We start from the raw sequence: 71,294 nt of genomic DNA, 5'->3' as shown, positions 1-71,294 counted from the left end.
ACTAATGATATCCTCGGTGAAATCAACAAGACAAAATGGGAATTGGTAGGGCAGGCATGTAATGAGAAGTAATGATAACTGATAACACCTAAGGGTAGTGTCCTTAAAGGTAACGGATTGGACTCCAAGAGAGGTCAAGCGTACCAGGATGCGGCAGACTAGGAGGGTGGATGAGATTAAGAATTTTGCGGGGACTGGGTGGCCGCAGGTGATACAGGACAGGATTAATGGAGAGATATGGGAAAGATCTTTGTCCTGAAGTGGGCGTAGTCAGTATGATGATGATGTGTGATTTGGTTGATTTCAAGGAAAGGCAAACAGCAGGGGTTGACAGAGTCTGGTGGCCAAACGGGATTAGAAAATTTTCGGTGTTAAGATAACCGCAACTGGCGCAAAAGGATGTTAATTAGTGGCCAGTGGCAGAGGGTCATTCTCCTGGTGTAAGCGTAGTTAGGCTGACGGTAGTAATGGTAATAATAAAGAAAAATAGCGATTACTAGACTTAAACACAAAAGAAGGACCTGCGCCATCTGTTGTTCAGATTAACATCATCAGAAGCTTTACACGCTGCCTTCTTTTTTTCAAATTAATGGACCAGTACCAGCACGCCGGACTCGAGGTCCTTCTTTTTTCATTCAGTGTAAAGGCTGTAAAGAATTGGCTTTGTTTCTGTGTACTACTGTTTTTCTTTTTTTTTTAACTTTCACTCCCGGGGCAGGCATTTATTCCCGCTCTCATAGCTTCTGTAAAACAAAGATGAATAGATGTTCTTGCCGTTGCTGCAAAATTTGACTTAGTTTTGATTTCTGTAATTGGCTCATTTCGGCAAAAAAAACTTCTCATCTCCAGCTTTCTCTTAAGGTATTAACGTGAAACGCCCGTCAAGAATCCATGAGCTTTCGTCTGCGGCTCTTTAGTCTTGATAACTACGTTTCAGACGAAGTGAGTGTCATCTGTTCTAATTTCCTTTCTATTTCTTTTCTTTTTCAGCTAAAAGAGGAGCTGTGTAAAAAAAACGTAAGTTCTTCTCGCTTTGCTCTAGCAGATGCGTCAGTTCCGTTCACTTTTAACAGCCATATTCCGTAACACGCACACACACTGATTTTCCGGCCCGCAATTGAGTTGCTGACCGCTACACTCCAGGAAATTCAAGACATAAGGGTATTGTGTTTTGCCTATTTGTTTCATTATTGTGCGAAAGGACAAAAATAGTGTTTTCATCGCTCTTACTGTCACCAGCATAATAACTCAAACAAACCTAACCCGATCTTGCACAGTAATAATTTTGCCTTGGAGTTAAAACATCTACAACAAAAAACCCGCATGGTACTTTGCAAAGCATGGATCTATCGTTACGTGAGCAGTGTTTCTCTTGATAGATCGACGTTCCATCTCGGTTTCTAACTCAATTGAAAACAGGAACCCAATTGCACCTGATACCGATCAGCCAACCTGAACCTTAGTAAGGTGTTCTTTTTAAGTGCAATTGTTTTATTACCACGAATTTACATTTTCACAATCCTCAACCGCTTATGCAATATTTGCTTGTTTCTGGCACTGGCAGCCAGCTGTACACATGTGTTTCCTAGCACATACTAATAAGACGAACTATAGCAGTTTGAAAAACGAGTGCGCGTACAACAGAAGAGTAGCTTGTGGAAAACAATGCTCTCACAAACAAAAAACGGCATCGGGCTCCCGTACATGTATATGAGTTCCAGTTTGATGCATTCTGACACTCATAAATGTAAGAAAAAATTTACATATCAAGCAAGTAGTAATACCCTCAAGTGGATCGTAAATAAAATTCCCAGTTATCACGAAATCCACCTTTCCGTGTTGTCTTCGGCTCATTTTTGTTGCCTACTCAAATCATAAATCCCCCTCGTTAAGTTTTTCTAATGAGAATTTTACAAAACTATCTGCGCCGGTTTTCATATTTGCTGTATTTTTCTGACTCGGTGTAAAACTCAATTTTTTGTCACCTAATTAATTTTTGTGTTCAATAGCTTTAAGAGCGTGGTTTAAATGACTTCTTGTAGATATCATGTAATCGCCGATCACCTCTAAGGGTACAACGTCTACAACCTTCTCTACCTTATTTTAATTCATGTAGCCCATGGTTGCACAATATGTAGTGTTTTTCTTGCATATGTAAACGATTAGTCTAATTCACTTGTTCAAATCGTGCGAACAGAATCCAAAAAAGGCAATTTCTTAACGCAATACATTTTCGTGAACTGTCTTAAGCAGTATTTTCCTTAACTGAAGGGTTATGCAGCTTTTATGTGGCACAGCTGTGCTGAGAAGGTCCTATGTTTTTCACATCTCACCTTCACCAGAAAGAAGCCTCTCTCCTTTTCATATCCTTGCAGGTTATGCTGGCCATTTTTTCGGGTTTGCTTTTACAGCTTAAGCTACGAAAAATAATCAAGGCTACCCGACTTCTGACTTCCACTAGGCAGCGGCTGAAAGAGAGGGAGGAGGGGGAGACTTCTTTCAAAAGATGGTGATATGTCTACTTCTTTCCAAAACTAAGATATTACGTTTTTTTTTTCTCAGCCCTATTGTGTGATCATTGCTCTGTAAGCTGGAGGCGAAACGCAAAAGTCGCCCTTGTGCTGTGCGATGTCAGTGCACGTTAAACATCCCCAGGTGGTCGAAATTATTCCGGAGCCCTCCACTTCAGCACCCCTTTCTTCCTTTCTTTTCTCAGTCCCTCCTTTATCCCTTCCCTTACGGCGCGGTTCAGGTGTCCGCCGAGATGTGAGACAGATATGCTGCGCCATTTGCTTTCCCCAAAAACCAATTTTCCAATTTTCCTTTTTTCTGTAAGCTAGAAATTTGCATTTGCCTTATGGTGGCTGATATGATTCGGACACTCACTTTGTTTCGCTTGGCTGTAGCCTCGCTTGCTACTAAACGTGTTTTTCATTCCTTTTGTCCCTAGATTAAAACTGTCATATTAAAATATATTGAGTCGTTTATCTGCTGCCAGGTTCGCAAGCAGTCGGAATAGCCGCAGTTAGGATGCCATTCAAATGTTTTTTCAAGTTTAGGATTCTTTTGATCAGGGTTGAAAAGCTCTTTGTGAAAAGTGCGCGCGCAGGGTCTGATGGCGCTTGAAACGCGCAGTTCCTATGCAGGCAAATAGAAAACACCTGCGAAATGGCACCTTCAGGCAACCGTTGCTTTCCCAAGCACTTAGCTGATCTTCATTAAAGCTTCATTAAAGCTCTTCATTAAAAATACGGAACAAAAAGATTATATTGAACTAGGACTTCATTGTGCAAAAGCATCAGGCGCACCACATACAACTTTATGAGTTACACCTTCGTATCTTATTTCATGATGAGTGTTCGAGACGCCCTCAAAATTCCGCGCATTGAATCGTGTTTCGTGATTTCCTTTCTTCAAAAACAACTTATTAATTAAAACGCTATAAGGATATCAGTGCGCATTCAGCGGCCCCGCCAAATAATTTGCCAACATGTGGCTTCCAGGAACGGATTCAACCCGTTTAACAACGCAGTGAAAAGGTGGAAACAGTGAGCTCAAGAACCCAGCTTCCCACTATAGATTAGGAAGTTTGCGGGAATAAGGTGGCTGTAGTTGGGAAAGGATAGGGGATAAAGGAGAAGCGTTTTGGACTGCACTGAACGTAAATAGGTTAATGATGATTGCGCTCATTGCAGGCCTCTCTTCAGGAAGCTTTGTCTACGATCAAACAGGAGGAAGAAAGAAAGCACGAGGTAAGCACTCTCGAGACCAATCTTGGTGTTCCCAGTAGCTCGTGTATTAGAGCTTGTTGAACGGTGTCATTTCCATTTTATTCGGTATAAAGGGCACTCTGAGCTTCAATTCAATTCCACTTAATCAACATCTTGAGGATGTTCGGTGCGTCGACAAAAAGCCAGAGAGAAGGCTTGACAGGGGTCAGTGCACCCTACAATGACTTGACAGCAGCATCAGAATACATTAATAACAGGACCACTGCGTGAATATGTAAGTAAAATAAAACGGCAAGTAAGCACACAGGAAAGAAAATGCAAATAAGTACAAATCTCAGTTGCACGAAGTGCTGACGAGTGCCTAAGTGTACAACAATTTAGATGCCTTATTTAATGAGCACGGAAGAGTGTATGAAAGTATTTGGCGACCATAATTCGTTCGAATTTTTGACACGAACCATGTCAAACCTTCAGCTTGAAACCTCAAACACTTGCTCACGTTGGAAGGCAGTCACGAGCATTTAACGGTACACGCTGTAGAGTTAGTTCATTTACCGCGACTGTAATGAAGAGAAAGTCAATGTAATTTTCTTCTTCTTCTTCTTCTTCTTCTTCTTCTTCTTCTTCTTCTTCTTCTTCTTTTCTTCTTCTTTTCTTCTTCTTTTCTTCTTCTTTTCTTTTCTTCTTTTTCTTCTTTTTCTTCTTCTTCTTCTTCTTCTTCTTCTTCTTAGTAAGCATGGCGCCCCTTTCCCTATTTGTGTTTTTGTCTTCGTCGTTCTATAAATAGCGCTGAATTTTTTTCATCACAGTTTAGAAAAGTACACCTAAAAATGTCTTCATCCTTCATGCGCTGGTTATAAACAGGTGAAATGAAAGAAAATCTGGCGCCCGGTTTTATTGACATTGAGAGAAAAATGATGCCTCGTCGTTGATGTATTGGTGCAGGCTCAACAGGCGATTGGAGATCTAGGAAAGAGTGTTGCTTCTCTCTGCTCACTCCAGGTACGAAAATCTCGAAATATTACTCCCGTCGTCACGTTAGCAAAAGTTTTTCCTTGCTGCGGCTTTCCTTTCCTATGGATGTGTTATTTTCGGCCTGTAATTGCCACGATATTTATTCTCGCTAGGCTGATGGTCCTGGTTCGTTCTTGTTGTGATTTCATTAGTCTATTATGCTAAACACTGTATTCTTCATTGCAAAATTTGCAGAGAATGCAGAAAGTGCTTAAAGTGCGCAGTTTTCACCGGAACAGTCACAATGGACATCTCAGTTTCAGGATACTAAGAACCTTTAAAACACACAATTCCTATTTTTCACGTCTTCAGTGTGTCTTAACTCCAGGTATTTTGTGTACATAACGTAAGTTTAGAATGCAGTAGTACCCTTGTCCTCATCGCATAACGGTTCGTGCTATGTTGCTTTGCACAGTAACATAGCAAGAGATTGCTGCTCAGTTACTAAAACACTGCAGAAAAACAGACCTATTTCTCACTTGCGTCCAGCATTAACGACAACCCGTCATACAAAAGAAATAGCAGTTCGCAAAGCATCGAGCGAGGGTTACTTCTAGGAAAGTATCAAAACGACCTTTTCTCTAATTTTTCTCTTTCCTGATGCATGGCCTAGACTTACGCGGAAACTTTATTTCTTGCAGAAGGATTGTGACAGGCTCCGAGACTGTGTTGATCAATTGTCCTCCAACATAATGCAGGTATGGTAAAAAAAACGATTACCTTTCATGGCATTTCACTTACGCCTTGTCTCCGTAACTAATGGTTAATGATTACATTCATGATTACAAACGTGCTCATTATGCGATATTTGGCAGGGAGCGCCTATACCTTTCCTCAGCAGGTTTAAGAGCATTCGCATTTCATGCAATTGATGTGTCGATTACACAAAGGTTAGATTAACTTGCAACCTTCGGAGGGTTGTGTAGACATATATAAATAAAATGAGCCTCGAGAAGGAACAGCAGCGCACATTCCGGCAGTGTAATAAAAAGAATAAGCTAGTCCCGGCTTTAGTTATCAAATCATATAAGAAGCGACAGATACGCTTAGTAATTACATCAACTCTTAGGCGTATTAAGCCCATGTCTTTGAGCGTATGTGCTACATCTTATGCTTACACATTTTCCCTGAGGTGGGGCTCCAGCTTATTTTTTCTTATATGCGTTAGCATTGTAACGGTCTGTTCAAGCGAAAATGGCGGCTGCCACTTGTCAGTAGCTAGTGGCAAGTAGTACAAACGGCTTCGAGCGAAAATAGTACACAACCTATATATACTCAGTATGCTATCTCGGATATAGCGAACCTTAGTATGCCACCTAGGATACAATGAACTTTAGTGTGGTAACCTCGGGTATACCGAACCTAAGCATGCCATCTTGGATACTAGGAACCCTTTTGGGTGCCAGGACCTCGCCAGGCTAATTGGAATTTCGTCTCGGCTTTCGCTTTCTGTGGTTCAAGGAAAATAAACGTCAAACTTCGTATGTTAAGGGTAAAAAGTTTAGGGGAATCCCGCAAGGTGGAGTAGATTCGTAATAAGGGAGTAATTACTCATTGGCATCCATCCAAACGCAGCCATACGGCTGCAAAGGAAAACTATACAGCTTTCTCAGAAACATTGTAGTTGAAAAAGTCGTCCTGGTTCGGGGTTTGAACCTGGGACCACCGCTTCACCGGAGCAGTCGCTCTACGAACTGAGTTTACAGGACGGCTAGTTTATCGTAGGGTGCGAGCGAAGGGATCAATAACGCGAAGTGGGACGAGAGGTGGTCAGAAAGATCACCAGATGGAATCTTTAACAGCTTTTGGCTGGCTCTCATATTTTCGGACCACATGGAGGCCTCAATATACTGTAGCTGGTGTGTTAACCTCTGTTATTACGAACTTTCGTGTGTTAAGCTCGGATATTATGAACATTTGCTTGCCATCTCGGATATAACGAACTTTCATGTCTGTCCCACGCATGTAACCAATTGTGGTATGTTGACTTCGGATATAAGGAATCTCGCTATACCCCCTCGGATATAACGAACTGTCTAGGATTTAACGAACGTCTGGCTGCTGACGCATTCCAATCAACCACCGCGATGATTGCCTAATAGTTTTATTGTATCTGAACTTGCGCAACGAGGTCAGTCAGGTGGTGTGGCTTTAAAAATTTCCCCGCTACTCGATTCAAGCTTGTGACGTCATGATCGGGAAGGATTCCGTGATCTCCGTTTTGAAGTGAACTGTGGCGTACATAAGCCTCAGAGATCGGTGCTAAAAGAATGTCAAGAGGCGCTGCAGTTTGTTTGCAAGAATAATCAGTACTGCTGACGTGTATTTCTTTTCATATCTCGCCCAACTTTAAAAACTCCGTTTTTCAGCTAAATTGTCGTCTCTGTCATTACAAATTAAATCGCGGAAAGCTATCGAAGCACGGCACCTTTAGTTTATACTCGGAGTTAACTTCACGTAACAACATGAATCACGATAACTGCGCACTCTAGTCAAGATTAAAAAGGACAAATCCTTGAGTCGGGTTCTTACACAATGTTCGCATATAATTTCAGAGTGACAGTATTTCTGGCTGTCATCAAGAAGTGTTCATAGCGCCTCCAAAACTTCAGTCACGCCATGACTGGGCATGACATATAGTAAGATGAAGCTGAAGGAGTATCCGTGTCTCCGCACCACTCATGTGGCAGTAAAAATTCTTATTCCGGCATTAAGCAGTAAATCTAGCGCAAGTGTTGATTTTGCGGAATTTATATGAAATCTTGGCGCGTATCCCTGTGTATTAATCTTTAGTTGCATGGTATGAAATAAGAAATGGGAGACAACAAGACATTTGGTCATACTCCACAAGTTTCACTTGTTTGCAAGACAGATGCATAGCATGCTGCAAATTGTGCTCATACCATCGGTTGCTGTGTTCAACCGATTTTAAGCCCAGTCAAAAGGTTTTTGATAGTTTTTTTACCTTAATTGTTTAGGCAACGCTACCTTCAAAATACACATTTCGTTTGTTTTAGTTTTATTGTGATGAGTACATTTTTTATCTTTATTTCATGCATCGGAAACTGTCCCTAATAGTTTAGGCAACGGTACCTGCAATATGCACATTTGGTTTATTTAAATTTCCTTACAATGATTACATGTTTCGTGCACCTGAAAACGGGCTTGACAATTTTCATCTTTTTTTTTTTCAGGTCACTCAACATTTTCAACAAGGGTTACAAAAGATTGCCCATATGTTCCCGCCTGCCCGAGGACAATGTAGACCCAACCTCGAAGAGCCATGATGACAGGAAGCCTCCCAGGAGCCCTGCATTGACGCGATAGTTCTTTAGAACTCCGATGAAGCACCTGGAAGTACTTGCATGTCACAATATTAGGGCCTTTAAATTAGATATGTTCGTATCTTATAATCTCATTTTATCCTAACGGTGCTCTGGAATCGATGCGACATTGCGTAGCTTTTTGTGCCTTCATTTTTGTTTTTTTTTGACACAGCACTCCTCGCTGTTATAACTAATAAAATGTTTGCAAGTGTTAACAGCACGTGTCTCAGCCGATGTTGAAATATTTAGTTCCGATTCATACGATTTGCTGGCTTGTCTATAGCTTCGCTTAACAGCGCTCCCTTTTCTTTTGCATTTTTTATTTAAAATTATATTATTTTAAAGGGGGTACGGGAAAGAAAAGCGAGCAGGGTAGGAGTGAAGCACTCGCACCCTCACGCATCTTTCCTGCCTATGCAGTGCCTTAGATCCCTTTGTGCGGGTGTGCGTGCGTGCGTGTGCGTGTGTGTGTGTGTGTGTGTGTGTGTGTGTGTGTGTGTGTGTGCGCGCGCGCGCGCGCTGAACCATTCAGATTCACACTTGTACCGAAATGTTAAATACGCAACGCGATCCACTCTCAGTAAGCCTGAAGTTGCGTTTTATTGAGAGCTACCATTCGTTTTTGTTAGGGCAGAAAATGTCGAACACGAAAATACCTAGCTTCCCGGTCAGATACATGGACGAGCAAGTTCCCGTTCAATTGACATTGCACCAAGCCGTTGCTAATTGCTAGGCTACACCAGGTCGCCAGACGGAATCCTGAATAACTTGCGGGAGACTTTCACATGTTAGGACCATATGAAGGTGCCCGAATACTGCCGCTTTGTTGCTGTGACTTCAAGCCGTGAGTGTGAACTGAGCACACCTGCAACTTAGGGATTCTTACCAGCTGAGCGTATACCAGGTGCTTCAGAGAAGGTTATCACAAATGTATAAAAAATAGGGTTTTGATGTAAAAGGAAGTTTGCAGAAGTTGGCAGAAAGTTGCATAGTAATACCAGGGCTGGCATAAGTCATAAAGCAGGCCAATCATGTCAACAGCCAAACCATTCAACTATATTCTAATAGTTAACTTTTTAACTATTACAGATAGCCACCTGAGTGCAATTAGAGATTTGTAGCCGGAAATTAGTCAAAGTCAACTTTATTTTCAGCATCCAACGTCCTCAGGACAGGAGTGATGTTGAAGGATGGGGGAAGGGGGGGGGGGGGGAGGGCAAGCAGAAATCCTTAAAGAAAGGCTTGACAAGGCCCGCAGCCCGTGCAAATGGCAGCGACACAGTGCTGACATAAATAGGTGTATGCAAGTTAAAAGAGAAAAAAAAAGAAAATGAAAAAATACACGTCAGAAAAAAATTGAACTCAAAGCGAGTACAATTTCACTTCATGCACGAAAAAGAAACGATATATGGAGACAAGGGTTTACACTACAAAAACCTGGGACAAATTCGTGCTAGTTTTTTGCACACTGTAATAACAAATAAAAATGTCAAGGCAATAACAGTGCAAGGAGGAAAAAACAAGCAAAAAACAACAGGCGCGGAAAAATGTAGCTAACGAGTAAGTTTACTTATGCAAAGTGGGAGGCTATAGGCTCAAGAAAAAGCAATATTATACATGAAAGGGACAGAACATTGCACAACGCACGTTAGGAACGTGCAAGGAAATCAGAATTTAACACAGTCGGCAAGGTTTGCCGTAGCATCTGGCGACCGTAATTTGTTCGCGTGTACGGTAGCTGCCACTGTTCCGAGCTCCTTGTGTCATAGACAGTGTGACGTAATTTCAGAGCCTCAAGTTCCTTGAGATAAGGGTCATTTTTCTTCATGGAGGCTCGATAGCATTTAGCAAGCAGTGAATTTTAAAGATTAGGAAGTGGGACTAGACCTAGTTTCTCAAAAATTGGCCCGGTGTGTGCGTCGTAAGCAGCATTAGAAATGACACGCACAACTCTCTTTTGCAACTTAGGTATTTTGGTGATGTTCGTAGCAGTGATAGTACTCCACACTAAGTAGCAATATCTTAGTGTGGAGAAAAGCATGCAATGATGATGCATTAATTTTATGTTTTCCGGCAAAACAAAACGCATGCGCGATGTTATTCCGACGCTGCGAGATATTTTGGAGCAAGTCATTTGAACGTGAGAGTAATAGCCGTATCAGATTTAGAATTTTGAAAATGCGATTTCCCTCGCCGCTGCGGTTCGACAAAATATGGCTACATCGTGCCAAAATATGTGCGCTTTCGAAAAGCATGCTGGCAAGGCTACCCCTCCAGTGCACGTAACTAGTCGAAACAGCCAAATTTTGTCAAACCAGAGCGCCTAAAAAAGTCGCATTTCGAAATTGTAAAAACCGTTATAGCTATCACAAACGGCCGGCTACAAATTTGTAATTGCAATCGGGTGCCTATAGGTAATAGTTAAAAAGTTAGCTATAAGAATTTAAGTAATCGCTTTACTACTTAACATGATTAGCTTGTTTTTTTTTTTTGACGTCCGCCACCACTGGTATTACTAAGCCGAAAAAAGCTTCTATTTACCAAAAACTATATTTTTTAAAAAAATTAGTGATCACCTTTCCTTCAACACGTGGCATACCGAGATGAGATTTACATAGTAGGCAAACTCCCGAAAAAAAAATCTTTAGTTTCGGCAGCCTTCACCTAAGCAAAAGTGCCAGAATGGTGTGTGTGGTTCAGTAGCCAAAACCCTGGTAGTTAAAATTTGGCTGCAAGCGCGATTATGGCATTCCTTTCGCGAGTTGGAACTGATAAGCGCCCTTTCTGACACCTCTGTTCGCGCTACAAGCGCCGCTTAGACAGCCCGCAAAACGATGGCGAAAAACAACAGTAAGATATCCTGGGAGTTTATCGTTCGTCGCCATAGAAACGGACTTCCTATCTCGCCTCGCTAGTATTCACTTTTAGGGCCGACGGAGGGCTTGAGGCTCACTAAGAAGGTACGTGGCTTCTATTCCTTTCTTTTTAGCTGAAATTAAAAATTCGAAAGCCTCTTTAAAGATTCCCTTTAATAACCTTACTCTAACCGCAAGTACTTCTCTATTAGGACCGCCGAAGGGCACTTTCTGTACGCCGAGTTCTCATGCCAACTCTTTGCAAGCGTTGGATGCCGCCGTTCTCAACCGCGCCGCCCAGCCCCCTTTTGTTCCATATCTTACGAATAGAGCAATAAACGCAAAGCACCTTAAAGGGGGATGTTTTAATTGGATAGCGGCATCTAGTCGCCAGCTGAGCCGTAATTTGAACTCAATCTCGAAGTACACGAAACTAGTCAACTTTACTATGTAGTAGATGTGCTACGTACTATATATGTATGCCTCGTGAAATCGCTTCACTTTAATGAACACCAAAACGCACTTGTGCACCTATTGTTTTAAAGAAGCGGATTGGCCTTAAAACGTGCCTTATCCGACTCTGGCGTGTGTAATCGCAATACCAAACATCTCCTCCTTGCACGGTGTGTTGTGTATTAACGCGATAGTGTGAGGGCTGGCGCTCCGCAGAAAATTCGGTGTCGTCGTCGGTGTCGTCAGCCGAAAATGAGCTGGGGTAGGGTGGCCCACATGGTCACCCTCCCACTAGGTGGCGGGTGGCTCACGTAAGTCACGTGACCTTCTGACGTCGTCACACCCTACTCACAGGATTGTGAGCAAACTGCCCACCTTGGAAAGTGGCAGTTCAATTAAGGATTGGTCGCGAGAAGTTGCTGAGGAAGACCAACCTGTTTCTTACAACTGCCACCGGTGGCAGCACCTGCCATCGCATTGCAGTGGCGCGTCGTTTAACTGCTGCACCATTGTGCTAGGAGTGGTATGAGGAATCCCAACGAGATATGTAAGGTAAAGAATGACCGATTCTGCGTATATACGCATTAACCCAATAACGCTACCGTGTCATAACCTTAAGGCGGAGCGTGTATGTGTCTTCCAATTTTATTTGTCTCTTTTTTTCGTAAAGAAACGTTCCTCACTGTTTGCTTATTAGTGCAGTCAACAATCACTGAAACCCGCTAATACGAGCACGTTTTCTTGGTAAATTCTGTACATCTTTGCGATGCCAAGAAAATCATTCTAAACATCAAGTTTGAATGTAATTTATTGGTGAAGCTGAGAACGTTTATGCGTTCGATAATCCTCGAAACTGTCTTGAGCTTCGTGCAGAGGGAACTAGTGTTGAATGCAGGGAAAATGTCAGCACAAGCATATTATCATGTTCAACGCTAGGCGATAACTTATCTGGAAAAGGCGCCTTCTCGATGATTCCAATGAATGAGGCGTGTTGTGCGTTCCCAGCTGTACCTGAAAAATTATCAGCTGCGTAAAGTTTCGCGATACCCATCGGTACGTGTGTCATTGCTTTTGCTATCTTTGTGTCCATCATTCAAGATTAAGCTCAATATCTTTGCCTGATAAGTAGAATGCGATCTTCGACAGCATTCTTGGTGTGATGATTCAGTTCTAAGTACGAAACAAAGCTTCCTTGTTATTACAATACAGACACCTAGGGCTTCTTTTCTATGCTCTCGATTCTTCACATAAATTTCGTTTTAATTTAGTTCGTTTTTATCGGGTCCACGTTTTTTGACAATCGCTTGTGAAGGGCGGTAACATTTTTCACAGCGATCTGAGATGTTGGCCAGCCCGACAATTAATTAGATCAAAAGTAGCCCTGTCTACAGCTATGCGAATGTGTACACCTATCGCACGATTGACTAACTGTTTGCTTTTAGGGCACTAATTTTTGTGTCTTAATCATCAGGGAGTTTGCACAAACCAGGGCATATTCCACAATGCGTGCGCAGTCGCGTCATTTAGCGGACATAAGCTGCGCAAGCTATCCATTTCACGTGAGTTGTACTTTGTAATCTAACATGCACTCTCTCTTATGCAGTTAATCAGTGACAGGTTATAGTAGATCAAAAAGATGGTGTAATAATCTCACTTGTTATTTAGTGAAATTCAGATGTTTTATTCTCTCAAGTCCTATTGCTACAGCATGAGGCCTATTTTTAATTTGGGCTTTTTGGAGCTAACCCAATAATTAGTAAACACTTCTGAACACCCGTGAAGAAAATCAATATTCTTGTTTCCTCGCCTGGAAAGAAGGAAATCAGCTTTTTTTGTTGGGTCGAAACGACCGGAACAGCTTTCAAAACGCTTTAGACTACACACGTGGCCCGGCAAGTAGTGTTTCGACGGACTCGAAGCACTACAGACTAAGTGTCGAAGAACTTCCAGTCTGAGCCACACTTAAAGGAAACACAAGAAATGGTTAACCCGGCTCTTAACGCGGGGAAAAGTACGTTTTATCCAGCTTCAGATTCTACCTCTCTAGTTGTCTGCGTCTCGTTATTTTTTTTTTGTCCCTTTGCATTTAAGCCTACTTACCATGAGTTAAGAGCCGGTTTAATAATCTCTCATGTTCCCTATAAATGTTACACATACTTTATGCGTTCAGAATCACGCCAAGCAAGGTGCCGCTCCCTATAGTTTTGCCCCGAAAAGCCCGAATATCGCCCTGTGACCTTCTGCGATGATTTACTGCCAGAGGCTGCTTGCGCACAGTGCGACACCGTGTCATGCATCCTGGGCCGAGAAGCCGAAGGTCCTGATTACTGCACGAAGATGTGCACCAACGAGAATTCCTCTGAGCTTCCAGAGTGGGGGCAGGAACACAACGTCTCACAAGTAAGCGGAACATTGGGTGCAATCTTTCGGGGTTTTTTTTTTGCTTTTTTATGCATTACGACAGTCATGGTCTTGACGTTCTAACTAAACACTGTGCTCCTGTTTGGAATCCAAGAAAGAATGGTTTTCGTATGTGAACGCATAAGAAGATACTAATGCCCTACTCATCTTCTAAAGTTATCAAAGATCGCTCCTGATTGAGATCCACTTTTCATGAGCAAACTGCGGCTGAGCGATCGACGAGTACGTTACATGAATTGATAGCAACAATAACCATGCGGGCTAGTTAGTGTGGATCAAGCTTAATGTAACCAGCAACAAAAACGGGAACGCAAGAAGAACGCTGGACAGCGCGGTCCCATTTCGTTGCTGGTCACATTATGTTTAACACCGCAGTGGTGGCCTAATGGCTTGAGCATCCGCCTCGCATGCGGGAGGTGCGGGGTTCGATCCCCAGTGCCTCCGAGTACCCACCGGTGGCACAGTTGATGCAAGTTTTCCCCTGGACTGGTGCTCGGCTTGTTAGGGTGAATTGCTTGGGAAATTTGTCTTTGACCCCACCTTGAGTAGCCATCCCAACTTGAGGACAAGGTTAATTGGAGAGACATGGGAAAGGCCTTTGTCCTGCAGTGGGCGTAGTCAGGCTGATGGTGATGGCGAGAAATCGAATACACCTTGTGTCATCGCGCTCTTTAGCCACAGATGTCCTTGCGCCATAAAAATTCATCATCATTATCCTACATTATCATTGGCGCATTGATAGATTACATTGAAAAATTTTGGTCGCGGGAAAAGTTACAACTGCGTTTGGAATGCTGTTTGGGGTGCTTTACTTAGTGGCACATAATCGCAGTTTTACAAGAGAATACTGTGTACTTCAAGAAATATTTTTTTGTATTATATGAATGTTCTCTTTTCTGTTCGTGAACTACTAAATGACTAGCCGTCTGCTCGCCTCTAAAGTTATCCACGTAAGGCTGTATGCCAAGTTCCTCACTTTTTTGGGGACATCGCCTCTGCCCGTTAAAAGGCGATATTCGGCTGTAAAGGCGTAGCTAATCACGCTTTTAGTGCTCCTGCCTTTCTGGCCAATGCAAGACTTGTCAGCAGGTGATAGAAAATCTCATATTGATTCCATAAAACTGGCAGGAACATTAAAAAAATTGAGTGACAATCCAACAATCATCAACCTTTTCTTCCCATCGCATGGTTAGAGATAGTGAACATCAGCTTTAGGCGACCACACGCGTAAGCAATGGGGAAAGCAATGCAGATTCGGCAAGGGTTGCTTTGTTGCCTGACTTGACCTCGACACCGAAAAATCTGGAAATGCCGGTGGCTGTAAAGGCATTAAAAAAGGTTTATTATTGAAGAACAGCGCTCCAGAAAAAAAAAAGTGTTAGGTTAAAGAAAAGCAAGGGAGCACACTATTATTAAAGATTCGTTCTTGCAAACCCTTTCTTTCTTTCCTGTTTTTGCAATAATAATTAATAATTGGTTTTTGGTGGAAAGGAAATGGCGCAGTATCTGTCTCATATATCGTTGGACACCTGAACCGCGCCGTAAGGGAAGGGATAAAGGAGGGAGTAAGTAAAATGGGTTTGACGGTCACCGTGCGATACGGATTACACTAGTTGCTACAACTGCTGTTTTTAACCGTTTTTTGACTGATATCTGTCTGAAAGCAGGAAATACCTTTCCGACATTTGGATGTGTGAAGTCAAATAATGGTATGGGACATTTTCCGGCTTTCAGTGTGGCCCTTTTCTCAGAAATCGAGATACTTGCCATTCAGTTAGGAAACAGCGCAAGAACCAATATCAATTTTACCGCAAGCAATGTAATATAAGGTTGAAAGAAAAGAGTGGAAAGAAGTTCTGCCCCCAAGTTCAGATGCCAAATTTGATAGAGTTCCCGTGTTCGAACCCGACCGCGGCGGCTGCGTTTTTTATGGAGGCAAAACGCTAAGGCACCTGTGTGCTGTGCGATGTCTGTACACGTTAAGGATCCTCAGGTGGTCGAAATTTTTCCGGAGCCCTCCACTACGGCACCTCTTTCTTCCTTTCTTCTTTCACTCCCTCCTTTATCCCTTCCCTTACGGCGCGGTTCAGGTGTCCAACGATGTATGAGACAGATACTGCGCCATTTCCTTTTTCCCAAAACCAATTAAAAATTAAAAGATAGAGTCGGGGAGCGAAATTTTTCTCCCGTCTCCGGCTCCTAACGAACCGGCGTCATTCATCGTTAATCTTTCGGGTATGTGAATACGTGTATGATGCCGCGATAAGCTTTAGCGGCAAGCAATAGTTCGTTAGCAATGATTTTCCTAACATACCCATATTAAGGCAATTTGTTACACTTCAGAGCACGGCACTCTCAAAAAAAAAATTCTTTAAAAGAACGCCGCCATCTTTAAAAAATATTTTTACCTATCAAAATACTGAGAAGTTGGCGTGTCTTCTTTCCATGGCTAGACTCATATCTTGCTTTTCTAGCTCTGCGTTTCTCATTTCAAGCAGGCATTTCAAAATTTACTCCGTGAGCTTATTACAATAAAGTAACTCATTTTGAATGGTTCGTTTATGGTTTATGGGGGTTTAACGTCCCAAAGCGACTAAGGCTATGAGAGACACCGTTGTGGACGGCTCCGGGAATTTCGACCACCTGGGGTTCATTAACGTGCACTGACATCGCACAGAACACGGGCCTCTAGAATTTTGCCTCCATCGAAATTCGATCGCCGCGGCCGGGACCGAACCCGCGTCTTTCGGGCCAGCAGCCGAGCGCCATAACCACTCAGCCACCGCGGCGGCTCATTTTGAATGATATTGCGGTAATTTTGTCTCTGAATACAAAAATAGCGCTTCTATAGGGGACGAAGAAGGAAAGAAGAGTGCCACTAACAATTTAAATTTATTAGAAATGGCATGGATGACATACACTTTCAGTCTACAACCAGGAGCGCATGAGCTTCCCCACAAAGATGCGTCACTTTTGTCTCTTATAATTTTGTGTGCATTGTTTCGTACACCTTCAAATTGCTTTTATTTCTCGTTCCAGGCCTACCTTAAACCATGGACCTCCGACCTTACTGGTTACGCTCCGGACGACAGCGATCAGCCTACTTCTTTGTCGGTAAGGGGAATACATATTCCTTATGCAGTGAACGTTTTATTTAGCCATTACTTCTTGCGTTGATATGATATCTGAAACAGGTGCCTCAGAACAGACTCAAACTGTTCGCTGTGCTGTCAATAGAATGCAGGCGACATCTGTTTGTAACATTACCACAGTAAGAACAGAGCCCATCGACACAGGAAGAATTTTACGTCAAGGTGCAGGCCTAGACAGCACGGTTATCACCAACTAGATTCTCGTAAAGGCATTTTTACTTTCATGCCATTAGACGTCTAATGGCCCACTCTCTGGCATATGCTCTGGTTAGGTATGGCATGTGCAGTTTATTTAAGTGCTCTTTTGCATAGAAAATCAGGATAAATAGTGTTCTTAAAAACGTGACTAAAACTGTTACATATTCAACACCCAACAATTAAAAAATTTTATTCCTCTCATCTGGTCTGCTTTGCTTTGACACCTTGTTAAAACAAATTACTGTTCTGTGGTGTTCCTGGAAATGTGATTTTAAGTTAGAAAATAATAAAACAGTCCAATTGCGAAAAATTCCTCCGTATGTTGTCCCTGGAGTGCGAACCCATTTTGGTACCATGTACCGTATATATTCAATGATCGGCCCGATTATTTTTTTTTACTTCAACACTCGCAATCAGGTACGTGATGCCATTGCGAAATTTGAAGAATTGTGTACCCTTATTGTAATTTCTTGACGAAAATTATGTGCGACGGTAACATAGGTTGTTGCTGCTGCCAAACAATCAATCAATCAATCAATCAATACTTTATTCAACATCATCAGGATGTTGGGTGCGCCGGCAAAAAGCCAGTGATGAGGCTTGACGAGGCCGACGCACGCTACAGAGGCAGTTTGGTAGTGACACACATAAACAACAAAAGAAAGAAAGAAACCAAGTTGATACAGAGAAGATCATGGATTAACATTCGAACATTTAGGGCATGAGGTAGTACAGTTATCAATCAGTTGTTCGTCAACTCTGATTCATCATTTAATAAATGTGGGAGAGCGAAGCGCAACATTTGACAGCCATTTGACAGCGTCCTATGAGCCCAATTGTGGCTTTGGCGTGTCCGCGATCTCTATTATATCCCTACTTTCAATAAAGTAATATAATTATCTTTATTGTTATTGTTATTTGCACTTTGTTCATGTGATTACCAAAAAAACTTGGCTTTGCGTCTCAGATATCAGCACAACAGTTTCTCTTGTTTTTGACCTCCAAGAAGGCAAGATATCTAGGAGCGCTCAATTTCTCCGAGGTTCTGACTTTTTTAGTGAGCCGTAATGGACATGACCTGCACTTTCGCCATTCCTGGCTGCATCGTGCACTTCAGCTCAGAAACGAAAATGTGCTTAGATGCGCGGCCATGACACGCGACCCGCAACTTTCTCTCGTGCTAAACATCAATTTTGTGTAGAAAAGCTTAAGTCATATACTGTAGCTGAGATGAAACAACGGCGTAGGAGGAACAAACAAACGAGTTCGATGCTGCGCTGACAGTTGAAATTTTATTTTAAGTTCCCCCGGTTTTTATTACCCAAGAATTCAAGATTATCTGCATTCTTTTTATCTGCCGGCAGCGCCGCCCCAATGGTAAAAACAGAACTTTCATCGATAAGCCAACAGATGCCATGCTGAACATTGACCGCCAGACTCGGATGGCGCATGCTTCGTAGATCTTGGGGGTCATCCCGTATCCATTCCTTTTTTTTTTTTCAGTACATGCACGTCATGAAGATTGGCTGTGCGTGTTTTACATTTTCTGTTTTTTCAGTGAAACCCTAGGTTGGTGTATGGGGTCCCTGTTAGCGATGATGCGTGCTCTCGTAACCAATCCATCAAATTGAATTTCACATGGGGTCACTGGTTGCGAACCTTAAATTGCTCCCACCTTCAGTGTCATCTGATTTGTTTTGTTTTTCTTCTGATTTCGACTACGTCCCTCCTTTGTAGAACCCATGCACGTTGTCTTCTTGCGCACGTCACAGAGATATCTCGACAATAAGGGACTAAATATTGATTATCATCCACACAATCGCAACCTTACGACTACAAAGGAAATCTGTGCAGCTTTCGCAGAAACTTCGTAGTTGAAGAAAAATTCATCCTGGTCCAGCGTTCGAACCCGAGACCACCACCTGTCGTGGGCAATCACTGTGACAACTGACATTGTCTTATAGTCCGGTCAGTCGCTCTTCCAGCTGAGCAGTCTTGGTTCGTAGACCTGGACATCGTAGTTGAACGAAGTTTCTGAGAAAGCTGTGTAGCTTTCCTTTGTAGCCGTATGGCTGCACTCGGGTAGTTGTCAATGAGTAATTACTCCCATATTACAAAGCTACTCTACTTATCTGGATTTCCCTAAATATTGGACAGAGCTATATTCTAGACAGACATTTACCGTGTTTATTTTCTACACGGCCCCTTTTAAGTTCTCTTCTATGAAGATGGCTACATGTCCCCGTTGCAAAGAAACAGTCCCCAAGAAACTCATCCTCACGCATATCAAAGCGTGCAAAGGTGCCCGAAAGCCGCGACACACTCAACGGCAACAGGACCCCAGCCCAGAGGTAAGTGTAGTCCTATCCATTTATTTTCTCTTTCGCCACCAATTTGTGGATGTAGAACCTGCATAGGCTCAAAGGTGCCGTGGTGAACAGAAGGGAGCTCGATGAGAGCGACATTCAGGCATGCCGAGGGAAAGGCGTCGACAATATCACTCGTGCGGCTGTGTGATACAAGAGGTCCTGGGCACTGTAGAGCGTTGTACACAGCGCTATGACAGTGTCAGCAGTTAAAGGTACCTTGAGTCCAATCCCTTCATCGCCGAGGACAGCTTTCAAGGCACTTTTCAAGTTCTTAAAGGACTCAGGACTGAGTGCAACGTTGTGATCTATCAGTGTGTGCCCTGTGTACCCAGTAAGTAATGGCCATGTGGAACAGTGACCTTCCTTTGCTCTCTCCCCTTTCTATATCTCCCTCTATTCCCCTTCCCACGTGCAGGGTAGCATACCGGGCATTGCCTGGTTAACCTCCCTGTCATTCCATTCGTATTTCTCTCTCTCTCTCTCCTCAATGCAGGCGCGTCGCGCTCGCACAAAAGGCTTCGCCATCACGTGATCAGTTCACGTAATCTGGTTCAATGAATAAATGCATGTGTACATAGCTTATCACTCGAGCTGTCAACATTATAAACCGAATATGCTATTGCTGAGACTTTTGGTGCTTGTTAGACATTTGTAGAACACGAAAGGGTGCATTAGGCAGACTGTTCCAAAGCTGGCATAGAAATGCAGAAAAATATAATGAATACAGCGCAATGCGTATTACATTCACCACCTTCAGCTAATGCTGTATTTCTGGCACAAATTTATTTAAACTTCAGTCATCTAACATTATCTGGAGCAAAAAAGCGCGATATACTGGAAAGGATGAAATCGAAACTATATCGCAGCTTATTTGCTTTTTTTTTGCCAACCGCTAAAGAAGCCTGCGAAACCTTCCTTGTTGGTTGTTTGCTGTGTGTGTGGGGGGGGGGGCGCACGCGGGGGGGGGGGGGGGAATTCGTGTTTCCACAGAAGGTTGGAAAGCAACATCCTTTTACTGTCGGGGCTTCCGACCAGCCAGATATCTTTTCCGTTGCAAGCAAATTCATGCGTTTCTTTTTGCTGGTTTGTCACAAACCGCACGACACAGTGAAAGCGATGAGCTTGCGATAGTCGCTCTCAATTTTATTATCTCTTAATCCTTTTGCTCGTTAGTCACAAACCACGTGACTAGTGTGACAGCGAGGAGCTCGCTTGCAGTCATTCTCAGTTTTGTTCCTTCGTAACTCTTGTGTTGTATTCCTCGGCAGGAAGGCAAGGAAAGTCGTGCTGACCCCGAGACTTCATACCAGGTAAGCCATGTCTTGGATCTGAACAATCCCATGCTGTTTGCTTTCCGATATAAAAGCTACACGTTTCGCAGTGTAGCCACTTTTTTTATACCAGGTGTATTTCAAAGGTCCCAACTGCAAAGTGAGTGTCGCTATATAATAGCGCAGCTTTCCTTTGCTACTTCAATAAAACACCTGTTCTTTAGTTATGTGCATATCGTATTTAACCTTCATATGAGAACAGTGGAGGTAGATGTTTGCGGATTCTATCAGCTAAGGACATTAGCGCTTTCTTTGACGTGCGGCCCCCGCGGTGGCTCAGTAGTTATGGCGCTCGGCTGCTGACCCGAAAGACGCGGTTTCGATCTCGGCCGCGGCGGCCGAATTTCGATGGAGGCGAAATTCTAGAGGCCCGTGTACTATGCGTTATCAGTGCACGTAAAAAAAAAAAAACCCGGGTTGTCGAAATTTCTGGAGCCCTTCACTCATAGACTGATTCGCTTTGGGATGTTATCTCCCTTAAACTAAATTAAATTAAACTTTCTTTGGCGTTCATTGCCTCGATCGGCAGCCTTTTTTTTTAATTGCTTCATTTTGCTCTTACCATCAAAAAATGAATTGACTTTCTATAGACTTCTTTAAAACGCTGTTGCCTGCATATAGATATTTCCTTTCGTCTATTCATAGTCCATAGATTGTCTGCAGACAAAAATATACTAAACGTATACAGAATGTCTACAGACTGTCTGCCTAAAGGATTTGTATTGTTTATGCACTAGGTCATAGGATTTTTCTCTAGAAAATCTACAGACGATATTGACACAAGTCTACAGACAGTCTAAAAACTGTTTAGGATCAGTTTTATCAGCGTATGCATATGCAAGGAAAATAAACGAGAAAATGCATTTTTCTCCAGCGTTTTTCAGGAGATGCCTTACTCTTATATCACTCTGGTTTCCGGGTACTTCGTTTGCTGATCTTCTCCCGCGCTTAAAAAAAAATGTTTTCTGTGTATCTATTAAATCCAGCGTCATTTCATTATCCGTGGGGTTTTTTTCTAAAAAACACGACCTGAACTGTTGCACAGCATCCAATCCTGCTTTATTGTAAATATGTTTCATTTTTGTTGTATACTGGTTTTGAAATGAGCTTGGATCATGCACTAAGGAGCAATCGTGAATACGAATTTACGCATTTACTCATCATTCAAAATCCGGGTGTACGTCTTTCGGTGTGATGCCAGATCTGAAATTTTAATTTCGCACCCCTGCGCAAAACAAAGAGCGACTGTTATTGGGTTCTGTAATCTGTACTGACTCTGTACTGCATGTGTGGGCACTGAGAAGCACAAAAAATGAATCTCGCGGTGAGTAGTCCGCTGCAGTTGCTTCAAAATATTGTGTAAGAATCTTTTTTGTTGCTTTTTAACCGGGCAAAAAAAAGAACAAAAAAGCGGCTCACAACAGCCAAAAGCGATTACTGTTAGGTCCGGTTGAGTCAGCGTTACCTAGAACGAGATATCTAGATCCTAGCTTCAGTACTATTCCTTACTGCTACGGTATCGAAATCACGGAATCGGCGGTTGCCTTAATTGGTGTCTGCCCTCACGGGCCTCTCTGTTCGGCTTCCCAATTCGGCACTCGTTTCAATTAAATCACGATAGCTGGTGGGTCATATTAATTGGCACGCCATTCACTACAATGTCCGCGCATCCTGTGTTATCTGAAGGCAAGCTTTCCTCCCATTAATGCTTCTGGTGCTTCTTTACCTAAAGGAGGACCCGCCCAGTGTTACCGACGAGCCTCCCGAGTTGGCTACGGATCCCTACACTGTCAGCGCACTTTAATTTTACTTCTTTTATGCGGGTTGTAGCCTTGGTAACGAAAGCCGTTCTCCGAAATGGCTAAATGACTCTGACGTTCGGCTGCTGAGACAAATATCTCGAAACCGAAGCCGCACCTCGGAGGAAGAATTTCGAAGGAGGCGATTTGTAAAAGCGCCCGCGTGATGTGTGGTGCGGGAGCGCGTCGAAAAAAAATTGTTTTATGGCTTATGGGCGTTTGACGTCCCAAAGTGACTCAGGCTATGAGGGACGCCGTAGTGAAAGGCTCCGGAAATTTCGGCCACCTGGGTTTCTTTAACGTGCGCTGACATCGCATAGTTCGCGGGCCTCTAGAATTTCGCCTCCATCGAAATTCGACTGCCGCGGCCGGGATCTAACCCGCGTCTTTCGGGTCAGCAGCCGAGCGCCATAACCACTGAGCCATCGCGACGGCTCGAAAAAATTGGAGGGGATAAGGGCGATAGCGCAATGGGTTAAATCCCATATAGGCAGAAGGCCAGTCTCTACATTCATATATCCATGGGAGTCCTGGTACCCCTCCTGGCGCAGTTTTGCAGCGGTTAAGCGATGCACCACTACCCTGCGATGGCAGGTGCTCCCATCGATAGACCATGTGCGACCCGCGTTGCTCTCCCGGGCTGACCAATCAATAATTTAACTGCCACCTACCACAGAGCATGCGCACTTTACTCAATACATCCAAGGGGCAGGTTGCGATTATGCCGTAGGTCACGTCATCTTGCGCATGCGCATACACTTAACCCGCGCAGGTTCAGAATGATGCGCCGCATAATTGGCACAGAAATGGCGCGCTGGAGAGGCGCATCCACGCAAGCACAGTCAAGCCAACAGCTACCGCTCAGCTCGCCACAATCTTAAACGTTTCAGAAAAGAACAACTTTTTCGACCGTGTGCTTCACTAATCGCACATGTCGCCGCCTTTGTGAAACGGGAATGTGAAGATGGCAACAGCGGTTATCGCGTGCTCGCGGCTCCCTACAGGTAATCGCTTCCTGAATAATGGGCAAGAGCGGTTTTCGACAACACAGACACGGCAAGAAAGTGTGCAAGGGTCGTGTGCTTATCTGGCTTCTGCGTGCAAACAAGCTGTGCTCAGAGGACAGGTTATCAACCCTCCACGTCATTTCCACGAGTCCGACAAGAGCCGCTTATCAAAATTCTGTCCCTTTTTGTGTCCCTCACAGTATTTGTTTGCAAGAATAAGGAATGAGTTTCATAAAGTGCGTTGATAATGTGCGTGCTTGTGTGTTTTTGCTTGAAACAGGAGGTCATGTATGCTTACGGGGTTTCTTCGTCTATATTGCAGCTTGCTCAGCAACTCCGAGAGGCCCGGAGCGAGATAAGCAGCCTGAAAGAGGAAGTTGTGAAGGTGAGAGGAGTTAAGTTGTACGGCGGTATTTGTTTGAATACTGCGTCAAAATACTTGTCCGAATGTTTAACACCAAGACTGTTCGCAGCACACTAGGTAAGAGATGCTGAGTATGTCTTTGTTGCTGCTATTTTAAGGGCCGGAACCGTGCAAGCAACATTAGAAGTGTAGCACATTTGGTGTGCTGTCACCATGTGCTACCATGAGAATTTCACTCATCGTCTATTTCCTGTGCGATTTCAGTGCACGTTAAAGAACTCCAAGTGGCAGAAATTTTCGGAGCCCTTCACTGCGGCGTCCCTCATAGCTTGAGTCGCTGTAAGACGTCAAACCAAACCTTTCGAAAACAAAATTGCATTCTCTTGTAAACCGTGTTGTGTGAGGTGGTTTATGCTCCTTTCGTTCCTTAAAGGACCGATGGTCTCTTAAAGCAAGGAATAGGTTTCAAGAGAGGGCAGGCGTAGAAGAGTGTGGTGGAGAGTTATGTCGGCGAATGGAATATAAAAGTTTGCGAACTTGCGATTACAAAGTCGGAGAGGTCAGTGTCTTGCGTCGGACATATGCTGTAGATTATGATGCCTACGGCGAGGACGGTGGTTATGATAAATGTCGTAAAATATTCGTTTCGCTCTTGTATGTGTCTATTTCAATTGGTAATTCCAAGTTAAATCGTCAGTATCTTTACTTGAATGAAAACGTTCGATAATTTAAACGAAAGCTCGCCATCCGGAGGAGCCTGAATTAGCGCGGCTAGACTGCTGCTACGACACATCCGCCACCCCTAGTGCAAAATACTCGCTGAATTCATGCCAACTCAGACTGCTAATTGAGGTTACTTGCACCGCGCCACATGCCCATCGAATAGAATTTATCTATACTGCATCGCAATGACATGCGCCTTGTCTTATGCTGTGACAAAAAGTCTGGCAATAGATACCAACTGTAAAAGAGCCAGTTGCTACCATCTTCCAAGGACAACGAAAAGACGTTATCTAAACCAGTTAATCTGCAACTATTCAATACAAAGCACCATCTGACCTCATCTCACAGCAGGTACTTTCAACCTGTGCCCCTGCTGAAGATATGCATTCAACCTTCTATCAAAAAATTAACGTAAAAGCCTTGAAATTTCGCGTCCATCTGTTCAGCGTCTGTGACTTTGTATTAAACGAAATGAGGGTCATGGACAATAATTCATTTTCATTTTCTATTTCAGCTGAGAGAGGAGCTCTCTAAAAAAAATGTAAGTTATTGTCCATCTGCGGAAGTGGACACGTCAAATCATTTGCAATGTTATATTCATAAGCACACCCTATGATTTGCCAGCATCACATTCAATTACTGAGAGTGATATTTAAGGATATGCAAGAAAGCGTAGGGAACTTGAGCCTTCCATATCTGCTTTAAGTTTTACAGAAGTGCGTGAGCAATTTATTGAACGGTGTTATTACCACTAATATAAAAACCCAAATAGACATATTTCTATTTGTGCGGAGTTAAATGCCCCTTGATTCGGCTCATCTGCAAGAAAAAAATGAAGAAATCAGTGCGCGAGGCTTTACAAAACATCGAGTTATGCTAAATCGAGCACTGTTTCGCCTATTATATCGGCGGTCATTTTCGGAATCACACACTCCATTGAAAGCAAGAGCCCAGTGGTGCTTGATTTGAATCAGGCACTAAGCGCCAGAGGTAAAGCTCGTCTTGTATTAAAAGTAGTCCACCTCCTGCTCTTATTCAAGTACATTACAGGGACCGTTTTTTTTTTGTCTGTTTTCACTGCTTTTGTTACCGGGAAAGACTATAAGGGTTCTATGCTGGATTTCCTCCTGTCACCGGCCTGCAGAGAGGGCGAGATAAGAGATTAGAAAAGTGGTGAAGGGTCCAATCCTTTCCAAAACCCTGTTGTTTTAAGTTTTATTCTCAGCTCTCTTATCTCACTACTGCTCTGAAAACTAGACATTAGAGTTTACGTTTGGGTGGTGCATGACCCAGACATACTCTTTTATGGCTTATCTTTGTTTTGCTAATATTTTCTCCACTAATACTTTGCATAAATTTATGATGCTATTTGTTTAAATCAAGCATTTCACATTATGTCTCGCTTCCTGCTAAATACAGTTTCTTTTTAATATTCGGCCACGAGCTCTAAAAAGGCTTACATTACTTTGCCATCAATCATTCAGTGTCTCCCACGATTGCAACCTGTGAAAAGACTCGGACAACCGAAGCTAGGCATACCATCCAAATATTTTTGCCGCGCTTGGGGATTTTACTTTTTAAGGGGTGAAGTGGTCAGTGGAATCAGCCTGCAGTGCTTGAGGGTGATTTAATCTTCCGCATTGCCTACCTAGACAAATAAAATCCCATACTGAATAGCACCTCCAGAACAGCCGTTCTTTCTAAAGCACGCAGCTGCTTTTAATTAGAAATTATCTATGTAATCACGATATAGCTGTGCGAAACATACATTACTAACGAGGACTTCATCAGGAAAGCAACAGGCGCGCCACATGCAACTCCTTAAAAACAAACGCTCCTGCGCCAATGCCCGTATTTATTATTTATTTATTTAGGGATACTGCGATCTTGTAAACAAGATCATAGCAGGTGGGAAACATTGTGTTCACATACAAAAATACAGACACTTACAAACAAAACAGAATTGCACATAGAAAGTCAGCAAGAAAATTCCGCGGAAAGGTCGTACACAACAATCATTTCAAGTGCTCTTCAAACAAATGCAATTACGTCTGCCTGACAACATCATCCTTGAGGTCATTCCAATCAGTGAGGGTCCTTGGAAAAAAGGAATATTTGAAACAATTAACTCGCGAATTTAACGGTGTTACGGAAAGAGAATGGCGATTTCTAGTTTTGGTACCCCGAGGAATAAGTAAGGATATTGTAGGCGTAAACTTTGAAATTATTCTTAATTAATTGAAAGAAAAACTTTAAGTGACATATGCGATTTCTTTTAGGAATAAAGGGTACGCCGTTTTTTTTTTTTTTTTGAGGAGGTCATTGACTGATGCTCGCCCGTAAGTGTTATATATAAACCTTACTGCTTTCTTTGGATTCTTTCAAGTTTATTTATGTTTACCTTTGTAAAAGGGTCCCAAATAATTACTGCATATAGTAAGATTGGTCTAATAATAGTGTTGTAGGCAAGGAGGCGTGCACCAGGGGTTGCTAACTTAAGCGAGCGTCGTAAGAAAAAAAGCTTCCGGGGAGCATTTGCTGAAACATAGTCTACATGCTTGGTCCAAGAGAGGTTATCGGAAATCCATAGGCTTAGATACTTATATTCTGTAACTTCATGAAGAAAAGCCTTCATATCCAATTTCATGATGTGCTTTTTGGAGATGGCCTCGACCTCCCGCAAATTCCTGCCTCTTGGTTTCCGTGTTTTAACAAGAGATAGATGAATAAGAAATGTCTTAGGATATCACTGCCACTTTCGGCGATCCACATCAGGTAAGTGGCCGATGCGTTGCTTCCAGGGTCAGCTTCAATGCGAACAATGAAATGCAAAAGTAGGAAAAGTGAACTGAAGAATGGAGGGAAGAGCCCAGCATGTCCACTAGATTAGGAAGCTTACGGCTATAAGGTGACCGCCGCGAGCGCAAGACAGGGTTAATTGGAAGTCACTGGGTGGCGCATTCGTCCTGCGTTACACGTATAAGGCCGATAATGATTTTGAAGATGATGATTGTGATGATGGTAATGGTGATCATGATCCCACATCCTTTCTTCAGGAAATTCTCTTGGCTTACAGACAAGAGGCAGAAAGCGTACAGCACATGGTAAGCACTCTGAAAGCCGATTTTCATTTTTTTTAGTTAAGGGTGAGAAGTCGTCTGTAACAGCTTGCTCTCCAGCAGAATTTGCATTTTTGACCACCTGGGGATCTTTAACGTGCAGTGACATCGCACAGCACATAAGGCGCCCGTGTGCTGTGCGATGTCAGTGCACCTTAAAGATCCCCAGGTGGTCGAAATTATTCCGGAGCCCTCCACTACGGTACATCTATCTTCCTTTCTTCTTTCACTCCCTCCTTTATCCCTTTCCTTACGGCGCGGTTCAGGTGTCCAAAGATATATGAGACAGATACTGCGCCATTTCCTTTCCCCCAAAAAACCAATTATTATTATTATTATTATTATTATTATTATTATTATTATTATTATTATTATTATTATTATTATTATTATTATTATTATTATTATTATTATTATTATTATTATGAACGCGGGAGCGTTTAAGGTCCCTTTCGCCAGAAAACTCGGCGTTGGCTGTGGCGTCGGCGTGACTGGAAAATCCTGATTGGTCGAGTGTGTGACGGTGTAGAAATGCAGGTTCACTGAAAAAGAAATAAACGTGCTCAAACAGAATCGAGCCGCCAGCATTTGAGCCGGGAACCGGACGCCCTATCTATTTATCAATGAAGAACGTTCCTTCAGTGCCCTAAATGGAGGTCTTGTACGAGAGTAGACGAATTGCATTACAGAAATGCTTAGGTAATTGGAGACACTAATCAGCATCACTAATTAACAACGAAAATGATGCGTAATAAAGGCTTATGTGATGGCAACAAAGCCTGTGGATGTCTGCGAAAAGGTGCGCCAGGGCAGCCCCAAGTGACCACAGCGCCATTTAACGCTATCGTGTCATAATCTTAATGTGAACTTAAGTATTCCCAAAAATTTTCTACTCAAACGGCGTTCCTTGCTTGACACTTCAAGCAGCTGCACATATCGGAAGCTAGTCAACAGTACTGTGTCGCGAGCTTCCTGCTTGTCGTTATTAGCACTATAATTTCTATTGGAGAGGAAAATAAAACCTAAGCGTTTATATATTGTTGCAGGCTGAAACAGCACGGGCGAATCTGAACGAGCGTGTTGCATCTTCAGTCAGCGCATTCCAGGTGAGCGAGGAAATCGCCTAAATGTTCCTTGCTTTTTCACATTAGTGATATTTTTTTTTCTTGGGCATTTCTTTTATTTCGGTATAGGATTTTCGGCCTCTTATTTTCTCATGGCTCATTTCATGCTAGATGGTTGTGCCGTCTTCCTGTTGGGGGTGTTATTTGGCTTCTTTTGTGAGCTGTGTATTGTTATTCCAAAAGGACGTAGAATGCAGAAAATTCATAAAGTCTGCCTTTTTTTGACTAGATCAACACAATAGAGTCTAGACCCATTTGAGGTAGGGCGCCTAAAATCGTAGACAAAATACCTTTCTTTTTCTGCGTCTCCAATGGGTATTAACCTTTGTCTTTTAGCCGCCGCGGTGGCTGAGTGGTTATGGCGCTCGGCTGCCGGCCCGAAAGACGCGGGTTCGATCCCAGCCGCGGCGGTCGAATTTCGATGGAGGCGAAATTCTAGAGGCCCGTGTGCTGTGCGATGTCAGTGCACGTAAAAGAACCCCAGGTGGTCGAAATTTCCGGAGCCCTTCACTACGGCGTCCCTCATAGCCTGAGTCGCTTTTGGGACGTTAAATCCGCCATAAACCATAAAACCTTTGTCTTCGGCCTTAGGCATTCTTTGCACTCTGCCTCCTTTATCTGACCATAATGGGCACACTTTTACCGCGAGTTCTTTTCTTTTTTTCCTCGTAGCTATCACTTCTAGCAAATTTATGCTGCTGACTTCGCCGCTAACAATGCAAAAGATTTTCACGATTAAACCAGGGGTAGAAACAGGCTATCAGCTCGCAAAGCATGACATATAAATCAACAGTCATTTGCCTTTATTATATTTTTTACACGCTGTAAAAGACCGCTAATTAGATCTCAACACACAAGTCTTATACCAGCAGCCAGCTGACTAAGGACATCGACACATTATAGCGTCTAACCCGCCGCGGTGGCTCAGTGGTTATGGCGCTCAGCTGCTGACCCGAAAGACGCGGATTCGATCCCGGCCGTGGCGGCTGAATTTCGATGGAGGCGAAATTCTAGAGGCCCGTGTACTGTGCGATGTCAGTGCACGTTAAAGAACCCCAAGTGGTCGAAACTTCCGGAGCCCTTCACTACGGCGTCCCTCGTAGCCTGAGTCGCTTTGGGACTTTAAGCCCCCATAACCCACATTATAGCCTCTTCGAAGACCGCCAAACAAAATGAACGTCCTAGAAAGCAAGATATGTAAGTTCTCATTTGGTAAAAGTTACGCCATTAATCTCAAAACGTATTCGCATTGACCGCAGCGGTGGCTTAGTGGTCTGAGCCTCCGCCTCTCTTGCGGGAGGTGCAGGGTTCGATCCCCAGTGCCGCCGGGTACCCACCGGTGACACAATGGGTGCAAGGTTTCCCCTGGTCCGGTACTCGGATTCTTTAGGGAGAAATTCTTGGAAAATGGGTCTTTGACCCCACCTTGAGTAGAATAAAAAACACCTTGTGTCATGGCGCTCTTTGGCCAAAAGTACCCTTGCGCCATAAGAATTCATCATCTTCGTATTCGCATTAGCGAGACGAAACCGAAAACAAAAATGTATGTACAAAACACCAATGCGTTTAGGACAACCGTCAAGTTTTCGCGGTCTTGAGAATTATAATAATTCCAGATTCCTCTGGAATAACTGCAGCTGCGCGCACCTTTTTCTATATTGTTGGAGATTGCCGTGCGTGGCTACAGGTGCCTTCCGGCAACCTTCACAGTAACCTTTAAATCCAGCGCGGCCGCGAGCCTCTTTGATTCCGGCCTTCGACGACCGCTAAGAGCATTGGCCGCAATTGCCGCCGAGTTGCTTTACAGTTTGCGAGGACGACGACGCCCAACAAGGAACTCTTTCTGAAAGCCCTGTCAGTGCTGTTTTCCTTTAGGCAGCAAAACGGCAGGACACTGCTGTTGAAATTATTGCTGCATGGCAGAAAGGCAGATATATATCTGGTTTGTGTCCCAGAGTGAAAGTAACCGGATTCACACGTACAAGAATTAGCTGCAGTTCGCGAATGCATAAAGTGAGGCTCGCTTTCAGGAAAGCACCAAAAAGACATGCTATCTTAATGCATTTTTTTTTAACCCAACGTATACTCAGCTGGAACTTTTATCTCTCTTACAGGAAGAATGTGGCAAACTAAAAGCCGGTATCGATCAATGCTTTGCCGGCCTGAATCAGGTACAGTAGAAAAATTATTCCTTCCTTCATCTTACACAGGCCAGATTTCTGTAACTTAAATGTGCCTTAAAATTACACAATTGGGTAAATCGCTGGGCGAGTCAGTTCATAAGCGAAACTAACGCAGGATAAGAGCAAGGAGGTGTTGGGTGTGTGCCTCTTTGTACTTCCCCTGCGTCAGTTTCGCTGGTTACACAATTGGGCATTACGTGTCACTTAACAGGAAGCTCCTAAAGCCTTAAAAACGTGCGCATTCCTTGTGTGCGAGGCGTCCGTTTCACAAGTGCATTAGCTTTGCAAGATTCTAAAGCGTGTGTAATGTGTGGCTGTGTAATGAAGAATATTAAGTGGACGCGGCTTTAGTTTTCACCAATGCTTAGGGAAAACGACAGAACTGAGATAAATATGCATGATGATTGCGCTGAACTTAGGACTTTCCATTAAAGCATATCGCTTCTAGCGTGTATTGACATTTCATGCTTGCACCATACCCGCGCAATGGGGCTACCAGGAAATATGTATAGTATCAGAACTCGCACAACTTGTCCAGTCCTGTAGTGTACGCGCTTGTTATAATTCACTGAAGAGGTGAAAACACTCTTCCTCCTCAGTCGACATGATCCGTCAGTGGCGGTTTAGGTGTGCAGGGCGTAAGCGGTGGTAAAAATCTCGAGGACCAAGGAACCGTCTCGATTCATGCTATAAATATAGAGAGCCTTGTGCTGTTTCTCATGCAGCGTTTGCTTCATTTTTCCCCCAAAATTGATTTCACTGTCTACATCCCTTACAACCTCTGTGTGTGCTTGGGAAAAAGAAAAAATTACGCTAACCATAGAATTCGCAGCTTCCTGGCTGAAACTCGTCTCCGGTAAAGGTCAGCTATAAAATTGAATGCAACTGATAACATAATTACTTAACGGATTAATGGCGCAGGTCAAGTGGCAGGACAGCAGGAGAGCACAAACACACACAAGCGCCAAGCATGTCTGACCAACTTGCCCAATCCTTTACGCTTCTGATAACATAAATCAGTAGGAAACTGTGAATTACTGAGCACTGTCATTCGTACTTGCAGAAAAAACTAATTCACATTACTTGGGCGATTTAGTAGGCATGAAGTTCTCAAGCGTCTACGTGTTGTCTCTCTCGAAATTTGGTAATTAGCGCTCAGTTTCGCACTTATGTCTCGAAAATTGAGCCTTACAGTATATGTTTTTTTTTAGGTGACAGAAGAATTTCAAGAAGAGTTACAAAACGTTGTGCATAGCTTGTTCCCCACTGTGCAAGTACAAGGTTGCGCAACCTCAGACTCCAGTGAAGAGAGGAAACCGTCCAGGAACTCAACAATGACGTAGTAGTTTTAATTTTAAGCTGTTAGGAAGCATCGAGAAGTACGTTCAAAACCATTAGTATAGGTCGTGTAATTGCAAAGATTGTTACCTTATAATCACATTGTGACATCTGAATGCTATCGAATCGATGGACAGTGTGGGCCCTTTTGCGCCTTCGAGATTTTAACACAGCAATCCACTATGTTACAACTAATAAAATGTTTGCAGTTGTCAGCACGCCTGTTTCAGCCGTTCGACATTTAGTTGTGCCCACGCTGTATTACTGGCTTGTTCCTTTGTCTTGCTTTACGCCTTTTAATTCGTCAGCATTAGAGCCCGCCCTGCCCCGATTTTTATCCGGCGTTGATCTCTGAAGCCTCCGAGATCCGACGTCGCGGGGTCGTGAACACACCAGCTTCGCTTGCCGCGGCTTTCGACCACTCGGCCATCGCCGCTGCCTTTCTCCCCGCGTGTTAAACTGACAGCCTCTCGAGCTACATTTTACACGTCGTCATTTTCATCAATTTTCATTCATTCATTCAATCATTCATTCATTTATTCATTCATTCATACTTTATTTTCAAGAAAAACTGGACGGCCTCCTGGGCTAAAAGCTAAATAAGCAGCTTGACGGGGCCCAGGAGGCCGTTACAAGGCAGTGTTGCGAAGGGCAAAAATATAAGGATTTATTGCAGTACATGCCATATACTCAAGGAATTAGCAATAATAACAATAATAATAATTAGCAAAATTAGCAATAATAGAATAGCAACAACAAGATAAAAGACAATTTCATTTGGTAGAGAAAGAAACATAAAATTCAACATACATCGCATGCATCACAGTAAGACATGAACCGAGCGCTCAGTAGACAGTGTAATATAGTACCACGCTTTCAATACATGTGTAAAAAACACTATGGTTCAAGTTTCACAAAGTACTGACACAATTACTATGTTGTTAAGTTTTTTTACAAGTGTCTTTGTACATACTCAGCACTAACGCAAGTGTACGCGGGCACTTGCATGTGCAACCGCTTACGAACGCAAGAGCACCAGAGCCCTTGGACGCACAAGCTAAAATTCAAACGCCTGACTGATTTGGAGCCGATGCTTGACGGCTACTGAACATCTAATTTGGATAAACTGAGTAATATTCTAAATGATTTTGAATAATTAAAAACGCGCAGAGAACCAATTTGTCAAACCAAAGCTTAAATTGTCATTGGTGCGAATAAATTCAGTTCATCAACACAAATCGATTCTACCCTCTAAGCGCTGTATCCTTGAATGACTTGCAGTTTTGCCCAAATCGAAATAAATGGCTTGGTCGGGGTCAAGTACCCGTGTTACAGTGGAATATCCTGAGTGGTAGAAAAAACCTTGATCACTTTGCTACTTACCTGTCGCAATACTCATACCGATACGATATGTTATTGCACTGACAGAGACATTACTTAAGGAAGATGAAAGTGCCCAAAAATTCTGGAAACAACCTTCTTTCGCGATTGAGTTATAGTACATCACGTAGTGGTAGCGTACAACTTTTTGTTACAAATGAGTTCAGTTAGTTTTGCTGTAAAATACAATTTCGGCCGGAAGTGTTGATACTGCTGCAGTGGGTTATCATTATTGGCTTTGTTTACCATCCACCTAGCTCTTATATAAACAAATTCTATTCAGAAATGGGAAGCATGCTGTTACCACTTGCGACTTGTAAATCCCTTTAATAATCTGTCGGGATTTTAACATTGTTGAAATATAACTGCTGTGACAGGTTACTTATAACCTGACAGATTTGTTAACCTGACAGATTTGTTAACCTGACAAATTTATAGCTGAGCCAACTCAAGTAACTAACCAATCTGCCCCTCTAATTGACCATTTGCTTTGCAACAAAGACATAAATGTGTTTGCTGGTTTCTGCGACACTGCCATTTCCGACCACAATCCCAGTTCTGTGTTTTATACCTGTGACCTTTTGCGCTGTCAATCCATACAGCCTCGAGAACATGTAACTCGAGTCGATTACACTCTCGTATGCTCTTTGCTTCAGTGCACCTATTTCAAAGACATGTACGATAAAAACATAAATATTGAATACAGAAATCTGGTGGTCAAAATCACCAACGTCATCGATCAGTCGACTCGCACATATGCTAGGCGTAATTACAACGTTATATGCCCTCGGGTGACTAAATCAATACTTGAAGTCCTGGGAAAGAAAGATTCGGGCTAAGTACAAGTGGAAAAACAATCATTAATAATTACTATCGCGAACAGTTTCGGCACTACCAAAATAAGTCGGTAGCAGTGATGAGGAACTGTGCAAATCAATACTACAGCAGTTTAATTGTGCGGCAGCAAGAGAATTCCAAAAAGATATGGGGAATTGTAACAGGTACCGGATAAGGAAAAGGAGTACATAATTCCTCATATAAGCACACAGGATGCCTCTAATATATTCAGTAATTTTGCAAGTGTAGCATTCTCTTCGCATTTATTCAGATTGATCGCCAGTAATTTTTTTCGCATTTTAGCTTGGGGGAGGAGGAGGGGGGGGTAGCATCAGCAATGAAGCACTAGTGCCCACTCACCTCTCTCTTGCCGATATGTTATTCAACGTATTCAACAGCGTGGCTTGTACCGAAATATTTTAGACTCAGTCAAGTATCAGTAAATCTTAATTTGCGCTCTACTGGAATTTTCCATTAATTTTGTTAGGGCAGATAGGTCGGAAACGCAAACACCTACAATCTCAAATGAAATTCTTCTGATGATGGGCCGTTTGTGTTACTTCTGTGCTGACTTACACTACATTCTATTTTACGACACCTTTAGTCAGTGCAGACTTTATGTACTGCCTCATTAGGCAGTGGACTTTTTATCAAAAGTAAATATTCCAATGTGCTTCATTATGAGCGAAGCTGTGTGCCTTGTTACGCGTCGCCAGTATTACAAACATTTTGAAGGTGAGAAGAATGCTCGTCCTCACTTCTCCGATAGTTAAGGCATTTACGGATTAGTTATGGCACACAGACATTTAAGACACACGAGTTGTCATGGTGAGAAGGAAAACTCTCACTACACTGACAGCATCTGGAACGGCCACCATCACAGCAGTGTGTACATGGACACTGTAAATAGTAGGACTGCCAGCAAACTCTTCTCAACATTGCCTTAAAAAAGGACAGCTAGCCTTTTAAAAATATGCCACAAAACAACCCTTCCGACAAGTTCCCAAACCCTAGCTCAGTAACGATGTATCAAAGCACATTTTGATTCCTGCGATTACGTATAGGCTTGTAGCATTAGGTATAGCCTGCTTCATCGATTACGCCAGTGCGCAAGGACAACGGCGTATGTGCACCTTACCCTCTCACGCACGTTAGTTTCAACTTCCAGGTCCGCACGCCGCATACCCCAGACACAGAACACCGCAAGGCCCCGATGGCGGTGAGCTTTTTACGTGATCTAGCAATAGTTACGACCGGCAAGCTACTGTTACCAGGAACCCGGAAGCAAAGAAAACATCACTGCTACAAATATTGCTATTAAAGGCCAAAACAGAGGCAAGTCCTGGGAATACCTGTCGCTTGCGCGTGGCTTAATAGCTCATATGCAGCTTTAGTTGCTTTGGAGTGCATAAGATCACTTCACCCGCGGTTTGCCCATTATCAAAGCGAAATTACCAAATAAAACCAAGCCAGAAGCAACTCGCACTAAAAGAGCCCGTCACAGGATTTCACAATGATGTCATGCTAGCATCACCAGTCCTGTTAACAGCACGATAAGTACAGACACCTTGCTCATGAAAGGCTTTTAAATGAACACACCTAAAGGCGCCTCAAACACAGTTAACTTTGTGAGAACCCTGTTATCAGATCTGCGAAAAGAAAATGGGGGCCGTATGAAGCGGTCTTCCTCTATTGCTGGATAAAGGCATGTACTGTACAAGCGTAGAGCTGTAGAGAATTACTGCAGACAATATGAGATTGCTTAATGATGGAGGGAAAAATATGCAAAGGCAAAGAGCTGCGGAGATTGAGTACATATGCAATATGGAACGACGCCCAGATAAGAGAGACGCTATTAAAGGGACACTGAGGAGAACTCTATCATTTTTTTTTGTTAGCAAAATCTGATACTTCGGCATTTCATGGCTTTGTTGCCGCTTGTCCGGGCGCGAAAGATGCATTTATTTCAAAGAAATTTGGATTCGAAGTTGAGAAAGTTTTTCCCGCCGCTCTGATTCAAACTCGAAAACTCTTATGACGACACGGAGAACTCTTATGACGTCACAGAACGGAGTGACGTGATACGTGACGTAAACGCAGACTCCGTGATTTCTGACGGCTAGCGGTGCGATGCGCAACCTTCCTTTGCTAGCCTCAGAGATTCGTGGTTTCCATGAAGTAAGGAAAATTCCTCCAAGGTGGCGCCTCTTGTCCTAGGAAGTCATCACGCTTGTACTTGCGAGATTGGCCTGTGGCGGCGACACCTGTATTTTGGTTCTTGCTATTTTCTACATTACAAGAGCTTTGTTTGCAGTAAGAGTGGCGTTTTTGTGATCAGGAGCTGTTATTCTATCGATACAAGCCAACTTCAATTTCTCCTCAGTGTCCCTTTAACGGTTTCGTATCTGACATTCTATGGAAGCATCGCGGAATAAAGTGCTCTGTCAGCAACACGCAATTCTTCCGCGGGGTACCGGGACAACAGCCTGATCACGAGGGTCACTGATGCTTGCAGTCATCTGTTAAGCAGGTCATTGTACCTGCATTGTACGCATGTATTGTGCAATTCATGGGCCACAGCCAAAATTGGTTTGCTGGGGACTCGGATGCGATGAAATTATTGGCAATAGGCCTTTTGGAGCCCAAAACCACGAGTGCAGGGCACACAAGGAGGTGAACAAGAAAGATAAATACGGCCAGAATGAACAAACAAATGGGACGCCCACTGAAAGCCACCGTTTCAACTTGCCTTCGTCAGATGAACTGCGGGAGCGCAGCGGCCACGGCATTCTGCTGCCACACAGCGCGATTTCTCCCCATGCGCCTCGCCGCCGTGACCGGTCATCGACTAAGGCCTAACGAAACATTCCGCCTCATGTCAAGAAACCACGGGTTCAAGAAACCCTAGAGAAAAGTCTGTAGGCATTACAAATTCTATATGCAGACGATAGACAGTCTATACATTTATAGTCATACACTTTTAGTAGACTTTGTAGGAACGTGTCTGAAAAGAGAGACGGGTTTCTTGACGCGCACTGCAGTAAATGTAAGCCTGATGACCACAGTGCAGATGAAGACGGGGAATCAGATCAGGTTTTCACGTCTCAGGCCCTCTACCAAGAGTGCGACGTTATTTCCAAAAACAGATGTAAACTGACTCGCGAATTTATTGAAGCCGAAATGGTAGATCGTTTAGGTGGCTCTTGCGTATCGAAGCCATCGATAGCCCTTACCCGTAAGGACCTTTTGTGCCTACATCAGCGCCTGAATGTTCTGCTCGTCGCGCATGCGTGATGCTAGCCATGTTTTACCTATATATTCCGGGGCGAGGTTCGAAATGAATTGTTGCAAGTCGGCGCTCGTGTCTCGTTGTTTCACTCCTCGTCCTGTGTGCGCTGTTCAATCCTTCTAAAAGGGTTATTTTGCACACAGGAAGTGGTCTGTTGTACAAGCACGCTCAAGTTTGCTATTCTGATTTGTCGAACAGCAACAGTTAAAGAAACCGGGGAGGAAAATTGGCCGCAAAGGGCAAAGAAAGAGTTTTAAAAAAGCAATAACGAAGGAAATTTTTTTTCGCGAACTGAGTCAAAGCATCCGCATAAGATCTAATCTTTCTTACTTTCTTACATCAGAGCTCCGGAGAGCAAGCAGGAATGCCGAGAAAGTTTTCAACGCTCGACCAATTCCTCAGCAATCGCATATATTTGTCATTTCAAGATGTCCCAAAATGAACATTCTCGCACTTAGTACGCGTACGCCGAGCTCACACTACTGGCCCCGCTTCTACCTTACATTAGCACATGTGGTATATGCATACATAGGCCATCCCATCTGGCTCCTTAGACAAGCACAACAGAAAACGAATTGTGGTCTTGGTACACCCACAAAGCACAGATACTAAGCAGCAGTTAGAGTCTGCAGTGCACAATCTGCCCCCAATTATTTCTTTTGGAGCACGTACAGCCTTTGCCAAAAGTGACCACGCTGCATGGTTTGCTTCTCATTCGAATATTACAGCACTTACGGCTTCCCTAATGATCAAAAAGTTCTCGGAAGGCGAGGACAAGGGTTTTCCTTAACATACAGAGATTTAGAGCTTGAGGACTGGCATAATGGCTTCAGATCTTCCATAGAAGAAATGTACTGCTGAAATTCCACCCCCTCATGTAATACCCCTTCAATTGGGCCTGTGAGGTACTAATATATAATAAATAAATATACGACTGAGAAGCAAGCCATCTAGCCTGGTTGTTACTTTTGGCAAAGGCTGTACCACTTGCGGGCAACATTTTTTTCTGTGTGTGTGTAAACCAGAAACATGCCCTGACGGAATCGTTTTTCAGCAGAGATTGCTTAACAAGCAAAGCAGGTGCGGCTTGAGCGAAGGCCGTGACTGTCACCACTTGGTGCCAACAATACTAAGCTGTTGGTAGAGGCCACAGAAGTAGCTCCATGTCTGCGTATAGTTCTGTAAAAACTCCGATTTTAGGGTGAGTCCATCAACTCCTAACTGGAAGCGTAGGTGATTGATACGCTCAGGAAACGTTTTATACTTATTTTCTCAGAGAGCACCAGAACGATCATGGGCTCGTTGCTCATTTTTTTTTTCCTTCGAGGCTAGTTCACAATTTGCTTCAGTGCAATCGTTGATCATTGTGGTGCTCCAGAAGAAATAGTATTCCGGTCAGATTAAGCACTACATACCGTTGTAGTCCTTGCAACCGGCTTTCCGATATGAAACCTGATTATCAACTCCTTCTTGAGCTTGCAATTCAGAGGAAGCATAAGCAGCTTTATCTCGCCCTCGATTACAAAGTTCAAGCACTGTGATAGACGGTCAAGTGGGTGTTGTTGTTTTTCTAGCGCTGCGTGTTTTACAGCGCAGTCTGCTGCAAACTCTGCTACGGCGTCAGTTGAGCCCTTGACACTGCATCATCCAGCGCTAATACGGAACTCTTTTGGCTGCTGCTTCTTACTGCCCCATTGTTGCAAATGGCCCAGGGATTTCATTTCGGTCCGAGAGCAGTGTTCCTTGTCCAGTGCGACGGCCTGAAACTTTGCCGCTGACCTGGTCAAGAATATACCGGTTGTTTCAGCGAACACTTTGCGAACTGCCGACTGCATAGACAAAGTGGCCGCAGCTGGCATATATAGACAGTGTTAATGGAGAGATGTCGGAGAGACCTTTGTCCTGCAGTGGACATAAGCTGGTGAGAGTGATGAAGGCGGCATTGTTCATTTCACGAAAGTGTATCAGAACGCGGTATTAAACTGCATTAGTGCTTGGTGTGGGGATCCTCGTACACGGCTGGCTTTTCTGACGGAGGATGGCACTGCCCAGTTATGCAGGCAAGAGAAATGCGACGAATATGTGCGCATTTTCTCTTGCGCATCGCGTGTGCGGCTCGTTGCATTGCGCCAGCACCACTTCCAATCTCTGACATTTTCCTACTTCGCTTATTCCTCCTCCTCTCCCCTAATGGGGGGCACAGCAGACCAGAGCCAAGTTGGTTTGACCGACCCATCCACCCTCCCTTACGATTAAACTGCTTTCTCTTTCACTTTTATCCGTAAGGAGCCCGCATCACACAACATATATGGTTCCCTGCATAGCCAGCCCCCGAATTCTGAACCCTGCACTAAGCTACCCTCATCTTTACATAGTTTATGAATCCGGCCAGGGTCCAAAAACCTTTCTGCCAAAGTGAGTGACAGGAAATGTCACCCTGCTTCCGGACCTGCGTAGCTAATTCTAACCACAACTTCTCCCGGCCAGTTCATTTTAGTCAAGAACGCAAAAGCATTGCAGCCACTTCAATACTGAAGTGTATGGGAGGCACTCTGGACGAAAAGTATCCTTTTCCTTTATGTTAGTCTTATCTGTAAAGTCTTTATGTTATAATTACATATGTTATTCTTATCGGTAAATACCTTGACACGATGCTCTTCGTTCTGGATTTCAAGTTAATTTTTTTTTAATGCGAAGCGTTAAATGTTGTCCCAATTAGAGGCATAGCGTCTGCCACCCAAGCAGAGTACGAGAGCAACCCGAGGTCTTGTGCGAGTCATGCCACAGCAGCAGCCAGGGTTCCTTCAACGTTACTCTTTCAACGGGGCCGCAGGAAGTCGGGACTCACAGCCGTTTGCCGGGGCAGGAAACGGCGCAGCCCGGACACCGTCCTCCCCTTATCGCCGTTCATTTCCCGGCGAACGGAGCGTGAACGCCGACATAGCCGAGCGAAAACATTGTTCCCGAGGCGCGACGTGGTACGGAGGCAGGAAGGTTTGGATTGCCGTTTGGCTCCCCCTTCTTTGGTGTAATGATCGGGGCGACATCTGGCGTCAATGGCGACAAAGAACCAGTCTCGTGATACGCGTTTGCCGCAGCGTTCTTATATGGTTCTGCGTTGACATAGATGGCGCGACCAACGGCAAGAGTGCGCTTCAAGGAACCACTGTGAGGCTGCGGCGTATGAACGTACCATTGAAGCGTGGCTCCGGCTAGCAATAGTGGAAGTAGCAGTCGTCGGCGCTGTTGCACAGTGCGATGTGCAGCTCGAACCAGAGGCAGTTCCGGGGAGGTATGTCAGGTCGCGGCAGCATTTAATTCCCATTTTGTGGTGATAATACATTTGCTTTCCCATGCACGCATGGTTCGTAGAGTTTTTCTGCACTGATTTATTGTGTGACATCGTCTTTGCAAGGCACCATGGATTACTCTGGTCCTCAGACTGCGCATGATCAAAGGTAATGTATTGTTCTTCATGTTTCTGTCGCGTACAACATTTATGTTGGGCTTCGCACGGCGCCAATTGAGGCGAAACAAAAAGAAACAATAACTGCGTCCATGGATTTATTACTGCCTGTGAAATATTTAATACTGCAACTCACGAAATTTTTCTTGATTAATAGCGCAAGATAAATAGGCGACAAAGAAAAATGTGTCCGATGAACTCTTTCTGATCGTTTTTGTGTAACGTGTCTTGGCCGTCGTTGTTGTGGTGCTCGGCCCCCTCAGACAAACCCAGAAAGGCCCATGGCCTCCTACACAGAATATATTAAAACTGCAGTGCACCGCCATTAACAGCGACAGGTTGAAACCGCACAAGTGAGGGTGTGGGTGCGAGAGACGACGGAATCGGAATGCCATTCCTTCAAACGCTGTCAGATGCAATGTAGGACATGTGGTGTTTCTCTAGCCGCTTTATGTACAATTTGAGTATGGTGTAAAGGTCAATATCATGACCGTTCCCCTCTTAGTAACATCCTTTGCTGGATAACTTGTGATAACATCCAATGATTTCTTTCCTACGCCAGCAGTTTCCACACTATCTCAACAAATCAGCCATAATCATATTTCTACGCCTAAAATTTAAGCCCCCCCGCCCCCCTGCTACGCAAGCAACACGGAGTCATAATGCATGAAGGAACTAATGAAGCCCTCTCAAGATAGCGTGACGGATGTTGGCCGGAACCATGGCCGGAACGTTTGCAACAGTTCGAGCAAAATAAAAGAACAATGCGACGAATAGGATTAGAGAAAAATGCACCGAACAAGAGCGGACACATGCAAGCTAAGCGAGCTGTGGTGTTTCTTAACTATTAACTCCGTGATGCGCAAATTTCCGCAGTGGCTTTGTTGCATGTAGTCGAGCTGTCAGCACGACTGGGATCGACTCAACTCGCGCCGGCCTTTATTATACAGAGGTGATATGCGAAAAAAATGATAGGTTTTAACGTATCTTAACCGAGTGTGATGTGCGAAACCACTTGGGGCAACACCGCAGCAAAGGCAACCGCATGCAAGACCTTGTCGGTAGTCTTGTCGGCAGCCTTGCATGTCTAGGGGGGTGCCGACTCCGCACGTTGAAGGAGCAACTGCGCAGGGCCTCGGCCACTGGCGCTCCATCAATGGTCGAAGGTTAAGGCTTCACACATAGCTGGGGTTTTTCAGCTAAGCTAGGGAAGTAGTGCGTTCGCACAAGAACACCCGCTCATTAAGATTCTCCGCACTCTAAACAACATTTGGTCGAAATTAATCTGTAGCTCTCCACTAAAGAATGCCTCGTAGCCCACAGTGTTGGGACTGCTGCGAACGTGCTTAGAACAACGCGGCGTTTTTCCCCTGCTGCAGTTCGCGCTTGTGAGCCGCTGTGCTTCCAATCCAGGTTCGCGGATGCTCCGCCAGAGGGCGACTTCGTCTCTCGCCGCAAGATGTCCGCCGAGGAGATCCGAGCGGTGAGCAAGAGGCTTTTCCGGCGGTCCACGCTCCTGGAGGCCCACAGCGTCGCTGCCGCCACACTGGACACCGCGGCATGCTGTTCATCCGACGACGAGGACCCGCTGCCCCCTCGCGTCGTGGGTGTGCAGGTGGTCCCCGAAGGCCCCATCTACGAACTGCCTCCGCCCCCGCGCAAGGTTCCACCACCGCCTCCGGTCAGAAGAGACTCGCTGCAGGCGCCTCCTGGCGAGTCCCTGCTGCCGCCGCCCTCGCGGGAGCTGTTCCTCTCTGACGATGTGAGGATCACTATTTGAGACTTGGTCACAAGTATGGTTCGTGATACGGTCGACGCTCGTTATAACTAAACGGCTTATAACGAAATAACGAATATAACGAAGTAATGACGATTTTCCTTCAAGGCTCGGTCAACACGGGCTATAACGAATCAACGGCCATAACGAAGTCATTGCCGAGCTCCTTCAACTTAGTTATAGCGAGGTTTAACTGTAATACGGTCGTACTGACTGCGCGATGCGGCGCACACAGCGCCACAAGAGGAGAACGAAGTGCACTGGCGCCTGTCTACCCAGTCACACGTGCGCTTTGCAGTTCTCTGATGGTCCCTGCAATAAATTGTAAGCTCAACAGCCAACACCACAACGCACAAAAATTCAGCACATGCTGAGAGGTGCTAACGACAATTTTTTTTATGATTTCTGTAGGAAGAGGAGGAAAAGCAAGCTTAAAATCAAACAGACCCTAAGTATGAGGAAAAAAATTTAAGTTGAAAATTTATAACTTTCAGGAGGTGCTTGTCTTGCTTGGACTCGAGGTTGTGAAACTCGTAAACATAGACGCCATTTCTGCTTACGAAAACTATACCCACATGTTGCCCGTGAAGACTTATACAACCCGTGGCCCGTTCCTTTGCCGTCAGCGATTCCTCAGTCGATAAAAACAAATGGAAATTTCAGTCACCGAAGCAACCGAGACGTAAAGCAGCAGTGATACCGTTAGAACATACCGTGGGTTATTTAATAGAGTACTGCGGCTGTTAATCCTCATTTCAACGTCAGCTGGGGGCTCTGCACAGCCTGGTTCGTTATTGGCCAAATTCGCTATTGGCCGAATTCGCTATCGGCTGATTCAGTTAACTGAGTGGCAACGATGACACGAGTGATGAGTGGGATAAATATTCGTGTTCTGATCCAGAACCAAATAAGGTGCACCATTCCCCTGCAGACAGAGAAGGTGGCAAGTTCATTGGCCACGTATTGAACTGAGTAATGTATTAACCGAACAAAAACTGAATCGACTGTATACTCTGTTACGTCAGGAGGAATGCCAGCCGGCTTCAGCGCCCGCCGTTCCGCTGCCGCCCAAGAAGTTTCCAAAGCACACCGGTCTCCGGCTGACTACCACTGCTCCTGCGGCTGACGGAGACGCGCATCCTGACCAGGGCTCCGCTGACCTCACGGCGGAAGGCTTGACGTCACCGCCGCCCGCCGGCGCCAGGCCTGGAGTTCGCTTCACAGCCGCGTCGCCCACAGTGGTGCTGGTTCCGCTCAGTCCCGAGGGCGCCAGCAGTCCTCGTAAAAAATCCGCCACGCTGGGCAACTTCTTGGAGACGCGCGATACCAGTTGGAGGTTCACTCCTGGTCACCAGAGAGTCGCCGCGGGGGCTCACAAGTCACCAGGAACAATGCCCGAGAAAGACAGCAAGGAAGAGACGTGAGTGGCTTAGTTGTTTTGTATGGCTTCACGCAGAGCAGGAGGAGGAGGAGGATAACCTTTATTTTTGTCGACCAAGGTATCAGTTGGTGTGGGGTTATAGCCCCATCAAGTGGCCTTGAGTCCGTGGCGTTCGGCTACTTCTAGAGCTCTTGTCACAACCCGGATCTGTGTGTCCGAGTCGGAACTGAGCAATGCGGCCTCCCACTGGTCTGGATTCGAGAGGTGAAAACCTCGCGGAGGGGAGTCCTGAGGGCAAGCCCAGAGTATGTGGGATAGAGCGGCATGTTGGCCACATAGCTGACAGGAGGGAGAGTATAACCCAGGGTATATGCGGGCATATATAGCGGGGTTGGGTAAGGTGTTCGTTTGGAGTTGCCTCCACGTAACCTCTTGGGGTTTGGTTAGAGAAATATGTGCGGGGGGATAAAGAAGTCTACCTAAGCGGTAGTGCATGGTTAGTTCACGCAGAAGACTTCGCTCTTCATGTTATAAGAATAGAATCATTACCGCTGGCAACGACAGCGTTTTGACGGGCAAAGCGCATCAATACTGTATAGAGCCCTGCAGCTGTTTGCCTGTAACATTAAGAAGCGAAACCGCCTGTCGAACATTCCGGGACAAAAAATTTTAAATATTGAAAAATTGCAAGATACTGTTACGAAAATATTGAAGGGAATGGTCCATTCTTCTGATGTGTGAAAAAATCTATGTTTTAACGCGTTTAGTTCGATCGCATCGAGCAGTTAAGTCTGCCAAAAAAAAAAAAATAGGGAACGCTTTTGATGGTAGCAAAAACTTTAATAGGAAAAAAATTCAAGAGTGCCGCCGAGTGGTCTGCGGGCATATTTATTTTTACACCGAGATCTTAAATTTTGTGAAAAAATTGTGCTCATAAACTGTTTCCCGCTCAAAAATGTTTTTGTCCAGAATTGTTGGGCATGAAGTGTGTTTGAGGTAAGATTCTCACGCTGACATTTCTAGCATATCTATCCGGATGCATTTAAAAATTAAACATAATGTTTTCGGCTTATCAGCTGCAGGCACACGTCACCTTGTTTGTTATGGCATTGTTTTGCTAGGACGGTTTTGCTTGTTTGCTAGGGCGCTATGGTATTTATTTACATAATGATATATCCCTCATGTAATCATGCTAACACTTCATCATGAATGAAGTCAATAAGTCATCGAAGTGATGACGCCATCGCGCCATCATCACCTCATTTTTTTCTACCACACGCTGCTGCAAAGACATGTGTTTTAATTTGTAGGAAAGTGACTCCGCCGTTATCGCTTTTGTCTTGATTTGTTTTCTGTAAATTGGCGTTCACAATCCGCTTTCTGGTCAGTTAGAGGCTCACTTCGTGTAAATTTGCGCCTCTCCCCAAAGACACTAGCTTTTCTCCGGGCTCTTCGAATTCATGCGTGGTAAAGGTACACTGAACAGAAGACCATCCAATAGACATCATACCTTTTTCTGTCTATGCTGAAGTTTGTACGGTGGGAAAAGAGGTATTTATTGCACAGGAAACTGCGTTTAAAAATCACTGCACCAATTGACTTAGTCTAATGACGTCTGCGCTAGAAAGAACTCCGTGGTCAGGGTTTGTAAGCGAATGACAGTCTAGCCTAGCCTATAAGATCCAAGCTAAAACTGCGCCGACACACGCAGTTTACTTGGGAAATCAACCGGAGGGGGCGACATGTACTTGATTTCTTTTCTGAGCTTATGAAAGCTGCGTTTTCAGTCAATTCCCATTCTTTGCCACTATAATGTGGTAATATATCAATGCATCGTCATTGTCATCAGCCTGACTACGCCCACTGCAGGGCAAAGCCCTCTCCAATGTCTCTCCAATCAACCCCGTCTTTGCCAGCTGCGCCCACCGTATCCCCGCAAACTTCTTAATGTCATCCGCCCACCTAACCTTCTGCAGCCCTCTGCTACGCTTGCCTTCTCTTGGAATCCACTCCGCTATCTTTAAGGACCAGCGGTTACGTCTTGCCTTCGCATTACATGCCCTGCCCAAGCCCATTTCTTCCTCTTGATTTCGACTAGGATGTCACTGACACGCGTTTGTTTCCTCATCCACTCTGCCTGCTTCCGGTCTCTTAACGTTAAACCTATCACTTTTCTTTCCATGCACGCTGCGTTGACCTTAACTTGAGCTGAACCCTTTTCGTTAACCTCCACGTTTCTGCCCCGTAGTTGAGTACCGGTAAGATACAGCCGTTGTACACTTTTCTCTTGAGGGATATTGGTAAACTTCCATTCATGATCTGAGAAAACCTGCCTTATGCGCTCCACCCCATTCTTATCCTTCTCGTTATCCGGATCAGCTGTCACTGCCTGCCCTAAGAAGATTCCTTTGCCACTTCCAGGCGCTCACTGCCAATTTTGAACCGCTGTTCTCTTGCTAGACTGTTGAACATTACTTTGGTTTTCTGCGTGTTAATTTTTAGACCCAGCGTTCTGCTCTGCCTGTCTAACTGATTGATCATGCTTTGCAGTTCATCTGCTGAGTGACTCAGCAAGGCAGTGCAATCAGCGAACTACACATTATTTAGGTATTCTTCATTAACTCTAGTCTCTAACTATTCCTGATTCAGGCCTCGAAATACATCCTGTAAACAGGTGGTGGATAGCATTGGCTAGATCGTTTCGCCCTGCCTGACGCCCTTCCTTATTAGAATTTTATTGCTGACTTTATTGAGGACTATGGTAGCTGTGCAGTTGCCACAGATACCTCCCAGTATTTTCATATAAGACTCTTCTGCAACCTGATTCCGCAATGCCTGTATGACTGCTGAGGTTTCCACTGACTCAAATGCTTTCTCTTTACCTATGAAGACTATATATAGGGTTGGTTATAATCTGCGTATTTTTCTATTACCTAATTGAAAGTGTGAATATGATCTATCGATACATACCAACTTCAATTTGTCCTCAGCGATCTTTTAAGTACACTGTCCTCAGTGCACTCAGGACTTGCAGCTTATGGCTTTTCCCAGAAATAAACTACATAGATGGAGTATGAATTGAGAAGCGAACCAGTCATTCATGTTAGTCGTATTATACCTGTGAGCGTCTCTGCAGTGTTCTGTTTATTTATTTATTGTGATGTGTCCATCACACAATCGTCGATGTTTACGCACTTTACAATACAGAAGTGTTCAGGTATCGTCCGCACGACTTGAGTAATGATAGAACTGCAGCCTTAACATCGCGCAAAAAATTATGTACCGCTACAAAATAGTCACGGTTTTTCTCAACTCGACAAGAGAATAAATTTTTATGTTACGCCTCCATATGTGACCAAACCCGGAACTCCAAGCTCCAACGTAAGCATTCAAAGTAATCCCATTAATTATCATTATTAAACTTAGTCTAGCGCCAATCAGGCTCACTTCATTGTGTAAAGAAAATCTAAATTGCATTACAGACTTGGCTGAGGGGTATTTTGGAGGCATGCTTAACATAATCACTCTATAAAAGCATGCTAGAAGGCTTCGTAGTCCGGTATCCGGGGTTCCCGCGAAATCTGGCCTATGGCGGTTGAAGGAAACAGTGCGCGCATCCCTTTGCACGCAGCGAGGAAATAAAATAGACGACGTGAGCTCAAGCGCATTCACTAGCGATCTAGCAACGTGCCCTTACGTTCGCGGCACAGAGCACACTCGTGAGAAAAAGTCTCCACGTTAATTCTGGAGACGCTTTTAGTGATAGCGCAAAAATTGCGTGGTCGGCTGCGTGTTGTTTGGGGCAGTTTTTGCGACCGTATTGTTGCACGTTGCACCAGTAAAAAAAAATCGTAAAAATCGTAAAACTCCCATATTTACTTTTTTTTTTTCATTGTGAATGAGTCTACAGATAGGGTTGCCGGGCCTGAGCCCATCCACGGCGGCTGGTTTGAATGGAGACGAAATGTACTAACCTCCATGTACAGAGGTTTCAGTCTGTGGTAGAGAAAAAAAAATGGGTTGTAGTGGTAAAGAATAAATAGGTTGGAGAATTTAAACCGGTGTCCTGTAGCGTATACTGTCTCGTGGGCTACACGGTTGCTTTCCCAAAAGGCCGTTAATCAAACCTTTCCCCGCTGCGGTGGCTCGACTGCTGAGCCCGTGGACGCAAGTTCGATCCCTACCGCGGCGGCCGCGTTTCAGTAGAGGCGAAACGCAAGGCTCCAGTGTACTGTGTGATGTCAGTGCACGTTGAAGTACCCCAGCTGGTCGAAATTATTACGGAGCCCTCCACTACGGTGTCCGTCATAGTCCATGTCCCTTTGGCACGTTGAACTCCATATTGCAAGCCATTAATCAATCCTTTCAGAAAGGCGACAAAGAACTGTTTTTCCCGCAGATATTCAAGTCATTCCGTCTTTCTCAGGCGCTGCCGTCTTTGCGCAGGATGACTTCGTCCTCAGACACGGACGACTTGGACGACCTCCCGCCGCCTCCACCAGAATGCTGCGTCGAGGACTCCACGGATTCCAGTGAGAACATCTACGAAGACATCGAGCCTGTTCCTGAGCCTGGGGAGCAGCGGCCTGGAGGCTTCGTCAGTGTCGCGACCATGTCGCTGGTGCGACCTCCCAAGAGAAAGAAGTCTGCCCGCACCTTGCAAGAGGTCCTCAGCTCCCAAAAAGATGCATCCATGTCCAAAAGTGAGAGCGCGGATCTTCTCAGTTTGATTTATAGTTAAATTTATTCCTGAACATGCCACAAAAAATAAATGGATAGGGGGGGAGAGTAATTTGCTCCTTTTATCGCAGGAAGTCAGTATACCTATATATTCACTGCCGATACGCAGTTTGTATAGCTACATTTCTTTTGGTATTGAGTTGATGCATCTGAAACTGACGGTAACGTAAAGTCTAACATAAGCAGGCGAAAAAAAAAAACGAAAGGGACACAATGCCAATGTTCACAATGAGAAATTTTACATGAAAAAAAAGACCACACCCTTTCCCAGGGTGGTGAAAAATGCCGATGCCAGATTAAATGTTTAGTAAAATTAGACAGGGGTAGTTTGAAGTCTGTTCAGTTTATGCAGACGCGTTATGGTGGCTAGAAGGGGTAGGTGGCGTCAACGCCGGCGCGTTCGCGGCGAAAGGGCGCGCCGTCAATTCATGCCGCCACCGCGGTGGCCGCAGCGGCGCTGCGGTCAGCACTTCGATGCCTCCCGCGCTCCCCGCTCCCTGCTCATGCGTGCGCACGTGCGGTTGTCGTCTGCTCGTCTCGACGGTGCTCCCACGTGTTTTTCGCTGTGTTTCTTTTGTGAAGGGGTACTTGTTGGCATGCATGCTTCAGGTCTGTGTCCTGGATCAGCAAATGGATCATCGTGCAAAGAAAGCGAGACAAACGCACTGCTTTGCGCCTAACTGTACGTCTGGCTACGTATCGTCAAGGAAGTCGGGTGAGCGTGTCTCTTTGTTTTCTGTGCCAAAGGACCCCGAACGCTTTGAAGCATGGCGACGAGCCGTGCCCCGGGCTGACAAAGCTCTCGACGAGAACTCAGCCCTCTGTGAACTTCACTTTGATGAACAGTATATTGTCCGGCACTTCACGCACGTGATCAACGGAGCAACAGTCAAGATTCCCCGTGATCGACCCGTGCTTACAAGCGACGCGGTTCCAACGATTTACCCAAATGCTCCGTCGTACCTTTCCAAGAAAGCCCCTCAGAAGAGGCAATCGAAAACGTCGACATGCGGCCTCCCCTCGAAGCTCCAACGTTGCGAAATGGGTGCCTGTTCCCAAGGCGTAGAGACCGCAAATGATGAAGGGAGTGTTTCAGATCAGCAGGTTCTTGCATCTGAATTTTGCGTTCAAAGATGCGAGCTACCAAGCGTGTATTGGTCCAGACACCAGATCGCTGGTTCTGATAACGTCACGGCTTTCACTGTGTGTGCGTTAGAAGACCACAATCTCTACTTTGAAAAGGTAGTCCTCGTGATGTCGGACAGCAGCGCGATTCAAGCGACGGTGTTCGTGCAAGCAACCCAAGTCAGAAGCGTCGAGATTACCGATGCCAAAATGATTGAAGATCTTCTTCTAGAGGTAGACTCCCTTATTCCATGCAAAGGCTTTGGAAAAAAGGGAGAGTTCGAAGCCAACTCCAAGCACCGAGAGAAGACCTGTGGGATGAAAAGTTTCAGTGCTTCCTGTCCCGGAATAGCCCAGGCGCCCGGAGCAGCGTGCCCACAGTGCAGGTATCTAAGGAAACTTCTAATTAATCAGGCATCATACAAAAGAAGGGCAGCAAAGCCCAGGGCTGGAACGCTCTCATACAGACTCAAGCTACGGACAGAACAGCTGAAGCGAAGCAGGCTAGCCATGCTTCAGGTGAAGTCTAAGTTTGAGAATTTGAAAAAAGAAAATTCTAAAATTGAAGCGTCAGTGCTTGAAAGCGCAATCAAGGTCCTACCGGTAAAGCAGCAACAGCAAGTGAGGGCATGTTTCGCTGCTTCAAGACGTAAAAGCACACATGGAATGAAGTACGAAAGCGAATGGGCTCTAGAATGCTTGATTATGTGCATGAAAAGTCCTCGGCTTTATCAGCATATCAGGAAAAATAAAATTATGATATTGCCATCACGTACATCTCTGCGTCGATATGTGAAGAATTACAAGAGTGGGTTCGGCCTGAATGACAAAGTTTTTGCTGCTGTGGCTCAGAAGACCAAAACCATGGATCGCTTCCAGTGCCACGGAGGACTCCTCGTTGACGAGATGAAACTTGCCGAGAACCTTCACTTTTCGTCGAGCGGAAAAATTGAAGGATTTGTTGATCTGGGGAAATTCACTGCAGAAAGCCAACGCTCGCAAACCTGTGATCATGGCCTCGTTCTTTTGTTCCAACCATTCACAGGGAAGTGGCACCAGATAATTGGTGTATTTGCCTCGCACCGCAATGTGAAGGCGGATATCCTAGCCAAGATTGTCACGGAAGCCGTGATAATGTGTGAGAATGCAGGGCTGCATGTTGACTTCATAACATGCGATGGAGCTACATGGAACAGGAGCATGTGGCGCTTTTTTGGCATCTATGGAAGAAAAGAAAAGGTTGTTTGCAGGACGCAGCACCCTACTGAACCGGGTCGTTTCCTCTACTTTGTATCAGATTTTCCACATTTGATAAAATGCGTGAGGAACACGTTTGTTCAGACAGGCGTGAAAATCCCAGAAGGACATGCTGCTGTCGATCACATCGATATTGCTCGAAAGTGCGATGAAATGCATGACACCACTCTCAAGGCAATGCCCCACATAAACAAGTCAGTTGTTCGTCCTTCTGGCTTCGAAAAACAAAGAGTGAACTATGCATTTTGGCTCCTTAGTGAGGAGACGCTGAGAGGTCTTTTCCTCTACCGAGATAAAATCGAGACACAGCTGGGCAGCGTTGCGGCGACCGTCAGTTTTATCGAAACAATGAGAAGCTTGATTAAAGCGATGACATCACGGTGCATCTCAGATGCCCTGAGACCTGGAGATCACCACGAAGAAGTCATTCGAAGTTTCTTGTCCTACATGAACTCCTGGGAAGATACAGCTGGATCGAAAGGCTTCCTTAGCAGTAGCACAGCTGAAGGTCTTCGCGTGACTCTGACCAGCACACTACATCTTCTCAAGTATTTGACAACCGAGGTGGGGTTCCGTTATCTCATGACAAGTCGTTTGTGCCAGGACCCCATCGAAAGAGTTTTTGGCATCGTTCGACAAATGTCTGGTTGTAACGATCACCCGACTGCCAGCCAATTTTTGATATCTGTGAACACGCTAAGCTTTCAAAACTTAGCAAGATCACCAGCAAAAAGCAATGAGGAGCCTTCTTGATGCTTCTAGCGCAAAAGAGACGAGTTCTCAGAGGAGAATTGACGAGCTTCTGGATATTGGGAACCTTACAGAAGCATATGAAGTCCTCAGTGCTTGTGACCTTGATCACCGGGCGATGTGTGTTCAAGCAAGTGATTCCAGGCTGATTTTTTACGTGGCCGGTTATGTCGCGCGGAAAAGCATTGCGACCACAAAGTGTGCTGAGTGCTGCCAGGAGCTTCTGCAGAATAAGGGTGGTAGTCCGCCAGCTGAAGCAGCCCTCACGGCAGCTGTTGACAGAGGAGGACTTTTATATCCATCTGACCAGCTGAATGCACTAGTGACGTCACTAGAAAACACATTCACCCACTGCTTCAGTGTGAAGCAAGTAAGAAGCGACAGCCTAATGGACTTGGTATCTTTTCTCCAGCTTACAAAGTTGAATCTTGTAGGCTGCCCAGAACACAAAACAGCACTCACAAACAGAATCATCAAGTTTTATGTGCTCACAAGGCTTCATTTCTACGTGAAATCTCAGAACGCAAAACGGGACGAAATGCGGGAGCGAATGAAGATGTTAAAACTTCGACGAGTGCTCTGAAGTGTGCCTTCTAAGCTTTCCACTTTTTATTTAACGACTTTTATAGTTTCAGTCATAATGTGCATGTGCAGTATGTTTCTGTGATACATGATGTTCCTGACGATGGTCTAAGCTATTTTTCAACGAGTCACTTTATTTTTTCTGTTACGTGCAGTAAGTCTATGTGATACGTGATATCCTTACCCTCTAAGCTTTCTATTTTTTAACGATCGAGTCACTTTTATAGTTTCCCATTTGTGCAGTATGCCTCCGTGATAAGTTCCTGAACGTATTGTGTAATAAAAGTCATATTCACATGCTGGTTTGCTTGCGCAGGACTGCTTATTTCTGTGGCGCTCCTTTATTGAGAGTTGCGAGATCGTGTGAGACTCGCAAGATTGCTCTCTATAGTGAGCGCTTTCACGAGCTAAAAGCGTACGCAGACTGATGATCACTGTAGGCTGTAAAGTCTTCACCTCAGTTTCAGACCAATCTGCGCAAGTGCATCCAGCGCGAACGCGAAAAAAAAAAAATCCAGCTTTCTGCACGCGCGGCGAACCCGGCGCAGCCAGCCTTTCCTGCGCGCAGCGCGCTCGCCGCATCGCACTACGGACAGCAGCGCCACCTACGCATGGCATGAAATGGAAGCGCGGCGCTCGCCTCCCGGTCGCGTCACCTCTCCCTTCTAGCCACCATAGACGCGTCTAGAGCGCCTAGGGTAAGCTTTAGTGTAGAGTGGTCGAATAGCCGGTTGCGGTAACCAGTAAAGAAGTGTGGGGAGGGCGATTTTTTTTTCCTCCATGCCATAGAGGCACCCTAAAGCGACGCACCCAACTAGCGCCATGCCTGGGCTGACAATGCAGTCATAATGGACTTCAAGATTCGCACAAAACGTTTGAAAACAAATATCAGACATTTGAGCGCAGTTGTTGTTGTTGCTCCTAGATGGCGCCACATACTCAATGCGTTGGCGGTGTTGAGAGGTTGGTTTTGGTTGTTTTTTTTCCTGAACGGAGAGCGTGTAGGAGTAAACTGAAAATGGCGTCCCCGCGGCCGAAGTCGCCGAAACCTGTAACTCCTCAGAGGAAAAAGGACGAATCATTCTTGGAATACTTGGGGACACTTGGCAGGAGGAAGAAGATCAAGGAAGGTAGTAACCGATCCATTTGTCAGAAGTGCTGTCCGGTCATTGTATTGGCTCAAAGTAATCGAAATCCAGCGCTCGTATGAAGGCGCCGCCTTTCGTGACCATGTATGGAGTTGTGCTAGTTCAGCACGCGCAGCTCCTTTTTCATGACATCTTCGTTGTCATCAACCTAACACAGAGCGGATGCTTTTGTGAAGTTGTCAGTGTGGTACATTGATATCTTCGACTTTTCATCATGAGCCGATGAAACATGTCGCGCCACACCCCATTTGTTTGTGTTGTCTAGAAACAAGCGTCGATTTGTGAATGGGCCATCACCGAACTGCTATTGTACTTCATGTAATTTGTGACCTGTGATGTTAACTTTTAACATCATTTGGTTGTCGCATACGTTTGGTACCTGCAGGATTCCGTGGTCTCGATGAACACGCTCGTTCAGTGTGGACATACATTTTAGAAGGTGCAGTGGCGGTTCCTTCCCAGTTATTATACTGTTGCCTGTTCTTTGCGCAGTGGTCGAGCTCCAAGAAGAAGGAAAAAATGCTATCGACACGCCAGGAAGTCCGACCCTTCCTGAACTTCCACCGCAAGATTATGTCCTTGGTATGGAGATTCGTCTGCACTACTTTTGTCATTTGATTACGCTCAGTATTTCTATTATTCCTCATGGACGTTTATGTGCGTGATATAATGGTGGTTGCTGCACACATATATTTTTAAAATTGGGCTTGGATATTTCGGTTTGATCCAAAAAGCAATAAAAGTATGTGAAATTCAATTTTCGCAATTCGGTTTAAGCGAAAAAAAAAAAAGGTCAGTTTTCTTGACATGAACAGTGCTGCCAGCTGGCTACCGATTAAGAGTTAGGCTCCATCAGAAGAGCAAACTAACAAAGTGTGGAAGCCAGGCACCCTTGGATAAAGTAGCGCATTTGAGTTTTGAGGTATTGCTCCGCTGCCTTACATACCTCACCAGACTGGGAAGCTCATCTTGCTGACAAACGTCGTCTGCAAGTGTAGTTCTGTTCACCGTTATCACCTGCTTAGGGTGGTCACTTGGATAAGCAGGTTTCTCTACAGCATCTAAGGCTGCAAAACCATGCTTAAGCACCACAAAAAAGTGTTGTGCTCTCGTTCCTTGATTGTTAAGCAGCAGAAGTTGAGGTTGTTGCAAGCTAAAGGTGAGGTTAGCCTAGCGAATTCTTCCGGCAATTGCTACAGTGTAGCGACACTTCGTTTTTATTGCAGTAAATGTACAACCCCAACCTAGAGTAAGATTCCAGCATGGCAATCCTCTTTTAGAAACAAAAGTTCAGTTCTGTTCATTGTCTTATGTTTTCATAATTTTACTGTCATCACTTTCTTAACTGGCAGTAGCATTTCCTTCTGCAAAGTCAGCTACAAGTGCTTTAACTGTAGTTAATGGCCTTTAATGCTTTGGTTAATGGTAAATAATATTTGCTGAAAAGACTTGTATTCACAGCAAACAGTGGGAAAAAAATCTCCTCTGTTTGCAAAAAAAATATAAACCGAAAAAGTCCAACCCTTATTGATGACATGTTGTAGGGCGTTGTCATATGCTGTTGATTTTGTGATGGGTGACAGCTGTGCCTATGTTTAAACTTTATTATCAAACAGATGAAATGGAAGAAAGGGCCATGATTGAGCCATCGTCCTACGAAGATCCAAAGCTGAAGGAGCTGATAGCTGTGCTCATTGAATGGATCAACGACGAGTTGGCCAGTCATCGAATTATTGTGAAAGATATTGAAGAGGATCTGTTTGATGGACAGGTTTTACAGAAACTTCTTGGTAAGTAACATTAACATTATTGCGTGCCATGAAAGACGTTGCATTTGTGGCAATTGCAAATATTCCTATATGGACCCGATATTCACTTAAAATTCCATTTCTACGGTGTCCAAAGTTTTTAAGCAATTCATCCTAACTGCCTAATCCTAGCGTAGTGTCTGGCAAGGGGTAAGTTTTAAATTTCTTTAAATCAGCTTCTCTACAAGATCTTGTTTCAGCCCAAAACATTTTTGCCAGTTTCACTCTCATTCATAGATCAAAACGAAACATCGGTAATGCTGCCTTCATTATGTAAGCTCTGGACAGTCACTTTGGGAAAGGTTTGCCACCCCCTTCCGAGTCAGCAGCACATGCCTGTCTGTAGCTTGTCCTTAACAAAAGAAAGTAGTCTGGGGCCTATTGGTTAAACAGGTTTGGAAGAGATTGTATTGTAGGGCTGACAAGCACCTCAAACTGTCCCCTTTTGTGTGTGGTACAAGTACAGTTGTGCACACCCTCTAGAGCTCTCAAACTGCGCACTGGGAAGTGCACTTGTGTCTTTACCAGTGGCCTAGCACTCAAAACCTGTCCATATGGTGCATGTATATTCTCATCGATCGGGTTTAACTTATGTCTTTAAAAGCTGCATCAGGACCGACAGTCAGCAGCAATTGTTACAGATGCAAAACAGCGCACGCCTTCAGAGCGCTCTAGATAGGTGTGTGAACAACTGTTGAAACTTAGCCTGGACTACAGTTTTATATGATATAGCCTTGCAGAGAAACAAAGTTTAAGAATATGCCAGCCACGGCAGTTGAATCTTGATGGAGGCTAAATGCTAGAGGTCCGTGTACTGTGTGTTGTCAGTGCATGTTAAAGAACCCCAGGTGGTCGAAATTTCCGGAGCCCTTCATACAGCGTCCCTCATAGCCTGAGTCACTTTGCCACGTTAAGCCCGCATAAACCAAACTTTAAGAATGCTGCAAACCGAAAGCTTGGGAGGTGGCAAAGCATAACCCTTATAGTGATTGTCCAGCTAATGAGAAGTTTTCTAATCCATTGGAGCGAGAAAGCTGCCTTTCTTCAAAGGCCTGTTTGTACATACAATTAGTCTGAATTTGTGCACCCAGCATCTCTTTCAGGGATGCACGTGATGCATAACTTCCGAGATTTTATGACAGTTGGCTGTCGTGCTGAGCATTTCAGTGTGGTCATTACCAAGCTGAATTGCTGAGAATGACAGGAGAAGCAAGAACACTTAGTGAAAGAAAATTCCACTTTTTTTTTTTGGCTTCCCAGCAGCCAGTTGCCAAGTTATATTGATTTAGTTCAGTTGTTTAGTGGAATTATTTGTTGGAGGTATGATATTTCTATGATAAGGCCACAGTGAAAAGTTATGCACTCCTTTATTGGTGCACACTACTTCTGACAGCAGTACTGGCACATAGCACAAAATGTAATTTCAATAATTGCAATTTTTGTTGACTTCTCTGTTTTTTTCTACATCTGTGAAAAAACTACTAGAGTCAATATCTGCAATTATTGCTGCAAAAAAAATCTTTGCGACAAAATATAGCATCGAGCTTTTCAGGGGAGAAAATGTTTATTACACATTAATGATTTAAAAAGTTTGAGCATCCAGTTTTATTATTGCTCTGAGAAAATTAGCAAAAGTGGGCACATTTAAGGAACCTTGCCAAAATGTTCTTCTCGAGACAGGAGAAGCAGCACCGTCAGCCAAAAAACAATAGAAACAGTCAATGCTGCTTCTTAAGTTTCGTGCCATTTGTCACAGTTTTGTTCAGTTCGAAAACTGCCGAATGGTAAAACACTTGCATGATATACCTGTTCATGAGGTTTAGTATTGTTTTAAAATGTTGCTAGTTTTTATGAACAGTAGATGCTGGCTCCGAAGTTCCATGCTGGATGTTGCAGTTCTCATCGGTTTGAACACTGCTGAATAGTAAAAATTGTGCATGTCATATATCGAACCTTATTTGTTCATGAGCTGTTGTATTGGTTAGAAACATTGCTTTTTTTATATTGATATCAGTCTATTTTCTAGTATCCCCAGTTTAAAGATACTCTGAACCACTGGCCCAACTGTCGCTTATCTTTCATTTTTAATAGAAAAACTGTCTGGAAAGAAGCTTGATGTTGTGGAAGTGACGCAGTCAGAGGAAGGTCAGAAGCAGAAGCTGAAGACAGTTGTTGACTGTGCAAATCAGGTGCTTGGACTTCCGAAGTGGGGGCAGTACAAGTGGAGTGTGGAAAGTAAGTATTGTAAACGGCCAGGACAATAGCCTTTATGACTTGTGCACGTTCCTGCAGCTAATCGTTGGTTACTGGAGGCCAGGAAAGCAGTGTTAGATTCACTGGTGTGGGTGGAGGTCACCACCCCTCCCAAGTCAAAAATATTTCTGGAAAAAACTTGAAAACCTTACTTTTTGGCAAAGCAAGTTCAAAAAAATGTACTGCACATTCAAAACCTCTCACCCTCAATTGCCCTGTCTGAGAGGCCCCCATAAATTCGCCCCTCTAGGATAGGTGTGAAGGAAGAATCAGAGATCTTTTGTAAAAAATGCCCTCAGGCTGTGGAGTGACTGCACTGCACTGTTGTAGTTGTCATTGCCTCTCCATTCCATGCTGTGTATCAAGTTCAACTGATTGGCTTACATTGCTTTGCAGGAAGTATCTTGCATGCAAAACTACTAAATCTGAACAAGCTTAACTTACTTAACTGTGCACATTGTGTTCCCAAGTCTTCCTGACCTCCAGTATAGTGGATAGAGGGGCATAGCGAGAGTGTTGTCCAGGGGGAGCCTCTTTCTAAATGTAAGCAGCATTATTTGCTCCTTACCTGACCATACCTCCGAGAGCCTGATATCACCTCCCACTAGTGCTCACCACTGCTCTCCTGTGTCATGTAACGAATTTCTGGCTGTGACATGCAGTGGATTTTCTATTTATCAGCTTCCAATCATACACTTTGCTCAACTTTTACACTGTTAGCTGTTACTAGCTCTTAGCCGGTTTTGCGAACCTGCATAAAACGGACCCCAGGAATCGTCACCATGGCAAGTGAAATCTTGAGGTTGAGGACAAATAGGGACATAGAACACGTAGACACCCACCCCACCAGCAGAAGGGGAAGAGAGGGAGGTTCTCAAGATCTCCCAGACTAAACGTTTTCTTGAATTCCTTCCCCCACATCACCTAATGCTGAGCAGTGACGTCAAAGGCTCGTAAACGTCCGAGTTTTTTTTAATGCTGTCAGAGCTCATTAAACTGACCCTCGCTAATTCTGTAAACCAGAGCAGTCGTGAACAGTGCCCATGTAAGTCTATGGCTTTACACGCTTGTGAGTTCAGATGCTGGTGGGCTCGCAACAGTTAATTCAGTTGGTGTCTCAACGAAGGACTACATGATGGTATGACCGGCGTAGCCAGCGTTCGTTCAATAACCCTGCTCGAGCCTCAGTTGAATTATACAGTGTTGCCAGCGCTCCACTGACATGAGCACAACAGGCATGACACCAGTCAGAGGGCCCTATCACCAAAGAACAGTGCGCCTTAGTGTTTTGGTTTTGCTTTTATGAGCTTCGCATCATCCTGGGTGGAGCTGCACTTCAGCCAGCCAGTCGAGTGTGGGTGCACAACAGTGCCAAGTTTTTGACCAAATAAAATGCCTAATACGAACGGTTTTTGCTAAAAACCGTTTGGCGGGTCGCTCAATAATTCAACCTTTGGAAAGTTTAAACTTTGTTTCTGGTCCCTTGAAGCCCAAATTTATGAACTTATAGTGTAATAAATGAACTTCGTAAGTCCATCGAGACTTTAGTTCTGCTCAAAAGTACATAATGGTGCCAGTGGTGGCATTGCTCAGCTAAATGGAATGATGAAATGCTTTTTTTTTTCTCTTTTCAGGCATCCACCAGAAGAATGTCGTATCCATCATTCACTTGCTAGTTGCTTTGGCCAGGCATTTCAGAGCGCCTGTACGGCTGCCTGAGAACGTGGTCGTGAATGTTGTGGTGGTTCAGGTGAGAATGCTCTATTATGTCATCTGAAGCTGTTATTTAACCCAGTGAGTTCAGGTTTTTTTTGTCTCGGCAAAACAAATTGGTGTTCATTCGCAGCAAGTAGATCACAAAAATGCTCAGTTGTTCCTAATATCTCAGTAAAACCCAGTTCCCAGTTTAGGCCCTGCACATCATAGACCTTGCACTTTTCGCATTGTGAAATGTGCTAAATTTAATGGTAAGCAAAAATTAGTGTGCATGTTCACGGTTGTGTGATCACCTTCACTTTTCAGAAGCGAAATGGAATCCTGCATCCAAGGACTGTTCAGGAAGAGCTGACATCCACATACGAGTGAGTGCAAAAACTATAAAGTGATTTTTTTCACGGACTGCATTCTAGAATAATTTTTGTTTTATTTTCTTTGCTTCATATGCTTCATATATTTTCACCTTCTTGAGAGTTTGACACAAATGCCATAGTAATTGCGCATCATTTTCCCCATTTAATCAAGTGAGAGCTTGTTTGCATTGTTTCACATCAGAGGCACGGTAGCTCACTATGTTTTTTACGTTCTTGTAGCACTTTCAGAACAAGCATTGCACTAGGAAATGGTTTTATTACCTCACTACTTAATTTTTATTCAAAAGTCCACAAGGGACAATACATGAGGGGTTTGCACAGCTCCAAATGTTGTTTATCCCACTTAATGGCATGGAAAGCATATTTAAAGTCTTGGTCACTCACAAGGTGCATAAATAATTTATAAAGGTGCGCATTTGTTTCAACAGTATTTTGGGATTCTGGCCTCTTAAAAACCTATTTTGCCACTTCCAGTAATTTATATTTAAATGTCCTATATCGGTAAATAAATATATTCTGAGGAATCTCGCATGATTCAGTTCAGGTGCATAAATATTATTCACGCTATTTTGGCAACTGTGGTTTAATATCACTGGTTGCCTGTAGTATTCTTGTAGCCTTCTGAGATGTTCCTCTAACCCTTGTCATTGTTGCCAACTGCAGCTTTGTTTCAGATGCACAAAGTGCAGTTAATTCACGGTAGAGAGAAGGCAGGAGGATGTGATCCTTGGCAACATAAAACAAATTGAGCAAGAAGAGAGAGGAAAGCTCAGTTTACTGACCAAAATTTTGACAAGAGAGGCCCCAGATGAACTGAGCAGTGGACTAAGACTGCCCTGCTGCCTTTTCAACTCGTTTTCTGTTAAGTGCTGTTAACAGTAGTTTGCAGTGGTTTGACTGCCAAGCATCGTCGTGACTGTGGGCGCCCTTCAAGTTTTCACTGAGCTATCTTTCCTATCCTCTCACTGATTTGGCAGCTGCTATCCTGCAATCCTGCACTTACCCATAATCCAAGGTTGTGGAGGTTAGCTCAACACATTTCAAGTTTTCACTGAGCTATCTTTCCTATCCTCTCACTGATTTGGCAGCTGCTATCCTGCAATCCTGCACTTACCCATAATCCAAGGTTGTGGAGGTTAGCTCAACACATTTCATGAGAGTTTCCTTCTATGGTCCATGTTGAAATCTGAGAATCAAAATATCTACAGTAGTAATGGTTGACAAGCATTCGATCACGTAATTATTATTTACTCAAAGGTTCAAAATTTAATTCTTTGTCCTGTCAGTGCTTATTTGTTTATTTCAGATTCTTAATCTTTCTTTTTTCATTTCAGTGACCTTGGTATGCGGGTCGGTAAGTATAACATGCTTATGTTGACAGGTTTATTGAAGTCAGCCTGAGTATTTGTGGTAGCATTTCACCTTGCTGCCTGGTTTCCATTTGAAGCTGGGACCAGACTTATAAAAAATAAATAAATTTTTTTTGTAACTGTTCACACTTATGTAATACGTAAGGGGACAAAAGGTGGCAGATTTTGCTTAATATTTTAGCAGTGTCGGAAGTCTTTCGGACGATGCGGCAACAGCGAACTGCAGCGCCGTCCCACAGCATTCAAACTGCACACTATAACGCCATCCAGAAGCAGCACTGCCGCTGTTGTGTTTTCCCGCTGCTCCTGGTCAGCTCTGGTTCATTTTCTTTATTTTGTTTTTGTTTTTTGGTTCGAAACGGACCACGGTAAAAATCCCCAGGTGGTCGAAATTATCCCGGAGCCCTCCACCTCCATAGGGCACTTCTTTCTTCCTTCTTTCATTTCTTCCTTCTTTCATTTCCTCCTTCTCTTGGTGTGCGGTTCAGGTGTCCAACAATATATGAGACAGATATTGCACCATTTCCTCTCCCCAAAAATCAATATTATTATTATTATTATTATTTGGGTTTTTGCCCTCTGGAGTGTAGTTATAGCCATCTGTAATCACTGGGTACCTTCCTTTCTGTGTCCTTATGCACTTCCATTCATGAGGAAAGTGCAGCCAGAGGATGTAAGATACGAATAGCCGGAGGATGTAAGATACAAACGAAGTACTGGCTAACAACTAAAAGTTCATTCATTCCGGAAAAAAATTTTGGAGGGAGCATGGCAGAGAAAGATTGAACAAAAAAAAAAGAAGGCCAACTGCTCTGTGTACAGGATGGTCAGGTCCACACTCGTATAGAAAGAACTGTATGTGTTTGTGTTCCCAGCTTAAGCAGGCCGCATGCAGTAGATGAAGATCGACAGGTTGGCATAGGTTACACTGAAACAGCAGCATCCAATTTGTAGACACAGCAAGGCATGGCGCCCTTGAAATGATGTGACACCCAATATGGCCGCAGTCTTGTCGGAAAGCGGTGGATGTCCATGCAGACACCACGGCTTTTGGAGGGCCAAGGCAGCTTTATTTTCTTCTAGAGGAGCATTAATATGCAAGAGCAGAGAGGAACAAACAGCAAGCAAGTGTAAGCTAAGTGAGGAGGAACCCGGGAGGCTCAGGGTGGTTGGGTGGAGGAAATGGCATAGCGAGAGGCTGCACCACGGACAAGCTGTCGCATGTACAAAGGAAGTTAAAAAGCAGAGAATTGGCCAGAAAGATGGTAAGGACTGAAAGGAAAAAGAGACGCACACTTGCCACTAAAGAAGAAAAAGGGGCAAAGAGAAGCAAGCAGCATCTCAAGGGGATATAGTGTAATGGGAATAAGATGGAGGGATTCTGAAACGATGTGTAGTCGAGGGCAGGACCTGTGTTTCACTCCGTAGGAATCGTAACCTATGTCTTAAGGCAAAAGTCGCCAGCATCTTTACGAGTGGTGAAGCAGAAGGCTCGATAATTCCCAGTGCATCAGACTACATAGCAGTTTCCCTCATGGCTAGCTTCATTCCACTGACAGGCTACGACTCCTTCCAGCAAAGAACTTCCCTCAATCAAAAGGGCAGCAGGCGAAAGTCACCCTCCTGGAATCACGTGCTCAACTAGCAGAAGGCAGTTTTGAAGGCATGAAAAGAAGATGCAAACTCGAGACAGTCCTTGTGGGGCACACTCACTATTGTTAGCCTCCAGCAGAGGGTACAGCATAAGTCCAGGTGTGAAAAGTGGGCTGAAAAAAATGAGGTTGAATTCCCACAAACAGTGGTTCTAAATTTAGCATACGCTTTTTCCTAGTTCATCTCCAACTCTCAGCAGTGCAGGAGCAAGCACCAGGAACAGCACCAAAATGCAGGAGTGGTAGTGCTGCTGCCGAATAGCGCTAGAGTGCATAGCTTCGGTGCCATTGGGTGGTGCTGCAGTACGCTGTTGCACCGCTGCAGATGGCACTCGAAGGATGAAGGAAAGCTTCATCTCATAATGCTCATATTCATCCTTCGAGTGCCGTCTGCACCGTACTGCAGCACCATCCCGGGGCTCAAGCTATGCATTGTAACGCCATCTGGCAGCAGCGCTCTAGACAGTCCCTTTGCCACATCATTTGTTGGTGCTGTAGACACTGCGTAATATTTTTAGTCTTGTGCTTCTCATGTGGCTAGGTAATGTCATATCGCATTACAAGCAGTATTGCATAATGAAACCTGGCATGTTTTTTTTTTTTATTCATGCAGAGCGTGATGCATTTGATACCCTCTTCGACCATGCTCCAGACAAGTTACAAGTTGTGAAAAAGGTCAGTGTTTTACTTATTTCTTCTCTTGTTACAAGTATAATGATATTTATGAGTTGAAATTTTCCATCTTGCTTTTCAGTCGCTGATGAGCTTTGTGAACAAGCACCTGAACAAGGTCAATCTTGAGGTCACTGACTTGGACACACAGGTCTGTATTCAATATCTGATAACTAGGACTCGGAACTCTAGGCATTTGCCTGTAAATGCCGAAATACGTAATTTTCATGCTTGCGTTCCTTTTTTTCCATCTTGTAGTAGGTGCCGCATTTTTTAGCACAGTTTCTGATGATCAGTGCTATATAAAAACCAGTATCTCACATTTTAGTACTTGCTGCTATTTTTCTGTTTCTTAGGTTTTTTTTTTCAAATTCCTTTTCGCCTCACTTTGTTGAAAAATACATTGGCCTACCATCGCAAGGAGGTGTGGTCAGTGTGGCAAAAAAAGGGCACGATCGATTTCTACATCAGTGGCCACCAAGCTGGAAAACGACTCAACAGGAACCGACTGCTAGATTTCGCCAAATTAGCCAAACCTGATTCTGTATTCTCATGCCGACATGCGAACTGAGCACGCACAGTATATGGTTCTAATGTAGAAAGCAAAAGTGATGTCCAAAGGTGTAGATGTGGAGAGAGACCTGGCATAAAATGATGCACATTTCTCTGCATTTACGGAGTGCAGGATAGAACTTCTAAAAAGTTTTAATCTGAATAGATGAATTATAGAAGACAACTGAGCATGTACGAGCAGTGCTGTAGGGGACTGCGTGGGTGCTACATCATCTAAGAACATGCAACAACTAATAAAGAAAGGAGGCCTTGCTACTAACACAGTTGCATAAGGCACACAGTATCAAAATTGTATAGGAACTAACTATTGCATTGTTTTTGAAGGTGCACACCGTAATTTAAAAACTTTATTTTGACTCTGAATAAGGCCTGTTTGTCTAATATGCTGTGTGTTTATGCCTTGCTGCAAAGCACAGGTATACAGCTTTAGTGACAGTGTATTGTATTTGTAATTAGCAAACACGGCTTTAAGAATACAATGTTTAGTGTATTACCAAAGTAAGTACAGGAATTCTAATAAAATAGTCTGGAGTTTAGGACCTCACTTTCCTAGAAAACTTAGCAGTATAGTCTTTTAGTGGGCAGTAAATTTATGTCAGGCACAAAATATTTGGATACGCGTTTTTTTCTTGGAATGGTGCACTGTGTTTTAGTGTTCATGAATCACGAGGGGGATTTCCCTACACCAGCTGAATAATATGGAATCAAATTTTTTTGCTCTTCTGTTTTCAACAGTCGAACAATGGCAACAGCGTAAAAGAATAGACGATGTCATGTAAAGGATATAAAAACTGATAATCACTGCTTGTTCATTTTTGTCATTCCAGCTGCATAAGAGTTCGGGTGAATTAAAACAAAGAAAGCAGCCACCATACTGCAGTGTTTATATATCTCACATGACCTTAACTTGTCTCTTACATCACTGGCACTGTATTGCTATTGAAACCAAAGCTGAAAAAACATGAAGCAGAATAAAATTAAATTATAAATGATTTACCGCATGTTGGTGCAGTCCACATGGCTGTCCATATCGGCTTGAGTTTCACAGTTTATTGCAGCAAAAAAACACGCAGCTAAAATTTTATGCTCCAGCACCTTTAACATCTTTATCCTGCTACCTTTCTCTTACCATTGGTAAAATACATAACTGTATGCATTGGTAATTTTGCACAGAAACTAACAATGCTGATGCCCTTCAGTTCCAGGACGGCATCTACCTTGTTTTGCTCATGGGCCTCGTTGAGGGCTACTTCGTACCCCTTTACTGCTTTTTTCCAACACCTTCAAATTTTGAGCAGAAGGTTCACAACGTGTCCTTTTCATTCACTCTTATGACGGATGCAGGACTGCCAAAACCGAAGGCAAGGCCAGAAGGTGAGCTTTTGACTTTTGCATGCACTGCGAGAACGCAAACAAACAAGCGTGCACATGTTGTTGTTGAAAGCAGAGTTTCTGCTGCTTTAATGATTATTTGTTTACCCACGCTGCTATTACATGTTGAACTGCTAATCGTGCACAGGCTGTGAATGAGAACTGATATTTGTGTCTAAAGATGTTAAACTTGGCTTCACAGTTGCGACTGTGCAATGATGAGCATTAACTGTTTCGCAAGTGCTGTTCACACAGAACTTCATCTCTCACTGAACAGGCATGTCAAATCACTTATTGCTTACAAATTGAAATCCTCATTTCTTTTTAGTACACCATGTAGTGCCACTGTGCACTCAAGCTTGTAGATGACGAAGATAACTGCAAGAGTGGTGGAGAACATCCATAACTGTTGGAAAGACTAGATGCATCTACCAGTTGCAACCGCTCTTAACCCTTCATGCAGCCTTCAAATAAATGTGGACGCATCAACACATTTCTTGGTGCCCCTTAGGACCATGCCTTCAAACCAGCAGCATGCTATTTTGGAACCCTGATCTTTACTTAACCCGCTCATCTCACACCTCTAGCCACATATCATCAAGAGTTCATTCTGGTTTGCTCAGCTTGAGGCCATCATCGTGCTGTATAGAATCACTTGCACCGGGAAATTGAGGATGCGCCCAGATTTATTTTCTGGTAGCACAATAGATTAAGCGTGGCTGAGCGCATCTTGTCAATCAGACATGAATGTTCTCCCCAGCTCATGCAGCTCTCTTTATCATCGTCTACACGAAGGGCAGGAACCTCATCAGGCTACTAGGCGTCGAGCTCTGTGTTCTGTCTCTAATATTTTGTTCTTCCGTCTCATAGGACAAAGCTAAATAAGGATTTAAGATTTAGGTTTGGGTGCATTTCGGCACATATGTTTGAGCAACAAGCAGGAAATTAGTACAGTGTTGGGTGATTTTATGTTTGAATCGCATCCAGTCGAACTTTTGAGGAAGACGGTGGTGAGCCTGCGATGCTGACCAACGTCAGGCTGACTTGGCCAGTTTCTAGTGTTCTATATCTCAGTTGCTCATACCCATGGCTTCCTCTTATTTGCCAGCATCGAAAGTAGCACTGCTACAGAGGAAATGGCTCTGTTCAGAATGTTGTTAGTCCACATTTTGGCCCCAGTGAAACAGTCATTTGCAGTTGCAGCATACAGTGTTTATCATTTAATCACCAGATTAGTGAAACACTCAAGTTCCAAATGTGTATTTTCTATGTGAATGCACCATTTTTATTGTTCATTTCAGTAGTGCCATGTAAAGTTACTTCTAAACTTCACTTTAGATGAAAAACGAGTGTATCGCTCTAGCCACAATGGTTAGTCTTGAGCTCCAAGGCATATCAGGGTAGGCGAGATATATATCTATAAAATATAGGTAATAAATTGGATGCTCACTTGGTAAACAGTTTTATACATGCACATGTCATAAACTATGAACTCACTGCGTGCCACTTTCTCATTTATGTTTCCACAACTACGTCTGCAGTTTTCTTTTTAGCTGTTTTTGCACTTCTGTTCAAGCAGTCCGTTCTGCCTCGACATTCAGTCAGAATTTCATTGCCCGCTTGTTTCTTTATTTTACTAAATGTTGTGAAATTATTATATCTTCAGGTATGTTCATTAATGTAGCTTTGTTGAACTTAACCTTCTTTCTCCACAGATCTGGTGAACGCAGACCTGAAGTCTACTCTGAGAGTGCTGTACAACCTCTTCACGAAGTACAAGGACACATGAAAGAATTTGTCCAGACACCTGGTGGTTTCCGCCTTTATAGGCACCACACTGCCATGAAATTTGCATTTAATGTTTTAAAGCATAAAACCTTTTGTGCTTTTACAGGAAAGTGCCTTCTACAAAAGTCGAATAGCTGATAGCACTAGCTGTAGTTTTACTTCACAATGCAATGTCGAGTGTTATTTTAATATAGTGCATTAATTCAAGATTGCCGACGCTATTGAGTGGTACATGTGTACATAACAAATCAGACTATTTATGTTACGCTTTTAGCCAATCAGTAAAAATGACTTTACTGCTTTTTTTTTCATCTTAATCACTTCTCCCATGCTGTCTGAAAATGCATTCTTGTTATTTTAGTGTGCAGGTCCACAATAAATGTGCTTAATTTTGTTGGAATAGGTCTTCCTGCTTCATTGGGCTTCATTAACATCGGGGTCGTTTTCACTATTAGTTCACCTGATACAAAGTAATATGCCACATATGGAACCAGTTTCATGACGCAAACACAGCAGCGGCCAAGGAGCTGCTTGTGCTAAGTAAACACATTTTTTTAGACATTTTGAGCAACGTCTTTCCCACTAAAGGGAGATGCTACTTGTCATTGATTAATTTGATCTGATGAAGCTTATTTCTCCTAGAGTCCCGATATGTCGACGACCTTAGGCATAAGTGCTTTTCTTTCCCTACTGGGTAGAAGTGCCAGCCACCTTCACAAGCATGTGAATGTATAGGAATCAACTGTGCATACACTAAGGAGCATGGCATGAATTTTTTTGTTGCATGTAATGTTTCAAAGAAGGCTCAAAAAATCGGTTCACTCGTTAGCAGCTTCCAGATCCCAATTTTCTTTTTTTCAAGTTCACATTCAGTTGCAAAACAACCTGGTGCAACACAAAATTTCAGTAAACCCAAGAATTGGGCGCCATGCTATATATTTCTTCAGGTAATATAATCTTATTTCTAGCCTTCTTATTTATCGAAAGTGAGTGTCTAGCAGTAATCAAGTTGACATTAGTCCTTCATACCTAATTCTTCTGAGGCAGCTAGTCTGATGCATGTTTTCACATGTTTTTAGTAACATGTTTTGAATTTTTTTAAAGCAGTGGCTGTATATGAGAACGTAGTTGGCAGGCTGGTGACAACTAGATGTCATTGCTACGGAGTTAGTGTTTTTACTTTCTAGGAAATCTTTTAATCACACTTGGTTGTATAATGCTTATACAATACTGAATACCTGTGCTTGGCCTGTTTTAGAGTTGCCTTCAAAGGTTCCCGCTCAATAGCAAAATACCTCAGTGAAGTTTAACTAGCATTTCAAATGAAATGGACTCAAAATGTAATGAAAATATGGCAGGCTGGTTAAAATTAAGCTTGTTTCAATACTGAAGCTCGAATTTTTCCAGTTTTCATCATGAGTCGGCAGTATACAAGAGAGAACGCAATGTTCAGGTTGACAGATTTCACTTAATTTTTTAGCACGCACTGGCTGGCCAGCCTTGGAATTTTTTATCAATAGCCCTGTCCTTTTGCCTTGGTGTCCTGTTTTTTTGTACCGTAGTTTGCGTGCTGTCAATTGAAGAGGTATATGGCTTACCAGCTATGGAATTTATGTTAGCAGGTTTATGAGTATGTGATGTCGAGAGGGGCTTTGTACTATATATATATATATCACTAAGATAGAAAACGCAGTGGTCAACTTGGCTAAACCCTTACCGGCTATCCACATTCGGACTATTATAGGAAATTGTCACAAAAGCACAAAATCGACTGAAAAACGGACATCCTTGCCGCCACATCACCTTCAGAAATGAGCTGGTTTTTAAAGGCAAACTTCATGCACCATAATTGTAGCATTACGTGTTTTATGTAACACCACACAATCTATTCATTAGTGGCTTTGCAATGAAAAGTGCGTGAAAAATTCAAATGATTGTGCTGTTGCTTTTTTCACTGCCCTGTGTGCATATACTACCAGGACAGATCCACCACGATGGCTCAGTGATTATGAAGCTCTGCTGCTGACCCGAAAAACAAAGGTTCGATCCCGGCCATGGCGGTCTAATTTTGATGGAGGCGAAATTCTAGAGGCCCGTGTACTGTGCAATGTCGGTGCAGATTAAAGGACCCCAGGTGGTTGAAATCTCCAGAGCCCTTCACTAAGGCATCCTTTATAGCCTGAGCCACTTTGGGACAATAAACCCCGATAAACCAAACCAAACTTCCAGGGTGGACAAGTGTTCGAGTTGTAACTAGTTCGTCCCTCCCCCACCCAGCCAAGTAAAAAGGTCTCTTAAGCTTAAGGCAGTGCTCAAGTTCGGGGAAGAAGTGCGAAGCGCTGCCTCTTGTCTTAGTATCATCAAATGCTCCTTTCTTTTACTCAGTTCAATCTCCTGAACATGCTGAAGTGGTTTTCCGAAATTTTTGTGTATATATACCTGCAGGCCACCATGGTACGATGTACGACAGAAGATTCAGAATCCATCAAAGTGAAATAAATGATTTAAAAAGCGAAGCCCAGAAAAGGCTGTTCTGCGTTTCCCGCCTGCCTCTGTTATCGGTGTTTCTACGTTAAATTTTCATACTGTTCCATATGCTATGCTGTGAGAACGATGTCCAACACACCCGCAGCGAGCAAATTAAACGCAAATTGATCTCGCCGTCGTCCGCTGCGCCCAACACGAGGACACTGAAAACCACACGCTTCCGGTGTGGACCTAAGTGTGTAATTTTCCTGTGCCACTGGGCTCTGACTGCTTCGCATGGGACCTCTGACCAAACACTGTGCATTGCCGGCCATATTTTACACGATGCTACGCTGGTTATGCTGTATGTACTGTTTCTGGCAATCTGTATGTTCTCACAACACAAGAAAGCAGAGCAAGGAAAGGTAAGGGGCTTGAAGCCGGGCTCAAGACCAGTTGCCTACCGTAGCTAACAGGATGTGGTTAAATGTAAGAGGCCATTTGCGCCGTTCGAGCTATCAAATGTACACAGTCAACGGTTAGGGTCACACGGGTTTTAATATGTGGGCGCCTTACGAACAAACGTGCACGTGCAGACAGCGTGAGACGAGGTTCCCGCGCTTTCTGCGAGTGACCGTCAGTTTGCAAGTTACTCTCAGATGGCGCAGTCATTAGTGTTCAAGAATAGCGAAGGTAACGCGAGAGCGCCTGCAGCGTCCGCAGTAGATGTACGTCCGTAAACACCGTTTGAACACTTGATGGATTAAAAGCATGGAAGCGAATGAGGGTAGCTTTTTAGTCCTCTAACTAGCTAGCTTAAGCATGAATATTATTTGGAATTTGTATTTAAAAGGTGAAGTACGCGTAAAAATTAAGGAAAACGTGTCTAAAAAAGTTGAAAAGAAAATAGCCTGGGGGCTCTCGCCACTGCGCGGTTTTGAAACGGACGCACTTGTCATGCATACCCCTATTCTTTTATACGGAAAGTGTGACAAAAAAATGACTAGGGAAA

General features: G+C 44.0%; 3 protein-coding genes across 5 annotated transcripts in view; all 3 read left to right on the top strand.

Annotated features, from left to right (window-relative positions):
* LOC144104300 (uncharacterized) overlaps positions 1-8,286 on the top strand; it is a 27,025-nt gene extending 18,739 nt beyond the window's left edge. The window contains exons 10-14 of the mRNA XM_077637211.1: positions 991-1,017; positions 3,696-3,752; positions 4,677-4,733; positions 5,387-5,443; positions 7,940-8,286. Of these exons, the coding sequence (XP_077493337.1) occupies positions 991-1,017; positions 3,696-3,752; positions 4,677-4,733; positions 5,387-5,443; positions 7,940-8,032 (291 nt within the window). The 3' untranslated portion in view covers positions 8,033-8,286. The remainder of the gene's footprint in view (positions 1-990; positions 1,018-3,695; positions 3,753-4,676; positions 4,734-5,386; positions 5,444-7,939) is intronic.
* Positions 8,287-10,891: 2,605 nt separating this feature from the next.
* On the top strand, positions 10,892-32,720 carry LOC144104298 (uncharacterized). 3 transcript variants are annotated; one of them, XM_077637208.1, is made up of 11 exons: positions 10,892-11,031; positions 13,640-13,779; positions 16,840-16,914; positions 19,364-19,501; positions 20,788-20,829; positions 23,979-24,041; positions 25,258-25,284; positions 27,800-27,847; positions 28,909-28,968; positions 31,101-31,157; positions 32,381-32,720. In XM_077637208.1, exons 2-11 carry the CDS (start codon positions 13,717-13,719, stop codon positions 32,510-32,512), a joined length of 705 nt encoding a protein of 234 aa, XP_077493334.1. In that variant the 5' UTR covers positions 10,892-11,031; positions 13,640-13,716; the 3' UTR covers positions 32,513-32,720. The 3 variants fall into 3 exon arrangements, with proteins under 3 accessions (XP_077493334.1, XP_077493336.1, XP_077493335.1); XM_077637209.1 differs by having other exon boundaries at positions 10,939-11,031; positions 13,657-13,779; XM_077637210.1 differs by lacking the exon at positions 25,258-25,284.
* An 8,537-nt stretch (positions 32,721-41,257) lies between these two features.
* Positions 41,258-68,216, top strand: parvin (beta-parvin). Its single transcript, XM_077637207.1, has 14 exons — positions 41,258-41,471; positions 42,893-43,241; positions 44,282-44,676; positions 49,084-49,340; positions 54,732-54,821; positions 55,856-56,029; positions 58,139-58,282; positions 59,935-60,050; positions 60,323-60,381; positions 61,725-61,744; positions 64,026-64,087; positions 64,167-64,235; positions 65,857-66,031; positions 67,744-68,216. The coding sequence occupies exons 1-14, from the start codon at positions 41,434-41,436 to the stop codon at positions 67,815-67,817; spliced, it is 2,022 nt and encodes a 673-aa protein (XP_077493333.1). The 5' UTR covers positions 41,258-41,433; the 3' UTR covers positions 67,818-68,216.
* Positions 68,217-71,294: the final 3,078 nt, after the last annotated feature.

This window comes from Amblyomma americanum, chromosome 9 (genome assembly GCF_052857255.1).
Source record: "Amblyomma americanum isolate KBUSLIRL-KWMA chromosome 9, ASM5285725v1, whole genome shotgun sequence".
In the NCBI taxonomy this organism is placed as follows: domain Eukaryota; kingdom Metazoa; phylum Arthropoda; class Arachnida; order Ixodida; family Ixodidae; genus Amblyomma; species Amblyomma americanum.
Note: the sequence above shows the minus strand (reverse complement) of the source record. Positions and strands in the feature narration are given on the sequence as shown.

Bases quoted from the DNA above. Each gene is read 5' to 3' on its own strand.
- LOC144104298 (XM_077637208.1), top strand. From the start codon at position 13,717: ATGTGCACCAACGAGAATTCCTCTGAGCTTCCAGAGTGGGGGCAGGAA. The intron at 16,915-19,363 runs GTAAGGGGAATA...GCCCCTTTTAAG, and splicing joins ATCAGCCTACTTCTTTGTCG to TTCTCTTCTATGAAGATGGC. The intron at 25,285-27,799 runs GTAAGTTATTGT...TCCTTTCTTCAG, and splicing joins AGGAGCTCTCTAAAAAAAAT to GAAATTCTCTTGGCTTACAG.
- parvin (XM_077637207.1), top strand. From the start codon at position 41,434: ATGGATTACTCTGGTCCTCAGACTGCGCATGATCAAAG. The intron at 44,677-49,083 runs GTGAGTGGCTTA...GTCTTTGCGCAG, and splicing joins AAAGACAGCAAGGAAGAGAC to GATGACTTCGTCCTCAGACA. The intron at 54,822-55,855 runs GTATGGAGATTC...ATTATCAAACAG, and splicing joins ACCGCAAGATTATGTCCTTG to ATGAAATGGAAGAAAGGGCC.